This window comes from Anser anser (genome assembly GCF_964211835.1).
Source record: "Anser anser genome assembly, chromosome: 2".
Taxonomy (NCBI): domain Eukaryota; kingdom Metazoa; phylum Chordata; class Aves; order Anseriformes; family Anatidae; genus Anser; species Anser anser.
Genome location: NC_139721.1, coordinates 69,739,223 through 69,811,311, shown reverse-complemented (window position 1 = coordinate 69,811,311; position 72,089 = coordinate 69,739,223). Strand labels below are relative to the sequence as shown.

Here is a 72,089-nt window from a genome sequence, read left to right as displayed (position 1 = left end):
CTTGCTCAGATAATGCAGGGTGTGGAGCTGAATCTTTACAGTAAGTCTTGCAAACCACTGCTTCTTGCTAAAGATCAAGTGGACAAAGACAGAGGCGGGAAATGTATTGAACAAGACTGCAATGTAAAAATAACACAAATAGCACATGACATCTGGAAGAGACGTGATCCATGGGCATTTCAGAAATGAAATATGACAAAACATAGGAAGCGAGGTCTTAAAAATATTAAATACAACACAGGTGCACCAGAAGGGAGAAAGGAAGGAGAAAGGATTACAAGCAAGGGGCTGCTTTTGCTTACTAAAACACCAGATAGTGGTGCTGGGTAAGAGGAAACAAAAATAAATAAATACAGAAAAGATGTGGGAAAATGATGAAGGACATTTTGCAAAAGGACACTGCCTTGGCAGGGGATGCGGACAGGACAGTGTGCGTGCGTGGAAAACAATAGTTAAGTGCCATAAAACGCCCACCGCTCGTAGCCAAGAGCAGCGAGCTGTGGTGGCTGGGCGAGCGCACGAGGGAGCGTTGTGGGTCACAGCAGGAAACGCCACGCTCTGTTTTGTTAGGCTGCTGCTCTGTTTTGCAAACATGGGGGGGCTCTGGAGATATGAGAAGGCAAGGCAGGTTCTTTCATTTGTTTATATTCCAAATAAATAAATAGCTTTTTTTTTTTTTTTCTTTTAACAAGACTGAGTCAGATGGTACGAAACACAGTCCTCAATTCGTTACGAGTTAGCAAGAAGCGAGGAGAGGGAAAATCCAATGTAAGAAATGTACACAAAAACTACCAAAATCTCACCCAGTCCACAGAAAGTGCTTTCAAGAGACCATGCTGGCATTGCTCTTGGTTTAAGAGCATAATTCTCACGTTATTTCTGCCGGTATCATCAGAGCTTTTCCTAATCTCAAGGAGTTATTCTGTCTGACCTCCGAGTGGCAGGGCCACGGCAGGGCCGTGGTAATCTCAGGATATAAGCAAGGCAAAGCTCGTAAGGAAAGATAACATCTTTTATTAGTCTAACCAGCAGAGCTGAAGAAACCTGCCAAGCGTGGACAGAGCCTACATTCATTAGAAGCAGATACACCGATTTTAAGCTTTGTGTGCTGCAGGGATGCTGAGACTGCAGTTTATATGGGTCACAGGCAAGCAAGCCAGCTCAGGCATCACACCCGACCTAGCCAATTCCTCACGGAGCCTTTGCAGCCAAGGTTTGAATCGCTAGATTGCTGCATAATACTAAGCTGGGTAGGTTAAGGCTAACACATCCCTACCTGTGTGCTGGGCTTCCTGTGAATGGAGACTGGAGAGCTTTTGGCACAGACCAGCAGCAACAGCCTCGGGCAGAGATGTGTCCTGTCCCACATCCTTTGGGATCTGCAGTCTGGTGATGCTCGGGGTGCAGGGGCACTGCCTAGCCCCCGTGCTCCTGCAGGACTGAATCAAGAGCGGGGTACGGGTTTGCCCGAGGAGAGCCGTCTCTCTGAATGCACACAGCTACTTCACTCCTATTTGCGTCACCTTCAAAAGCTCTGTAAACGCACTCAGCTCGTTTCAAAATGCCTGGTGTTTGGGAATGATACGAGGCTGGGAGTTCGCGTTGCAGTGATATCTTCTCCCAGAGGATGAGGGCGGTGGAGGGCCTCTAGCATTTACCTCTTGAGATAAAACTATTATGAAATGAAAACTTGCTAGAAGAAGCAAAAGTTACATAAACTTTTTTATTAATAGAAGCCTTTGAAAAACTCCAGAGCTAGTTTTTGAGCCAAGACTAAGAGAAATCTGCAGCATTGTTGGTTTGTTTTCTTTTATGGATTTTTGACTTTGAGGCAGCGATCCTGTGAATTCTAGGTGTTATGGTCTTTTTATAGTTTCATTATCTGAAGTCCACAGACCTTAATCCTTTTAGCATCCTTTTCTGCAAATACATATGTACAAACTTATATATATTTATACATATAAAGTAAAACATATTTCAAGAATAAACACATGGTATTATACAAGGGGATGAGTCCCGAGAGACTTAGGACACTAAAGGTTTCTCTCTGTCCTTTGAAGTATTTGCTTTAAGGCACAAATTGCCAGCAACTGACTTTATCTTTAAATTAGAAAGCATAGGCCTTAAAGCTACAACTGCCTCTAACACCCCTGGGAAAATGACTTCTTGCAGCACTCAAATTATGTAGATGAAATCACATCTCCCATATAATAACTTGATGGTGGACTCAGGCTTAGTGTTCTTAGTAGGATCACATGAAAAGGGAGGAAGAATTTCCCACAAAGTGTTTTTAAGCAGCGACTTTATGTTTGGAAGGAGGAAACCAAAGTCCTCAGTGCTAGCAAGCTTTAACTTTAGCAGACTGAATCCTGCGTTCAAGCTCCATTACGATAGTAAATGGCTAAGCTGTCCCCAGCTGATGGTGAGCAACCTGCAACTTCCAGCAGCAAAGTCTCACCAACAACTGCAGTGGATTAGAAGCAAAGTGGGCACATCACATTCAGAACAGCATGTTCACCTTAATTTCCATTTTTTAAATCTTTGCTTTACAGAGGTCAGCCTAGGGTGCAGACGTGTTGGTTATGATTCTGACGCTCTGCATACGAAACCGCAAGTGCCCTCCAGAGTATGAACTCATGAAAGAGTGGTTTTGATCCAATAAAGCCTTCTCCCAGCTCATGGAGCTCTGGAGGTGTTTGGCTACTGATTACTTTTTCCCTTAACAGAGACAGGGTCAGCTGCAGTCGCTCAGAGAGATTTGTAGTTCTCACTTTGTGGAAATCCTGGCCTTTGCGATATGTCTGGATGAGCAAATTGTTCAATCTGTAAAAGCTCAGAAATAGAATTTAAGCCATACATCTATATAAGGATATGAATATATACGGATACATTTAATATGTATTTTGGACTCTCCCACTTTCTCAGACCTTCAGAAGCTGCCTGGACGTGGTCCTGGGCACCCTGCTCTGGGTGTCCCTGCTGGAGCAGGAGGCTGGACCAGCTGGCCTCCAGAGGGCCCTGCCAACCCTCAACCACTCTGCGGCTCTGTGATACCTCCAGGGTGGAAAATGCTGGCATGGTTTATTTATTTCTAATTGCTTAACTCTTTTCTTGTTGTTGGAACTGTAGCACTGTGATACTTTAATGAAACCTAGCACTGCAACAAGAACTTGGAGCCTCCCTCCTCCCTTTTAATGTTCTTGTTAATATCTGTGTTTTAGGGTTAAATTATGCAAGCTGTTTACTGGAAGATAGCTGTAACTTATAAAATTGAAGGCCATGCTTAGTTTTCATTCCAAAGAACTCTGGAAAGTAAAAATGTATGATTTTAGCACCACGTAAGACTGAGTTCCTGCTTGAAACATGAGAACATGACCTCAACTCCCTCACCTTTCCCCCACCTGGTTGTGCAGATAGGTGCTTGTATCAACACCTCATCCCCCAGGGAGTGACACGTTACCATTTGTGTTGTTTTGCACACACAAACCCAAGTCTTTTCTCCTGGGCTCTTACAACAACAAGCCTTTCCGACCTCCTAAGCAGATTGACGGAGCAGAGCTCTGTGATTATCACTGAGGGTCACAGAGGCCACAAATGAGGTCAGTTCCTCCCTGGTAAGCTTTTTCAGAGTAACACACTAAAGAGTTTGCATCCCAAGGGCTAAGCAAAGCTACCATCTTTCTTGTCTTGTCATCCTCCTTTTTCTTTCTTGACTTTTTATCGAACAGCCATATTTCCTGACTCAGTCTGTAGTCTTAGCAGCAATGTTCAGAAGCAACTTGTGCACAGTTTTAAAAGCCAACACTGCTTTACTCATTTATACAAGATTCATTAGGTCATTTGAATGAATTCCAGTGTCCTCACAACAGAGGTTTGGTACCATTCCTATCATCATTTGAGGCTTGCCTATATATATAATTTCCAGTTTGTTTGTTTATAGAGATATGTGTGTTCAAAATCTATAAGCCATGCCAGCACTGTCCTCCCTAAACTCACACAAGATTTTAATGTGCAGTGTGACTTAATATTGATGAACACACACAGATCGGAAGGTGGTCACCAGTCAGGAGGAAGTTGTTAATGATATGGTCCTACCTTGTTACTGGGTTTGGTTATTAACTAGATCCAGATGAGAAATAGCTTATCTAGTTTGCAGCTACAAGCACATATGCATGCTTCGTCCATCCACCATGTTTCTCAACCTAAATTGTTAGAAAGTCAATTCCATTACATTCTCCTCTTCGGTTACATAGGACAAACTTGTAGAAATAAAGGAAAAACCCTTAGAACAAGTCGCATAAAATGGCTGTTAACTGTTAATGCCTGTTTTAGAGTAACTAAAAAAATAACAAAATTAAATGTCTGCTACTAGCATACCATGCTTACAAAGAAGCTGCATTGTCTGTGGTCAACCTATCAGAGCAGACAGAGGCTTCTTGATTAGACACATCTGCTTTCACTCACCATGGTGGCATCACAGCTGTCACTCTAAGCTGTCATTTTACAGAATCTTTTGCAAAACATTCACTGCAAAATTGATATCATTGCAAACAGATCTGAGATTGCCAGGAGATGGTTAAAAAAACAAGACTTCCCTCCCTTGTTTCCCCTCACCTGTTACCATATCTTTGCAATGGGATTCTGCAGCTGACAGAAAATTAAAGGCAGGGTTAATCTTCCCAGCCTCCCCACTCTTCAAAATGAGTTTGTCCTAGAAGAACCTGTCACAAACACCTGGGCTTTCAACTTGTCAAGATGTTGTCTGCCTGGCATTTGCTCTAACAAAAACAGAATTTTTACCTTCCAGAAGCGTGGCTAGAAACAATGGTCACACTAATCTGTTAGGAATATAAAACTGAAAGAAAAAAAAAAAAAAAAAGTTTAACAAGGTGCCAAAACTGGGAAGGCTGCAGAGCAGGTTTATTTATAAAGCCCAGGCCAAAGCAGTACAAACAGTGCCGAGGTGCAGGAAGACCCTGAAGCAGGATTTGTGAGGCCCAGGCAGTCTGCGATCTGCTGAGCTGTGTTTGAGTGCTGTGCTGTAAGATGTGGGCAAACATTGCTTTATTCCTTCTGTACGATTTAACCATTTATGCTGCTTACAGCTCGAGCTGTGCACAGACCCAGCGCTGTGCCCTTCATCTAGCCATGGCAAAGGACAGGAGCTAACACCCGGCTTCTGCACTTCTATCTGATGAAGATGCTTTCCCTGTGCAGAAGGCATCAGCACAGACTATCTGAAGCAACGTGACTTTTGAGAGACCAACACCCACTTTTCTTCAGTTTTATAACGAAGTCAACACCACAATGCATTACAGAAAAGCATTTACTTGGTGCACTGAAAAGGGCTGAGCCTTCCTCAGGTAAGGATGATGGGATAAGCAGGCCAGCACACCGACTGCAAGTCCTCAGGGAGTGCCGGTGGGTCAGTCTGCTCGGGAAGCCTGTGTATCTCTGTGAGGTAACCTGTGGTGCTCCAACTGGGAAGCTTTGAAATTTTCAGGAGAAATCCCACCAGGAAGACTCAGCTCTGACAGCGCTAGAAGATGGACAATAACTCCAGTTAAGGCGTGTTTTCTCAAGCGTGCAATCCTGCCTCCCATGCCTTTCCCTTGCTTACCCCCAGCTCCCACCTCCCACTCCTGTTTACAGTCTCTCAGGTAAGAGGAGGAGTGGAGTCATGGAAGTGAACTGGCCTTCCAAAAACTGAGACGCTTTGGCACCTATAAGCATTACTTCCCTCTCCTCTCTCAAAACAAGCCAAAGGAAGCCAGGGTGATTAGGAATAAATTAGAAAATAAGCAGGAATTCTTACTCGGACAGCCACTGGATTCCGTCCAGCAGTAACAGCAATAGGGTTTCACAGGGTAAAAGAGCGAATGAGAATTGTTTCTGAAAATCCTAACTTGCTGAAGTTTAGTTTAGGTAAGGTTATAAACTTATGTGATACATGAAACAAGAAGCTGGCTCCAAAGGCGCCCATTTGCAGCTATTGGTGGAGCTGATAGGTGCTAGCTGCTCCACTGAGCCAGGGTCATGCAAAGTATCAATCTCTGGTCTTGAGTTTCACTCCTTTCCTCCTCCAAGGCCGTTTGCTAGCTCAGTATAATACCCTTCTGGGACTCAAACAACTGCAAGAACTCAGCACAGCTTTGTTGGCTGACAGGGCTGAAAATGAAACGCTTTCTTTTCAGATACAGCATGTTGCACACCTGACTCCAAAGCGGTCTGAAAAGCATTTATATTCTTTTTGTTGGCAAAAGAAATGTCCTAATAGTGGCTTTGAAGGCTGTTAAATGTACAACTGGCATCACCATGTTTTAAATGCTGTGGGATTAGCTGTTACTGTGATCACTGACAGCAAAATATACAGACAAAAGTATCCCGTTTCACCTCTCAAGAGCACATTTTGGAGAACAGATGGAAGCAGGGAGGTCAGAAACAGCGGAGAAAAGCCAGGAGTAGACATAACGGCCTGAGAGGTCTGCCTGTTAAGTATTTTCCCTTTAAAACAGAAAGATAATTAGTGGAGAGCCTCTCAATACCTGTGAAGCCTGCCCTATTAGTGAACACGCATATGCTCTGTGAGACAAGAGAAGGTCTGAAACTGGTAAGTCAGTTTTCCAGTGCATGTAGTGCCAAAGAGGTCAATTAGTTTGAACAGTCACCTCAAAAAAGGCAGGAAAATATCAAAGGAAAAAAATGGCATGAACTCCTACTGCCTCCAACTGCAAAGCAAGCTGTTTCCCCCCACACACCTCTTTTTGGGGATACAATTGACTCCTCAGTCTCCCTGTTAAGGAAGGTGTTTTCTCACACACTCTCCTCTCTCCTGACTCCCTCCACCACACAATGAGAAGTTGAACAACAGGTTAGGCGGACATCTCTTTCCAAAAGGCTTAAATAGTGTACAGGAAGAAGCACTTAACTGTCAGGTTGAAAACACGTCTTGTTGGTGAGCTGGCCCCTGTGGTATACGGGGGGTGGCCATTTTCCTCAGTAATGCATTTCTGTTTGCCATTCCTTTAAAAGTAACGAACTACAGTTTTAACTGAAGTAGGGTCAAATAATATTGCTTCATGTCAGAAGGATTTTGGTGTTGTAAAGGTAGAACAAGCCTATGTTGTTTTTATGTCATATAAGCTAACTAGATGCAATTGTTTCTTTCCAGTAAGCTTTGTATATACATCCACATCTCATCAATCATACCAGCTCACTTGTTAAGATGTAAGCCAAAATCAGACCCCACAGAATCAAGCAGAAACACTAAGGCCCTCTTGGTATTTTCTCATTTCTGCCTTTAACAGATTTATTTTCTAAATGAGTCATTATTGGTCCAAAACACCTTAAAAACACAGCTTGCTCAGTGCTGTGAATTCATACCAGCAAAAGCATGCCACTGTCCATATTTAAGTCCAAACTTAAAAGTTAAATACTTAAGACCCTAAAAGAACAGCACAGCAGTGTAATTGATTCCAGCCACGTTAATGTTGCAAAAATCTTTGGGAATTTACTAGGAAGGAATGGGTTGTGAATAATTTATTTTTTATTCCCTGTTCACAGGTGATGGGGATTAACCTAGCTATTTCAAACAGATTTTAGATTATATTAGAGTGCTGAATAATATCCTGTTTGAAGGCAGCTATTATACGTCAACAAGTCAATGTTTGCTCAGTAGGTCATACAAAAGTGAGAGGAAATTCTGACCACATACTCAGGGTTCAAGCACTGGATATTTTACAAATGTTGTCTGTAATACAGGGAATAAATTCAAAGTGCTTTCCTTCCTCCCAGTTCTCTCCTCCCTTAATTCCTCTTTCTTTTACACTTTTAACAATCTGGTGTCACGGTAGGTGCTCCTCTATGGAAACACAAGAATACTTGCCAGTGGTGCTGAACTTCCTACACAACATTAAACATTGCTATCACTAAGTAAACCTCAACACCTTTCGGCTACAGCTACACTAATGACGAGGTGTGGCTGACAGCAGAAGCAGCTGTCCTTGCTCTCAGAAGAGCACGACTTCCAGGTCACAGCTGGGCCCATGCTGTGGAGCTGAGATGAATCTAGTTGTGCTTCCAATACAGTTTCTAGCAAAGTAAATGTGTGGAACGCAGCGTTGTCTATAAGGGCCCTTCTTAAAGGTCTAAATATTCATGAAGACATTTTTCCTGATGATTTTCACGTATCTGGTAGTGCTGCTTGTCATCTCAAATTACAAATCAACATTTCGAAGCTTACTTCCTTTTAAAGAGATGCTGAATGTCAAATTAGTTAATGTCAATTAACTCGAGCAGCAATGATTAGGACAACATTTTCTGCACTGCAATCTGACCAGCAGAATTTTGGTGGCACTAGTACCATTGGTAATCTATGCCCTCTCTCCATGTCCACACGTCTATTAAATACCTCCAGGCATGGAGACTCCACCACTTCCCTGGGCAGACCGTTCCAATGCTTGACCACCCTCTCTGTGAGGAAATTCTTCCTAAAGTCCAATCTAAACCTCCCCTGGTGCAACTGGTGCCATTTCCTTGCATCGTATCACTTTTCACCTGAGAAAAGAGGCCAACACCCTCCTTGCTGCAAGCTCCTTTCAGGTAGTTGTGGAGAGCAGTGAGGTGTCCCCTCAGCCTCTTGTTCTCCAGACTGCACAGCCCCAGGTCCCTCAGCTGCTCCTCAAGTCTTATTTTCTTGTCTCTTCACCAGCTGTGTTGTTCTTCTCTGAGCACATTCTAGCAACTCAGTACCTGTATTTTAGTGAGGGGGCCCAAAACTGAACACAGTGCCCTCTGGTTGGGCGCAGCCCTTTTCCTTCACAAGCGCTCAGCACGTAAACAACACTGGCAAGTGGAGGCGGAAGGTGAGTCCTTGCCACACGGGGTTGTGGAGCAACGGGAAGCGAAGAACAGGGCCAGACCCAACACACACCATGACATGCACATCCCTGTGACGTGTGGGGCAGCCTGAGGAAGCTGCTCCCTGCCAGGAGCTGCCCCTGGAGCCCAGCCACCGCACCACTGCCTGCCCAGGCCTGTCCTCACAGGGTGTAGGTGATGGCGGCCTAGAGCAATGTGAGCTGGAGGGAAGGTGTGGCACCGCGTGTCTGCCCTCGCCTTGCACAGACAGCAGTGCGAGTCGTGACGTTGTCAGCAACATAAGGCAAGCCGCTATGAGGTAAAGCTGTCCCTTCTCTGAGGTGCGACACACGAGCACTCACTGAAACAGGGGAACAAGACACCCTGGCCTGTATCCCACTGACTGTGCGACACTGTTCCCAAACCGTGACAGGACTTAAAGGCCACTGGGGAGCTGCGAAAAGATCACTTCAACAATATCAGCTTGTGTGAAGAAGGCTTTATGCATCCAAAAGCCTGTGGTTTTTTGTTTGTTTGTTTGTTTTTCCCATCTGTATTCACTGCTTTAAAACTGATACAGAAACATATGTATTTGTATCTAGCTATTATATATGTGTATACACATATTTAACCTGTCCTTATAAATCTTTTCTGCATGCACAACAGCAGTAAATCAGTTCAAAATGAACCAGTTACTTTTCATAACTTTATAAATGTACCAGAATCATTTTGTTTTAAATAGTTACTAGACATGTTTGGGATTATTTGTATGATGACACAACACCTTCAAAGGGTTTTTAGTTCTTAAGTGCAGACCAGACCCTGCTAAAGGCTACTAAAAAGAGGAAAATTAAATGCACTCCCTAGCCATATACAAATGAGAATCAGGAGGGGCCAATTGAAGACATTGCCACTACAAAAACAAAAGCCATATTTAGAACATTTCTTCATAGGCACTGAAAGGCAAAAAATTAACAAAAACAAAAGGCAAAACGAAAATAAGTGTTTTACAGCAGCCCATCCCTGCAAACTCGTGATTCAGACAAGCTCATTCCATGGGGCAGATGGTAACTTTGCAAACAGACATGGCCACAAGCAGTGGAAATGGCAGAGGAAAGAAGACATTATTTCATATTGAGGAGGGAAAGACAAACACACACACACCCTCATCTGCCTGCTCCTTTCCTGGCAAAAACCCAGGTGAGTTGTGTAAATGAACAGCAAAAGCATTCCTGGTCTTCAGAGATCCGGAAGTAATCCGGAGCTACACTGTTCTGTCTTGGCTCTCTCCCTTTTCTTGGTGTAAACCTGGTTATGTATTAACTACCTGACTGGCTTCTTGGATTTCTGCACGTCCTTTCTCATTTTTTGCTTCTTCTGTCCACCCTGACTGATCGAGACCCAGAAGGAAATAGAACAATAACGTCACCCTGACTCCCAGATGACAGTCAAAGCCTTAGAGAAGATGAGGGGGGGAAAAAAAAAAGAAAAAAAAAAGTACTTGTCACATTCTCATTAATGGCAGATGAGTTCATCTTGACTATGGCTGTGCATCATTCAAAAGCACCTTCGGCAGCAATAAGCTCATCAAAAACAATTCACCAGCTCATCGATACTCAGCACTCTGAAAAAGCTTTCCCAAAGACTTTTGCAGGCGTCCTTCCCAAGCCCTGGAGAACCACACCCAGAAAATAAGCTAGTTTGTCAGCTATGCTGAGTGCTTTGGAGCAAATTTCAAAACAAAGCACAGATCTCAGACCAACTGCTCCACGCAGATTGCTCTTCACAGTCTGAACACCAGCCATGCAGAGTCACAGCTGCATCAAGGCTTGCATTTCTACTGGTCACATCAGGTCCTGCAGCTGCTGATGCTTGCAGTGATTACACGGAGTGAAGAGGAGTAATCCATTACCTTTATCACAACACTTTTGATCATGACAGACAGAAGCACTCTAAACATAGTACATGATTTATTTGCAGCGCTTTCTAATTTAGCCAGAGACAAGTTAGTTACTGAGACTGAATATCAAGGGTATCTCACAGTGATTAGGTCAGCCTAGAGAAAGCAATTTTAATTTCAAGATTGTAAAGCTTTTAGAGGAAAAAAAAAATCAGTGACAATTAAGTCTCTGCTCACTATTTTGCTATTCTTCCTGGATGTCAGGAGAGCACTGCCAATATATGATCACATCAGGGACTCTCATTGCCTAGTACCGCTGTGTTCCTACCTACCCAGACAGAACAATTAAAGAGTCATTCGTGTATAATCACCTAATTCATAACTAATGACTTGCAGGTTTGCTGGGAACGCTTTTTTTCCCGCAGTTCTCATGGGGAAATGGCAATTTCTGAGAGAGAGAGGCGACTGCATGTATGGGTTCAGAATATACATGTCACTGATGCATGAAGTATTTTCCTTGAATTCTTCCTTCAAAATGTGACTCCTTCAGTCCTAAAATCCCCAAAGATCCCTTGCTAGTCCCTTCTTTAAAACTTGCATGGTGGTATTTACAATGTATATTTGCCACATACAGATATATATATATATATATATATATGTGCAAATGTTAGTGCATCTGAAAATTTTAGCCCAAGTCTGAGCTCTTAAAGGTAACTTCAAGCTGAGGCTAAATGCCAAGCAGTGTTTGAAGCATGACACATTACATGTTTATAAACCCCTTAGGTTCTCTCAGAAATTTCATCTGCTGTCTAAAGATTTGGCTTTGGTAGGGCTTTATCAGATTTCAGCAGTTATAACTCAATACCATAAAAATGCCAATAATTGCTGCATGTCTATGAACCTGTGTTAAGTAATCACTACATGTGCTATTACATCAGTCTATTCTACTGTGAAATGTCTTCTAATTCTCCCTCAAGGAATAAAAGAAAAAAAAAAAAGAGAGAAAAGACAAGAGCCCTTTCTTCAAATATAGTGGGAATATACTGAGTAAATAGGCAGTCAATAATACCACATGGCAGTTATATCAGTGACTTCTTTTGTGGTAGTAAGATTTTTTTTCAGTTTTGTTTTTAAGACAATTTCTATACTTTTACATTTTTATTACTTATTATTCAATGTATTGCAAAATTTTGTGACTATGACACTGAGGCTGACCTTCAGACCATTCCTTAAATAACTGCACATGATTTTTGGGACCTCAGTGTAAATACTTAGTGGAGTGGACTACGTTTACTTTGGATATCATTACAATAAAGCATGAAATAGGATTTATTTATTATTATTATTATAGGAGGCCAACATTTTAAATTGCCAACAATTTCATTCGACTTTATTTGAATGTCCATTCTCCATAAAATACTAATATCTAATGCTGAAACACACACGTAGTCCATACAAGCACACGGGCATACATTCTCCTTCTCTAAAATACTAAAGCCCGAGGCGGGTTATCTGAATGCAACAGCAAAGTTGCATATTAGCTCATTAGTTCAGATCATTCTTCCATATAAGAGGAAGGTAACCTCAATCCAACTAAAATTATGCCTCTCCTGTTGTATAATGCCATGGAAGATATTTTTCTTTATTCTGCTTCTCAGAAGTGAAGTTTATGACCCAGAATTTGATGTTTGATATTGCCCATATAATTTGTCTGCTGTAAAGCCGTTAATGGTAGCAGAATGATCTAATCCTTTAGATCTTGCAAACCATAAGTTTTATGACATGCTGTAGTGCTGAATTTTGCAGAGTTGTTTCCTTTCATTTGTTTTAAGGATATTTGAATTTCCACTGCATCTGACCGTAGCTCTTATTTTCTGGGAACCTAAAGCAAGACTTTATCATCCCTCTGTTTACCCTGGTGCAGCAAGCTGAGAGCTGTCAATAACCATTCCAGACCTTTGCTTCTGAAGAACAACTTCCTGGTTTAGATTCATCAACATCTGTGAACAGCCTAGAGTTTTCATTGCAACTCAAGTCTGTACGAACACAAGTTAAACTGTACCTACAACTTTGTTCACTGAACTAAGTCTTTCTAGATTTTGTGTGCTCCCCTAATTTTTCCTGAAGTGGATAGTGATATGTAATGACCACATCTTCAACTCAGTCTTAAAATCACCAACAAAGATTACACAAGAGCAATCCCAGCATGGATCTCTGCATGTCACTGTTAGGTCATCTACATTTTGAAAAACAGCCAATACTTAAAACATTTGATACTGAGCCAGTATTTAATTAGGGACAAAACTTTACCTGTCTAGCATAACATAAAGTCCCTTTTTCTTACAAATGTCATCGAAAGCTCTTAAAAATGTGGATGATACATGCCAGATCTTTTCTTTCGAATATTTTAAATGAAGTCTTCAAACAACTTCAAAGACCAGCTGAGGACTTTAAGCAGAAGTGTGTTGTTGGTCAGATGATGTAATTTTGTTTTTCTAAGTTTATGTTTCCATTCTGATTACTCTGAAATGCTTGCCCTCTATGTAGTATATTGTGCATTCACCTGTAATTCTCAAGGTTACTCTTGGTTCCATTTTGAAGGTGAGGATTGGCGGCGACAGTTTTACGGCAACCAGGAAGAACTATTTTAAGGGATATATTGCACATGTTTGTCAGGAGCTTTCCAGTTTTGGAGCTCAGATCCCTCATGGCTTGTGATGAACACTATTTGGTCCTGGCAGTTCACTAGAATTAAGCTTTGCATGTTGTTCCGTGATTTCCTCCCTTGAGATTTCTCCCCTTCTTAACAGCATACTAAGAACTGGGGTTTCCCTTGGGTGAAATCTCCTTGGGATGAGAATTTCAACAATGGACATCATTAGCCTAGTTTAAATGCTTCAGGCAATTAGCTTTTCTGCAGTCATATCATTTGTCTATAAACTTCCTTTTCTAATTGATCTCTGTACCTAGGAGTCCGCAGAAACAAGTGCAATCCCTCTGCCTCAGACATGTTAATAATTCTTGTGTGCTAACAGTTTCTGTCTCTGCCTTAATTAAGAAAACCTCCTTATGTATAAGCTTATAAGTTTGTGTGGAATTTTACATTGGACTTGGAGACAGGAGATGCTTTGCAACTGGATAAACACACTGATACAGCTCGTACAGATACGTGAAATCTAAAAGAACCAAAAGAAGGCCACTACAATAAAGCTGATCTAACTCTCTTGCAGCACAGAGGGTCTCTCTGTTCCCTGAGTTCCCTTCTGAATCCATGTTTGGGCTTGTCCAGAAGTCAGCCCCCCAGGATGCTCACTTCTAGCTCACAGACTTTCCCCCTTGAGTAAAGGGGTGGCTTACGGCAGTGTGGGTATTAAAGAGTATAAACATCCCTTATGTATTTCCAGCAGCACAGGAAAAGGAAAAAAGGAAAAAAGGAGAAAAGGAAAAGGAAAAGGAAAAGGAAAAGGAAAAGGAAAAGGAAAAGGAAAAGGAAAAGGAAAAGGAAAAGGAAAAGGAAAAGGAAAAGGAAAAGGAAAAGGAAAAGGAAAAGGAAAAAGGAAAGAAGGATGCAGAATCTGAAGGTCAGTGTTGCAAAGAGAGGAACATGGCTGACCAGTGGCTGCATATAGAAGGATCCTTTTGTTCAAAGAAGAAAAATGTTGATGGCAAGGCTGGAAAGAAGGAAATTGGAGGAGGTTAAGAACAAGGACATTTGCAGTGTGTTAGAAAGACAGAGGCACACTTTGGCCAGACAGGTCAGCAGGCAAGATAGCCAGCAAAGTGCAGTGGCTAATCAGCTTCACACAAAATATGCTGCATCTTCTTCAAAGATGAGGAAAATTTGACTACAGACATTAAAGGAGGCTTTGCCCTAGGTGAAAGAAATTTGTAGCACTGTTTTATCTTCTCCTAGTAATATGAGCATGAGCACTCATGAGCGCCAGTTGGCCCTGCTGGGCTCCTGAGTTTCTGAACACTGCTGCTGTGGAAGCCTGTGAGCAAGACTTGCTGGCTATCAGGAAAGCCATCTTCTTCCTCTTCTCGAAAGTCAAGTCAGGGATCAGACCAACTTTCTTCAATGACAAGAAGCTTGCTGCCAAGTCCAGATGCTCCCCCGAGTGACCTCGTTGAACTCAAGATATGACAAAGGGAACGCTAACTGTCTTTCCAGACCCCTGAGCACTGGTCTCCTATCCCAGGAGGAGCGCCTGGGTCACTGCACATAGACAGGTATGTCTGTGTCCCCTTTCACATTTTACAATCCAATCCACACTCGCTCCTTTTCATCCTTTTCCCTTTGGTACAGTGATTCATGCAAGATTCAAAACGATTTCCAAAGCTGCTGAGTTAAATGAATAGTCCACAGTTTACCAAACCCTGACAGGGAAATCAGAGGCAAGCTGATAAAATCAAAGACACATACCAAAGGTGTAAAGGAAACACAGAACCCTCTGTGAGAAAGCACTGTTGAATAAAGAAGGCATTCTAGGAGAAAGATGAATGGCTCTCCTAATAGCTAATGGTCTTTTCTACTCTTCATTTTTTTCTTCAATACACCTGAATTAAATCCACTTAGAGCACACATAAAGCTTTCCTCTCCTTCGAACACCAACGGGACAAAAGTGCAAGTGGTTCTGAACTGCAGTTCACACGTGGCACTGACATAGGCATGCGCTTCCCAGAAAGCCCTGTTAATACACAGCACACACCACTAAGCATATTAAGGGGCTCCAACTAGCAGCATTTCATTCAGCCTCATAATACCCTTTAAGCCCAAGATTAGGTGTCTCCAATAAGATCCACATCGCTGTTTTACTCCAGACCCCCTGAATACAGTTTTCAGAGATGTCAAGCACTTGCAGAGTTGGGACAAGTCATTTTAAAACTGGTGCTCTGAGAGCTAAATGACCCAGAAAATCAGGTCTGATGTTTCTGGAGCACTGTTGTCAGCAGCTGTTTTTTCCCTTTCCTTTCCTTTCTTTTTTCTTTTTTTTTTTTTTTTTTAACCCAGAGTGCAAAGCAAAATCAAAGGCAGGTTCACGGAGTCCCCAGCTGTGAAACATAAGCTTGAGCCCTTCCCCGTGTGCTATGCTTCTAACCACATGCTGTGCCTCTTACCTACACTCACAGCCTGGGGCCCTAGACAATTGGTTTGGTTACGTGCCACTAAAATCAGATTGTTCCAGAATGACCACACAAAGGGCAAAATGACAGTCTGTAGAAGCCAAGGGCAAGGATCCTCATTTCAGATTAAGCTGCAAGACCATTTTTCTTTTCTACGTGAAAGTGTATCTGATACGAAGGATGTCTCCCTTCTCTCAGAGACACTGAACTCACTCGAGGCAGGAGAGTCACGGCTGAGCCATTCCTGAATGCTCCTTAAGCAATAGGGTTTCAATTAAAGCAGCGACAGAGCTTTTGGCTCTTGCAGCAGCACCACGTCAGTAGGTCCAAGAACTCCAGATGTTTGTCCAAAGAAATGTCATGGCAACAACCTCTCTGACACAGCTCCTCTGTGCTGCAGCACGCTTCAGGGGTTGTTGCCACGACCTCCTCACTGCTGCCACTCCTCTCCCTCCAGTCCCGAGAGGGTTGCTGCTTTGGCTGACTTCGTCTCTTCTCAGTACTTCTGGGACTTCTTCACGGCTCCTTCAGCGTTGCTGCTGTCCTGTTCCAGGTCTCTGCATTGCTGCAGACCACATTTCAGGTAACAGGCTCCTTACCTGATGATCTCAATACCTCACTGTAAGCTTCCTGGGGACCAAGTGTTTTCATCTGGAAACTTGGGCTGCCAAAGATTTTCCTCACCTCAGCAGACCCTTTGCTCACAGAGCAGATGGTACTGCTCAGCATACAAGGATGCTCCTTTGCTCTCATTTATGTAGCTTCTCACATATCTCACTAATCTTGAATTTAGAGTAGGTCAAAGTCTATATCGGGCCTACACCAACGCTTACATCAGAGTCCTCAAAGCCAAGGGGCTTGGTCCCAACTAATATGTGTAGATGAGAGGGTGGCATAAGCAGGGAATTGTTTGCCACGTCTCTTTTGAATAATCTAGCAACACAACGATACTCAAACCAAAAAATCTGGCTTGTGTCAATTTCCACATCAAATTGTGTTAGTGATAACTGGCAAAGGAGTATAAGAATCGTATTAGGGGCAAGCTGACAAGAACAGGTAATGGAGCCACTCGCTACAGATGTCTGAGTAATTAGTTTGAAGCGTACTATTAATTCTGGTAGTTTAGCCTCGCTTTTGTTTTCAGGGTAGCCTATTTTACCCATAAGCAGCTCATTTGCTCTAAACGGGCCGGAGTTCTGCAGTCCCATGACTTCCTACTGTTCCTCGTGCATCAGAGGCTTTGCCACCTGATTGCCCAGCAAGACCTCAGAGAGGCAAATATCTGATTCAGACCAGAAACTGGAACTTCCAGTAAGAGTAACTGATTCACCCTTTGAGCAAACACTTCAGAGAGACTTGGGAATCAAACACTTGGGAATCAAACTTGCAACAGCTACCGTAATGGAAATAGTGTCCTTAGGCATCATTGACGAGGTACTGTGTTCCTTTTACAATCTCACAAGATAGTCATCTTTCCAAGTAAAACATTTTAGGGCAGCTTTTTACACTCATTTTCACAGAAAACTCCTCTGGGTCAAACTGGTATCTCACAGGGTTGGGGGGCAGGAAATCAACCCACTGATTGTATCTCTCATGTCTTTCTGGTCTCAGAACAGACGTCGCTCTCTTCCATCTTTCAGATGCTACTTTTCAGAGCTTTTCTAGTGTCATGTAGCTGAGCAGACCCAGAGCCTTTACATGTGGGCAGCACAGAGGAAAGCAAAACACTGACACCGAGGCCTCTTCAACAGCAATAATCATGGAGCAAATGAGCACAGTCATTTGGGTGGGTAAGTTTTTGAATAGCTACTGCAAGGAGGGTTTTTCAGGTAGCAAGGAAATGCTTCTGAGCCACAAAGTGCCTCTTCTCAGCATCTCTGCTCCTTTCTGTTGGATTTCCATGTAGCCCCAAGGTGGTGCTGGGTACATCCGCTGATATTAATGGGGTGACACAATGTAAGAGATTGTTAATGGACAAGGTACACGTGAGGTGCACGAATTGCATATTCTAGGCAATAAAAAAGCCACAACTTGGCACATAATTTGGATGAGCTTGCAGAAGAATCTGCTGATATATGAGTATATGCAACTAGCAGAAAAGTCTTTTACTCCACAGACTCGGTTTCATGTACATATATATAAATATATAAACAAATAAACATTTTAAACTTTATAATGACTTGAGTAACAATCATTAGCTATGCCTATGCTTAAAGCCAGGACTACACTTAAGTGATTAAGTAAACATGGACCCCTATATGTGAAAATCTTAAAATGCCCCATAACCATCGTGCAGCTTATGCACAATGTACATAATTTTATGCACAATTGTTTATCTTATTTCACAAAGAGGAGAAGCGAGGCAGACAAAGGTTTAGAGATGCATCAAGACCAGAACAACCACAGGGCAATAGCTAAAATGTGCAAACCTCAGCTAAAACCAACACAAATCCACTGAAGGAAGCAGGCTACCTATTTGTCTGCTTAAAATAACCTCTACAAAGAACACATTACAAAATCAAAAATGAAACCATCATCCAGCGGAACAAAAATCTGGAATACAAATGGCTAAAACTGACAGCTGAGGCTTGATTCTTTAGCAATGTCAAATGTCTTGAGATCCTACCTGATTTCTGGTGGATGGTGGCGTTGCAGCACAGAAATGAGGGGATCAGGAAGATCAGAATAGGCCAAATGCAGTGCTGAACTCCTAAAGGAGCTGGTGGGATATCTCTGATGGGAGGGAGACAGGCTGTCAGCCTTCTGCACGAGCTGAAGAAAAGGAGTGCAAGTGTCAGAAAAAGCTGTTTCTTCTCATACCTGCTTTAATACACAGTCTTCAAATCCAGGGCATCTTCTTAGGGAATAGATAGAGAGGTAGAGTTAGAGGCTCCAAGGACACTTCAGGATGTTATTTCTTTTTATAGTTAGCTGCTATCCATAAAACTGAACTAGTTAAAATAGAGAGTTGTATAAAAAATTTTGGATAATAACAAAAGTATGGGATTTTAAAAAATGCTTGTATGGAAAAGAGGTTAAATTATCTCATTCATTTCCCAATTCCCCTGCAAACTCTATCCTCTTCTCCTTTTAACTCACTTACCCCACTTACCTATCCAAACACAGGGCAGACATATCAGTTCTCATCATTCTTGGTAAAAAGACAACATTTTCATGTTTGCTGTCAAATAATATCTCTTTCCAGCATGATTTCCTGCAAGCTGTGCTAATTCCTCCAGGCTTTTTAATATATGCTAGAAACTTCACTGTTTTATCTTAATTACTATCTCGGTTGGAGTCACCAAGCTGCTATCTTTGATTTTGTTGTCTCCACAAATACAAATAAAACAGTACTTCAGCGATGCTCTATGACAAACTAGGCAATATGTGCATCTAGCTCTCACATTAAGAAGGAAAGAATTAGTAGACAATATCCAGGAAGTATTACTTTGTTAGAAATCAGAGTGGTGGGGCAGAATGACAATGCTACATAAGACTGTACCTACACTCCTGGGATTATATACAGTTTGCTGGAACATAAAAAATAAAAATAAAATAAAAAAATAAGGTCACTGTGGAACAAGTTTACTCACTCTATATTATTGTGAACGACAAGACTATTTTAGTAACTGTTCTTTTAAACCCATATACATTTTCAGATTTATCTCAATTTGGCTTCATGAGAACTGAAACTTGCAGTGCAAAGATCATTTATAAAAGCTTTAGGAGATGAGCTTTTTAGGTAGGGGTTTTGTCACCTTTTTGGTTAATATTCGTTCCCCCCCCCCCCCCCCCCCAACAAGAAAAAAAGCTTAAAGCCCACAGACTAGGACTTCTTGGAGGTGTGACTCCATTTTTCACCTTACCTAATACATACCTTTTCTTCGCTACGCTGAACTTTCACCATGACTGCATAATAGAGTCTTACTAATATTGTTCCTGTCTGTGAGTTTGATATGACTTCCCCAAATTGGATGAAACAAGCATTTTCCATTGTGATAGACATCAAATTCAATGATCAGCACAATGAGCTGATCTCTATGATCATCTCATCATCTGTGGAGTCCTGCTGGCAGTGTCATCAGCTCTCACACAATCCCATCTTAGCTTTTGGGGTCCACCCCATCTGTCCCTGGTGGTGGGAAGTTCTTCCAGAAGCAAGCAGACTGTTATTCGTTCCTCAGTGTAGCTGAGGCTTTGTAAGGCTTTGGTTTTTTCTTCCCCTTTATTTCCAAGCTTAAATTTAAAATATAAGCTCGTGGGGCTGGGGGAATCCCCAAATGAAGTCCCAGCTCCAACATCCTTCAGTCCCCTACTCTCAGGCCCATCAATCTACAAATGCACACGGTGCTACAGACTGTGGTGGGCAGGTCCTTCAGGGCAGGGATGTTGTCATCTTTTCAGGTGATATTCAGCTCCCTGAAAGGGCTGAAATACCACATCCATACTCACTTCCCCTACTTGAATTGCACGTGTAGTTAGGGGAGCAGGGCCATGCCAGCAATCCCTGCTCACAAAACTGACAACCTACCTCTAGGTTTGCATCATTTCCCTGGATTACTGCTGCTTCTGACACATTCCTGTTGTAACAGCATAGCTCAGTGGCATTAAACAAGTAAATCTGTGGATTGTGCTCTCTGTAGTATTTTATCCCACACACTCCTGCCCCAGGTCAATTATTTAGTCAGCTGGTGAGCCCGTGCCTCGAGCAAGCATCTTGTTGGGTAAGCATCTCCTAGTCTTGGAGGAACATGTGAGAACTTCCAACTTTGTTTCCTGGTAAGGTTTAAAGTAAAAGCAGTAGGGAAAATCCCTGGAAGAACAGTCTTCCTTAAGCTGAAGACCTTCAATATTGCAAATCTGGTATGAAACATTACAAAGGCAGAATGGTGAGTCAGCTCACTTTGACCAAATGTCAGTGACTCCAAAAGGTCTTTCTGTTTTCAGGAGCCTGTTTTTGAGATACTTTTGTGTGGCTACTCTAGTACACACTGTGCGTTTTTCAGGCCACCTAAATTCTAGAAATGCAACAGCTCTGTTTTCCCACCTACTAACAGTAATATTCTTTCATGACAGTCAAAAGAAGTAATTTATGTTTTTATTTGGTAGAGAGTGAAATCACTTTCACTATTACGCTGTCACTGAAGTCAGTTGGGATTATGACAGAATGATAAATTGGAGATTATTTTTTTTTGTTGGATAGTATTTACTTCAAGTACTCCTGCCAGGAGTAAGGGCCAGTTTAAGGAATCCACAAATTCCAAGGGAGACTTGGCAAAATAGATTTTGTCTTTCTGATAATTTGCTCAATGGAGCATTTCTCCCTTTAGTATTACTGGGATAATGACAACGAGCTGGATTTCAGAGAAGCAAGGTTTGCAAGGGTAGGTAATATTTTAATAGACACTGATGCAGTTGAAGATAGGGGATGAGATTTCAGGGGTACAATCTTGATACTTACCAAAACCTAAATTCCACAATGCTGCTTCTGCAATCTGAGGGATAAACTCTTCTGCCACAGACAGGCAGGGATATCAGATCGGTGCAAGGGATCACTTCAGGAGTCAGCAGAAGTTGTAATGAGAGAGTTGCATCCTTTTGTGATGGATACCAGTGCCTGAACAAGCTTTCTTTCTGTTCACAGAGGAAAAGAGCTGGCAACCTAGAAAAAGTCTTGGGTCTACCACTTCGGAGTGTTCTCAGTCAGCTTGTTTGTACTTCAACTTCCCTTTGAAGAAGCTGCAGAAGTACATAAAAACCTCCTTCTGGTAGCCTGGCACTGACCTACAAGCCAGCACCTGTAGGGCTCTGTCACACTTCAGCCTGGAGAAGAGGAGGCTCTGGGGAGACCTTACTACTACCTTTAAATATGTATAGTGGACTTACAAAAGAGACAGGGAAGGACTTTTTACCAGGGCCTGTAGACAGGACAAGGCAACAGTTTTCAAATGAAAGAGGATAGATTTAGATTGAACATAAGGAAGACATTTTTCATAATGAGGGTGGTAAGACACTGGAACAGGCTGCCCAGAGAAGCTGTGGATGCCCCATTACTGGAGGTGCTCACAGCTGAGCTGTATGGGGCTTTGATCAACCTGACCTAGAGAAAGGTGTCGCTGATCATGGTAAGGGCATTGGACTAGATGATCTTTAAGTGTCCCTTCCAAACCAAACCACTCTATGATTCTATGATACTCAAATTTTTGTATCCTGCCTACACACTTGGTACAGAAATGCAAGAAAAAAGCTTTTCATGAGCCAGCCGTGTCTGTTGATCTGCATGGTGACCTGCTTCTCTAGCCCAATGTACTGTACACTTACTACTTTTATATTCTGGGCCCTGTTGTTGTCAACTCTACTGTAACACTGCTGGTTCTCCCAGTCATTGGTGTAAGTTTCTTTAATGAGCAAGTAAACAATTTTGTCACATTAACAACATTTTTATAGCATACACAGCTTGTAAAAGCTCATGTTGGAGGAAACAGCCTTCTATCAACCCAATGCTTTCAACAAAAAAAAAAAAACAAAACAGGCAAAAAAAACAGGCTCTGTGGGTTTACTAGAAGGATTTGCAGTACATTATCTAAGAATTGCTAGTTGCAAACTGAGCTCAAGACATGAATCAAAACTTCAAGCTATAATTTTCAATAATGGTATTAAATGCATTAGACTTTTCAAAAAAGCTTAGTCACTACAGCAAGGTAGCAGGTGAGTCTCCCTAACAAATATAACTGGATATTTAATTATGGTGAGCATTAACAACTGAGTTTCTGACTTTTGCTATAAGTGTACACATCTGTAGCTTTGATTATTGTCTGAATTGTCTGAATTGTCTGAATTCCAAAGTGAGGGTCCACTCAGATTCCCATTTCAATCAACAAGAGAAAATGCAGGCTTGCATCACCGTGTTAAGTTTAAACTTTGAATTTTGAGGAAAGAAAGAGAAAGAAATGTAATTTCAATGCGTGAAGGGTTTTTTTCATGCATCTGTAAAACCTGAACAATGCTCTTTTTCATAGCATGTGGAAAAAAGAACATCTTTGGAATAATCTGATTTGGTCCACTGCAAAAGCTATACTTTTTCCCCTACCAAGTAAACTCTAAGCTAGTCAAGCCCTTTCTCATCAGGCAGCTGCACACTTTCTTGCTCTGACTGACAGCAAACCTCACAAATTCTTGGTTTTGTCCTCAGCTCTGTCATGGTAGATGCATCCACAATAATGACTGAGTACTATCCTTGCGTCTTCCTAATTCTGAGACCTTGAAAAGATGTAGGAAAAAAAGAACTCATAGCTTAAAGTTCCATAATTAAAAATACCTAAATAATCATCATTTCAATGCTTGTTGTAGATAAGGAAATGGAAACTCCAAAATCCAGCCTACATGCTTTCCTACACAGATCTTTCAAAAAATGTTTTAGTTTTCGATCAGAAGGATTGAGGCATATCACTCAACATTTCTGCTGCTCATGGCAGAAATCTTATTTACTGAACTTGATTTGCTACAGATGATTATCAAGAGCCAATTAAAATGCTAAAGGAATACTTCCATTACATTTTGGATTTTGAGTAAATTTCCCTTTTCTGGTTTCCACAGGGTCAGATGAATGATTTCAGGAAACAAATGTTCTAGTGACATTAAAGTTCATATTTGGACTCAGCTAAGTCTCTTTCAAACCACAGGATTTCTTCTTCTTCCTTTTCTAAGCTATTCCTTCCCTCTAGCTACACCAGCTATTTATTTGTGAGTTACTTTAAATCCCTTCCATTTTATAAGGCACTTCACTTTTGACAGCACTGGAAAAAATGCAGCTTTGCCTTCTAAATTTAGTAGAAGGGGAAGAAATAAACAGATTGTTTGCTGGTCTCTCTGCTTCTATTCTTCTGTTCCAAACTATTCTCCATAAGTTCCTGTCTATCGCCTTTTGTAAATAACATCTGCTTTTCAAACTCCCTGTCTCCTAATTAGTCTGAATCTTTTGTAAGAGTATAGTATGTATTCAGAAATGTACAAATCAAGTGCTAATGGGTAGTAAAATACATTTCCCACTCACTCAGCATTTACATCAATTTCTACATTACATGAAAAAAAAAAAAAGAATTTGCTGGGGAAAAAAAAAAGCGGTTTCAAAATTATGCATTTTTGTTGATAGTGCCAAATATTTTCAACCTTGAGAAAGTTTTTTTTTTTTTCCCCAGGTGATATTAATTTATTGTCTTTCTTATCTCTTTTCTAACATATCAACTGGTTTGGGAAAAATCTCCTCTCTGTTATAGAGAGCTTCACCCCACATCCTTTCTTTCTTAAGGGAATGTGTCAACTCCAGGCTACAGAGTAGTTCCCACTCAGTTGCTTTCTGTTTGCCATAACTATCTAGATTTTTCATAGAAAACAAAATAGGTCAGACCAGCTCCATCAATAGATATCAAAGGAAGGAAGTATTGAAGTATTTACTTCCTAATTATTAAGGACTTGCTATTATAAGATGGGAGACAAATCTAAACTTATTTTGCCTGTGGCAAAATGTGTCTTTGAACCAAAAAAATCCCCCTGTGCAAGGTAAACTTCCCAAACTCCAGGATTTCAGTGATAAACCTTGAGATCTGAAAAATCCAAACCTAATGGTCTTACTATCAGCTAGATAATTAGCTGAATTAAGCATACTGAATGAGGAAAAAGAAAAATTAATGCACTACTTTGATTAAAGCCTAGCTAAGTAAAGTTTTCAGGAGCCAACTGGAAACAGAACCATGAGCCAGAGCCATGTCAAAGGGAATTCTACACAGATTCATTTTTGGACATACATTTTTAAAATGTGTTTTATGAATGATCTGGAGAAATACTTGAGTGCTATCTGTGGGGAAAAGAAAGAAAATGGCTATACTCTACTCATTAACAGCCACAAAATCACTGCCAGAACACCCAGCCACTGGATCCCCATGCCTCTAAAGTCTGTAGTGAGATATTCTGTATTTTAGGCAAAATTTTGAAAGTTTGAACCAACATAAACACCTGTCCCAGTTCTGGTCCCTCAGGTGCATTGGTGTGTCTTCTGACTCTCATGGGAAAAACAAAACAAAACAAAACAAAAACACTCATTCTGAATCTCACCCTTTGTGCTCACTGTTAAACTCCCTGAGAGGAACATAAGCAATGGTGCCAGACATGTACAGAAGCATGTAAAAGGGAAAGGCAGTACAAATCATGTGGAAACAACACCTGTAATGCCAGGTTTCTGACTGTGACTATTCTTTTCTCTGGGAAAGGAAGAGTCTTTAGTACTTAGAAAAAAAAAGACAAAAAGGTTGCCAATTTTGGGGAGACAGGGTATTCTCATTCTTCGGCTCTGATAATTGAAAATGACTAGAAAGCCCCCAAAAGCTTAGTTCCTGCCTTATTATGAGCAGCCAGGCCCTCTGACAGGTAATTTCACTAGTAGGGTGATCTCTTGACAACAAAGCAAAAAAATGGCCAACACCTTTGTCAACCTTTAGCTCTTATTAGTTCAGAGTATTCCCTGAACCAAATGTAGTTTGTTTACTTTTTAAACCTAAAAAAGGTTCAAAGTGGAATACTCTTCCAAGTATTCTCCAAGTTCACTTTAAACCCATGGAAACCCATGTGTTTACAGCAACTTTCATCAGGTTCACCTGGTTTCATGTACAATTAGATCATATGACATGAAGGTCACATCTTGCAATAAAGAATGTTGGATGTACTTAAAAGACAGGAAAATGAGAATCTGAAAAGGACCTAATATTATGGAAGATAATAGACTCAGTATGGGCTGTTAGGGTGCTGCTGGGCTTGAAAGCTGAAGGCATCCTTGAGCAATACAAGCAGAACTCCAGAAAAGGAGTAGAAAAATCACATTGCTGGGTGCTTATTTAACAGCTTCTGGAATACCACACCTGGTTCTGGCCACTGCAGTTCAAAATGGTAATTGAGAAACTGGAGAGTATACTGAGACAGACAGGCCAACACATGGTAAAAGCAGTGGAAAACACAGGTGAAAGCAAGACTGCCCAGAGGTGTGAGTTACTCCAAAAGAAGGCTAAATGGAAAACTAATCACGGCTTAGACTATGTGTAGGGGAAGAACAAAATTTGGGGACAGCATTTTAAATCTATTAGAAGTTTCTAATAGACATGCTTTTCACATGCTTTTAAGAAAGTATTTGTGTGTGGGGAAAAGACTAATGAACCACTAGAAAAGCTTCCTAAAAGTTGGGACGATTTTCTACCACTAGCAATTCTAGGAACAAAATCAGGTGTTCTAAGAGAACACAACTTAAGTTAGAACAGAACAAAACAAAAATCACCAATTCAGAGAAATGCTATTGCCTGTGTAATATAAATCATGCTGCATAGTCCCAGTGGTCCCTTTCGGCTTTGTTTTATAGGATTCTGGAAGTGCAATGAAAACAATTGGAAGATGCCAAGAAATCTTGTTAGATTTTTTAAATTCTCATCCTCACCAGTCTGATAGCAAAGTTTGACACTGGAATAGAAACCATTCACCTGCAGTGTTGCAGTTTGATATTTCTTATGCCTCCCATTTTGCATCTTTCCCAGTCACTACTGCTTGAGTTCAGATCATCTCCCCGCTCACGAAAGTTTCTAGCCGAGTCAGTTACCAATTTCACCCAAACTGTGCTATTTCCATCTCCATTTGTCATGTTTATGGTAACATGTTTACTACTTAATGTTCATACAAAGCTTGGAAGATGGAAAGAGCTCTCTAACTGATAAATGTTGTCATTTATGCAGTTCCTAGAACCTGCGAGGCAGGAAATACAGGCTAAATCTACAGGCTGAACTCATAGCTGGCGTGGAGGTAGGGGAGACAGCTTAAAATGTCTGCCTTCTAGTGAGGGGCAGCTCAACTGGTGCTTTCTCTGTGGCTAGCTAACATAGCCAAGGGCAGGGTTTCATCCCGTATCTACCACTTTAGGGCAAAAAGCTGCTATGTAGGCAGTACTTTAATGCAAGCGGTGCTGCCAAAAGGTCTGCCCAGAGCCCCAGTGCCATGTGGCCTACACCTGCGACTGGGCCCCTGCAGGCTCCAGGCCCACCTGAGGCACACCTCAGGCACCTGGGCCGGCACTGTCGGCCACGTGTATGGTGCCATATACGTGAAACGCATTCCTTTTTAGATGAAGATAGAATGAAGGATTTCTGTGCCTGTGGTGCATTAAGTAATAGTAATGGATCTCGATTACTTGAAGGACCTCTAATGAATTTCTGTATTGGCAATGCTTGAGTTAATTGCTTGGTCAAGAGATTAACTGCTGCTCCCTTGTTGTTGCTCAGCATTTCTGTTCTAATTTCCATGAGACAGGCAATGTTCCAGGAATCAAAAACTTAAAGAGAAAAAAAATCAAAAATAGCTATTTTCATTACCATGTCTTCCTTCCCTCACTAGTTGACAAGAGCTACTGAAACGCAGAAGATTAATCGAGAGGAAAAAAAGTTTTGCTGTCTAAAAGATACCTACCTTGCTCTGATATAATCCTCCTGATCTATTTAAATTGCTTCTCTCCTTAGCCTCCCTCTCCATTTTGTCTGCTCGTTCATTTTGAACTTCCTTCTGAACCATTTTCCTCTTCTGCTGCTGACTGAAGACTTCTAACTCTTACTCACGGGTTTGATATTTTCTGATATTTCCTGTGCCTAAAACCAACTTTTCCTCTAGTTTTCTGAAGAAAAAAAAAAAAACTAATCTTTTGTCAGCTGCCAAGCTTGGACTAAAAGACAAGCTGTATGCTGAACCTTTTTGTATGCACTTTTCATTACAGAAGCATACATCAACCCAGGGATGACAAGTGAAGCGGTTTCAACTGGCACATTTTCATTCTACATTACTGAAGTACTTACATCCTGCTTCTAAGTATATATTACTCTATACAGGCTATGTCTATAATATACACTTGCAGTGTAAGCACCCAGACTATAATTTTTAAACAGTGAAATCCTCCGTCACTGATACGGTTTTGGCAACACACTGCCTTTCATTTTTCATATCACTAACTCTGTTTGACTTAAATGTTTTCAATTTTAAAAACCGTTTTCTCATGAGTTCAATAGCTACATTTCAGGCATCTCCTGCACCACCAAAATTGAAGTGTGAAATCTCATCAAGATCCAGAAAATCTGTCTAGATGCACAATGTAATGATGAGTACTTAAAAACTGTTCAGCTAATAGAAATAGACAGGTGAAGAGTTAGATGAGGTTCAGACTCCACCATTCCTAATCGAACCTCTGACTGCAGGGACGGTCTGATACCTGCTGTCATAACATGTTCCTTAAAGGACAACTCAGGATTGTGGCAACAATGAACAGCTAAACTTTCTAAACTAAGGTTACCACTTCTTGGTTTCTAAGTCTGCACTGACCTCATAAGACACAGGCTATCAACCCTGTAGTTTCCAACATACCTGTTAGCTGTAATGGTCTGCGATTTTGCAAGGAGCTCTTAAGGTGAGCTCAGCCTGGGCCAAAGACTCCCCAGGTTGTAGGCAGTCTCAAAGGACACAGCCTTTCTGGGCACAAAGCACAGGTGCATTCTGGTCAGCAGTTCAGGAGACGTAACCACCTTCCTTTTCCATATCCTTCTGCATATCCCAGTTGCAGTGTCAATATCTCCATCTTCTTTCAGTCAGCTTAGCCTTACTTCCCACATCTTTGCTTCAAAAAGGAAATGCACCAAAACCAAATGACCCAATAAATCAAGCCACTTAGAATCATAGAATCATTAAGGTTGGAAAAGACCTCCAAGATTGTCTGGTCCAACCATCACCCTACTACCAATGTCACCCACTAAACCACATGGTGTCCCTAAACACCACGTCCAACCTTCCCTTGAACACCCCCAGGGATGGTGATGCCACCACCTCCCTGGGCAACCTGTTCCAATGCCTGACTGCTCTTTCTGAGAAGAAATGTCTCCTAAACTTAATAAGTCCTTGACTTGTGCATGTGGACATCTCCATTAGGATTCTGCACCAGACCCCATGCAGCCATTGCAGTAGAATGAAGCTGGATGCTGGAGAGAATCACTGCCTTGCCCAGCAATCCCCACACCATGACAAAAGCACTGAGACTAGCAGCATGGGGGCAACAGTGTACAGAACAGTTTAGCAAATTCTGATATATGTAGTGGTGGAGTGATTTGTTTTTATTTTGGTTATTTTTTAAACTTTTTTGGTTTTTTTTGTTTGTTTGTTGGTATGAGCAGCTTTATTACAAGGCTAGTTTACAAGTGGTGGCTTAAACGTTTGGTTCATTCTATTCCAAAGCTTTATCTTTTAAAAATTAAAAAAGAATAACTATATCTCTTCTGACCATGTTTGAAGGTTTTTTTTTAAGTCCGTATAATATAGAACTTGACTGTGAAAAGAGAATTTAGGGAAAACAACCTCTGAAAAGGTTTTCTTTGGCAGAATTACGAACAAGCAAAATCTACTTCTACTCAGTTGTTCTTAATGGGGCGCCTGGTGAGTCAGTGTATTTGGAAGTCCTTCTAGGTTACAGCGTCTTGTCTACTTTCATGTTTTGATCCTACTTTGATTCAGCTTTCTTTAGATATAAACACTGTAAACTTGAAAGTCAACCTGAGATCAAGATCTGATGACAGCAGTATATACATTATGAAAGAATAATGAAGCCATGTGTTACTACACTGTCAGATGTAAGCTGAGGGTTTAGATGGTCATGCTCCTGCTCCTTGTGCCTCCTTGAAGGCTAAAAAAAGGGCAAGACCTTGCAGAACACAAGTCACAGCTCAGAACTGAGATCTGATAAAAGTACAATGTTGAACGCAGAATAAAAATCTGTTACCACTACTAAAAGGTTCAGTAAGAGTTGTGACTCAAGGAACTAGAAACACTATTTTTGGAATGACAAAATCAAAAAACTCCAATGGGGGGAAGGTTCTTAAAATGAACTAAACATTTACTTCTTGTCCCACAAGCATTAGAAGGAAATCAGATCCATTCATTTGGAAGCAGCTACTACTGTAAAGGAGCATTTTTTTTTTTTTTGAAAACCCAAGTCACACTAATCAATCCCAGATATGATACAGAAAAAAATAAATATGTGAAACTCTTTCCATATGGTCCTCTCTGTAAACAGCAATATTTTTGAAACAACTTTTGTATAAAGAATTCCAGAGAATGAGCAGAGTAGTCTGAAATTAGTTTCTATAATGCACTTTTCAGAATTATTTAAAACATGTGGAAGAGCTGGTCTTTTGGTTAAACAAGATTCTTGAAACTGATATTGAGTTTTATACCTGAAATGGTTCTTGGTGATTTTCAAACAATTTTACTTTAGCTTGCTTCACCATTTCTGACTCTGAGTTACAGACCCTTGGAGCACATTTTTTCTTCAAGACTTACCACAGCTGGAGCAGACAGTGTAAAATTCCCAATTCAGAAATGTCTCAGGAAGTGGAAATTTAACTTCAAAACAAAGTTTTAATGGCCTACAGGGTGCATTTATACACCCTGTTACATAAAGTACTACAAGAATCTGAACATCATTCATACTTGTTCAGACAAAATTTGTAGCTGGCATTAAACTACAATTGGTCTAAATAAGCTCACCTGATGCGAGCGCTATTTTTAAGAATGCTTAATAGCCACTGTCACACATCCCATAAAGCCTAAAGTCCTCCCTGATTAGACTTGCAGAAATTTGCATGTATGTTCTGCAGTAAAAGGAAAATATCTGTAGGGCAGTTATTCAATGACCTTAAGTCACAGGGCTCAGCTGCAAAATGCTTTGAGGTTTGAGTCCTTCCCGCTTCAGGAATTAAATTCTTTTGTGAATTCATAAATAACTAAGGTACCCAGGAGGTTTATGCAATATTTACCTTACTTAAATTGACCAGAAGGTACAATTTGTTTCAAGTCTGCCTATTTGCCTGTGCTCAAAGTCCAACAGCAAACAAGTCTACCTCCCTCACCCTTGTGTGCACTGTTCAGAAGAGCACTGTCCCAAACAACCTCCCAAAGCAGGCGCTCTGGACCAGGTAGACCAGCTAGCTGGGTCTGCTCTTCGGGTCTGGATGCTCTCTGTGAATTGAAAGATCAGAGACTCTTTCATACTGCTATTTCAGGTAGGCCATTGCTGTAATTGCCATCAGGGAAATGTCGTAATCTCAAGTGGGAGAGGATATAAATAATATTGAATGGGTTGTGAAGTATCCAGGAGTCGATTTGTCTATTAAGGCATGAGCTGTGCTGTGAGCCACACGTAAGCAAAACTTGTTCAGTTGCTCATGAATTGCTAAGGATTTTTCTCACTCTTAAAGGTGATACCATCACTAAGAATAGGCCATATTATCACTTTTTAAATCAGGCTGTAAAATAACTAATCTACTTATATCAAAGGGCAGACACTTTGCCGTGCTGTGCAGCCTGCCTCAATTCAGATGCAAAAGCTCAAGATCTAAGTACAGTCTGAGGCCTGTAAGTGACAGCATTTAAGGTTTGCCACATTTCAAAAAAAAACTTTTTACCATCTTCCGTTTGTCTTCTTTTACAGAGACATTTCTGAAATAAGTGTTCAGACAGCATGTATCGGATGTAAGGGTTACTGGTTTTCCTGTGCCATCACTGGGATCAGACAAGACAATCCAGGCACTACTCTGCCTTCTGAGAGACTGTGAGGTAAACTTCTAGACATGCAGGAAATTATTATGTTTTGGCATCAGGGAAGACCAGAGATGCCTTCAGCCTGCACAAACAGCCTCTCAAGTGCAGTTGAGTGTTTGAGGGACTCATACGCAACCTGTCAGGGCTGCATTCAGGTACAGAGACTACAGGCAGTAGGAAAGTCTTGGGAAGATCCCAGGAAGATCTGGGAGAAGTGCAGCAGCCTCACAAAGCACAGCCAAGGAAGCACAGAAATAACCAGCAGCAAATTGCCACAGACTGCACTAACTTAGGACCACAGGAAAGGAACAAGCAGGAGATGAAGATACAAGAAAGTTCTTACACAATCTCTGCTCTGAAAGAAAATTCAAAGTCACAATGAATACAAAAAGGCTCAAGTTCAAAGTCACAATGAATACAAAAAGGCTCAAGTTCAAAACCACAGTGAATACGAAAAAAAAATTCAAAACCAGACTGAATCTCAATGGGCATGTTCTGCAGGTCACAAGCCTGTTCCTTGCACCTCTACCAGACATTGGGCCAACACGCGCAGCTCTTCTTGCCCCTTTCCAGTCAAGCGACCAAAACTGAGTACTGTTTTCTGCTATTGCTGTGCTAAGAAGCACAGCAGACAGAAAGGAAAAACATTCTCAGTTGCAAAATTCCCTCCTTAGTCATAGGTATGAGAAAATGCTTCACTGCAGACAGGAAAAGTGAACACCCATTCTCCTCCCTTTCACCCCCTCCTGGGATACTGGGTTCAGTAAATGGAAATACCAGGGGAGTGTCTTCTTGGAATTTAAATGGCATGCTGTTACAGGGAATTGAAAAAAAGAAAAAAGATTTCACATATTTTCTCACTGTCTGCATTGTTTTCACTTTTGGTTGCAACATGTATGCTTTTCATAGCTCTAAGGAGATATGCAGTATATCTAGTACCTCGAAGCCCTAATTATCGATACGCTGTGCTCCCAGTACCTCCGTATTGGTACATAAAACCCAAGTAGCAGGCCAAATTCTTCCCTTGCTCACACTGGTACAACTGTTCCTGTCTTAAAAGTCAGTGGGAGCCATGTTCAATTTGCTCTGCCTTCATGTAAAGTTTTATGTCTTTTTTAAGCACACATTTTATTACTAGGTCTCTTATTTCCATCTGCTCACACCGACTCACACAAAAAGTCTCTCTTTAGGGCATTCTATAAACAAACTAACGAGATGAATGCAAATTACAGCAGCCGCTCCTTCTGCCCCAGCCTTCTTGGTGCAAAGGCCCGTATGCACAGAAGCGATAGGCAAAGCTGTGCTGCTTCCAAGATGGAGCTGCGGATTTTGTTGACTTAGAAAATATTCAGGTTTCTTCTGAGAGAAGCACAATGACAATGATGCTTGTTATTTCGACTATACTCACACATACATTTTTTTTTAATTAAAATCTTAGTGATGAGAGGTAGCCCTCTGATGGTACCATGCGTCTTTCTCCAGCAGCTCCTCAGGGCCAGCCCTACTTGTATTACTGAGCCAGGTTCTGGCAGTTTCTGATCCACACTACCCAGCTTTTCCAGCCACTTACAGAGCTGACCAGCGCCTGGTGCTCTCTGCATCTCTCTCGCAAGGCCTGCGACTGCCCTCGTTTCCACACCACGATGAATTCTGCTGAGGTCGCCTTTGCAAGGAGTGTAGAGAAATGAATGGACCACAGGTGGTCAGCAATGAAGTTCCAGAAATCGCCGGTCACCAAGCTCTCACCAGAGGTAAAAAGCTGCAAACAGGGAAGGTAATATTTACGAGGGTTCACTTGAGGTGCAGTATGCTCTCATTTGCTCTTCACTTGTGACATCCACATGTTGCCACTCGTTAAGAGAAGCAGACACCGGCACTAATAAGATGCCCTCAGTAATCCACGATTCCCTTTCTTCAGCACAACAATACCCTTTGACCTAAAGGTTCCTTGTTTGGCAGAATGTTTAAGGTATAAGCAAAAGGATCATTTTCATTTTTTTATATTGCTAATCTGAACAGCATAAAAAAGCAAGTAGTGAACAGGTAACTAATTAAATTCTTCCTTGGAAGAACAATGGCAACAGCACAACCTTTTTATGAGGCATGTGCTTTTAAACTGATAACTCCACTTTCTGGTTTTTTACTTGCCCTTCCTTCTTCTGCTTTTAAGACAGAATTCAAGAAATGCTGGAATTAATTATCTCCACAGCAATACTCATCAAAGCACTCCTGCTTCTACGGAAGCCAGGGATGAAAAGTTACTAGGCAAATCTACAGGAAAAGTGCACCCATTGGATTCTTACAAGCAGGCTAAATGTTCGTAGGATAAAATGAATAAAACTGGAACATTTCTTTCAAAAAGTATTTTCTCTCAGCTGATGTCTCTGAGTGGTGCTAGCATTACCTATCTTGATGATGAACATATTTTAAAGAGCATTTTTCCGCTAACAAATAGACATTCTGAGAGGTAACCATATGTTTAAGTGCTCCACAGAGTCATGGTCTGAAAGAGGAAAGGGTCTTATGGAAAGCATGCCAAGACAAAATCCTGGCCCACAGAAGTCAATAAGAATTTTGCTTTTGATTTTAATGAAGCCAGGATTTCACTCAAGAGAACTGCAGAAGGGTCAACCTATTCAGAGAAAAAAAAAAAGTATCCAGATGTCTCACAGTATTATGGGCTCTAAATCAGAAAGTGCTGTAGCATTGTGAAACATTTTTTTTTTCACTCTCTTTACTGCAAGAAATAGAATGCCTTATTTTTAACCAAAAATAATTTTTACCAATAAAACAAATATAAAAGAATGTATGGGAGAAACACAGGTCTATTGAATTGTGAGATGTACTAATGCCTTTTTTTGTCTTACAGCTTAATCCTTCTGCAGAGAGTTAGATTTCTCATTTTTTATGTTGACAGTCACATTTATTTCTACTGTATGGATTTATACCAGAGTAAAAAGAGAACAATGAACCTCTGGACTGATAAAGCAGATGTTTTTTGTTGTTGTTTTTTGTTGATTTTCGTTTTTAAATCGGAAGGTAATAGAAGATTAATTGGCTCTCATAGGTATGCATGTCTGCAAGGCTAGTCAGAGATATGAAGGGCCATTTTCACTCAGCTGTCTTAAGAAACTAATGTACACACTCCTTCAGTTAGGACAACATTATTTACCTGTTTCAGAAGCCAGGGGAATTTTAATCGCCATGTTACTATAATTTAATTGCATTTGGTCTCTTTTTCTCCTCCCACACCCATCTAGACACTGCTTTTCTGTTCTATTCAAACTGCATCCTGTTGGGATGCTGACATTCTGCCATACCTTTGCTCAGAAGCATTCACAAGGAGAACATACTTCCTGCCAAAGCTCTCACCAGTTGTAAAGCAAACAAAAAGTGTCCTCAAAATGTTCCATCATATGCAAAACAAGACAAATTTACAGTCGAGGAAACTTCACGTGTTTAATGTGGCTTGTATTTCAGTTAGCGTCTCCTGACATCTCGTGCCTGATAGGAATATGTATGGAAAGAGCAAGCAGTGACCTCTCCACTACCACGAAGCCTTGCACTTGAGCAATCCAGCACTGCAAGCCCCGGCTCTTTGACTCGCTCGGTCTTGAGCTTCTGTCTGACAGTGCAATCTGTCACTGTCAGCCTACAAGGGCAGGCTGACAACAAACCGTGTAGTAAGTAATAAAGCCCCAAATACTTCTACATCCTTCTCCCCTGTAATTGGAAACCTTTGAGCTTGAAACTCATCTCATTTACATCAGCATAAATTCTGATTAACACCACCAAACACAATGTAATTCCCAGTAATTATTTTAAGGAAAATGAAATCAAATTCCATCACAATGAATCCTAAAAGCCAGAGGATACTAAATATAGTCATAATCACTTCATTTAGTGAGCCAAAGAGCAAGTGAGCAGCAGCACTAACTGACCCTAAGCGTACATTCTAATCACTACTAAATTACAGAATATTGTATTATTTTGTGAGTGTTGCAAGGAACTATTAACAATTACCAATTTGGAATCAATAGAGTGTAATTACTGTGTAATCACCAGAAATAAGTGGTCTTTGCTAGGTGTTGGTTATGTAATTACAGATTAATAACAGGAGCGCCTATGCCGTGACACAAAGCAATGTGCCAGAGATCTATTCTTGAATCCAGAATGCTAAGGGGCTGAGAAGCTACCTACTGACACACCAAAGGTTATGGCTATATAATTCAGTCACTACAGCGTCACGGAATCACAGAATCACTGAATAGTTTGGGTTGGAAGGGACCTTAGATCATCTCGTTCCAACCCCCCTGCCATGGGCAGGGACACCTCCCACCAGACCAGGCTGCCCAAAGCCCCATCCAGCCTGGCCTTGAACACCTCCAGGGATGGGGCATGCACAGCCTCTCTGGGCAGCCTGCTCCAGTGCTTCACCACCCTCTGAGTGAAGAATTTCTTCCTAATCTAAATATTACATTTTTTAGTTTAAAACCATTACCATAACCTTGTCCTATCACTACACTCCCTAACAGAGTTCCTCCACAGCTTTTCCGTAGGCCTCTTTAGGTACTGGAAGGCCGCTACAAAGTCTCTCTGGAGCCTTCTCCAGGGTGAACAACCCCAATTACCTCAGCCTGTAGGAGAGGTCTCTTCACAGGAGAGGTGCTCCAGCCCTCTGATCATCCTCATGGCCCTCCTCTGGACTTGCTTTAACAGGTCCTTCTTGTGCTGGGGACCCCAGAGCTGGATGCAGCACTCCAGTATCCATGAAAAACACTTCAAAGGAAAATAAGGGACATTTTATTAATTTATTTATTTTTAACTGGGGAAGTAATTCAGTTCCTCAGTACCAAAGCAACTCTGAAAAGAAAAAAAAATAAATAAAAAAAAAAATTTTGAAACAGGCTTCCCTTTTTAATTGGCCGGTCCCAGTTGTAATACCAACCTCCACCTTCCAGGGGGCAAACATGAAAAGATGTCAGGTGCATTCCAGCACTGAGCTGTAGCAAGCACAACGCGGAGCTGCTTGAGTTGGGCTGGTCCCAGCTCTGAGGGGGGCAAAGGAATTCTGAAAGGAAAAGCCACTATGCAGCAGCATCACCCTCTGTCCTGGGAAAAACCAGTACCTCAGAGGGGTTTTTTGGCTTCTTCCCTCCCTCCCTCTCTCCTTCCCAGAAAAACAACTAGCTTGCCCACTGGGCCTTAGCATGTCATCTATCCAGAAAAAAAAGGAAACACGGAGAAAAGCTACAAGTTCTTATCCACATATAATGTACAGATCTTCCTCTCAGCAAAACAAGTCCCTAGAGTGTTTAAACACGAGACTCACTGAGCCACATGCAGTAGCAGGGGCACTTGCTGTGTTCCTCAAGGCATCTTTGCATCAAGCAACCTGTCATGGGAGAAAGGAAGCCAAAACCTTGTCCCCATTTCTGGTTTGGTTTGAATGCACAGACCCAGTGGTTTCAGGCCCTGACTCTTCTCTTCTCTTCTCTGAGGTGGAATTTCAGTTCCAGGGCAGGAGCCATAAAAACTGACCACACACAACTGACATGGTTTACCTACCTCTGCTTCCTTCATTCTTAATTCCAAGAGGAAAGCCATGCGGGGATCCCCAACCATCCTGTTGAAGACTTAGTTGATTTAGGGGAAAAAAAATATAAAAAAAAAATTCAAACCAAGCTTCTGTGGATTCCTGCTCCTTTTATCTATGGCTCTGGCAAGATCCTTTCACACTAAACGGCAGCGTGTCTGTAGTTTTAAGGACAAATTACTCTGTCCAAGACTCTGCTTCCCCCTCAATCTTCTGTCCTTCTCATGGCAATCCCTCTCAAACTGGGCACACAAAGGTAGAGGCATCCAAAATAAAACAAAGCCCTAATTATTCCCCTAATTTTTAAACGAGGTTAGTAATTAGTTTACAGTCTGTTGCAATGAGCTCCTGTGTGGCTTGTGTAACAAATGAGGTCCCTTCAATTAGATGGCCATTGCCAGCAGTGGCTCAAATGCCAGTTTTAAATGATTTTTGTTCCAAACACATCCCTAGCATTACTTTATCCACAGAGCTTGTCTTGTTCTTTCAGGATTCAGGGAAAATAAGTGTTTGCTCTATGTGGTTGGCACACCGAGAAGCAAGGACTGGATTTTTTTTCTTCTGTGTCCTCAGGTGCCTGACTCCCATTTCAATCAATGGAAACCTTTAGAAACCTGCCCCCAAATGACCTGGGGCTTGTGTGCTCCATGTCTGCTCTATTGCTTCAGGCACGTGCCTAGCCAGTTGGTATACCAACTGCTACAAGGAGCCACAAAAACAGCGCAGTACTGAGTCACCATTAAAGCAAGAACAGTCTGTCAAATCCTATCAGAGGTCTGAAGAAGAATAAATGTCACAGTCATTAATATCATCTCTGAAAGCACCTTCCTCTTCTGGATTTCCCATCCATACAGATTAGTGCTGTTGGAAGTGCACTGCGCAGTAATAAATGTTGAGTATTTATGCTTAGTATTAAACATAATCCAAAGCATAAAAGTTGACATGAGATCTACAGAGAACATGCAGCTGTAAACATGGTGATTTGTGTACCAGTACTAGTGAACAAGGTCTGCCTGGGAAGAGTGGACGAGCACTGCTCCAGATCTCACAACAGTGCCACCATGATGTGTATTCTAGCACCCATATCCTCAGCTCAGTATCTAGAGAGCTCTGCATGGAAGTCTTTCATAAATCTGAACAGGCAATAGATTGGGAATGCAGCAAAAAGATTTAGAAATATGATACTTAAAAAAATATATATCTTGTGGAAAAACCTTAAATATGAAGTAAAAAGAAAACACTAGGCTTCAGCCCAATTTGAATTATTCGACAAGGACTTTAATGTCAGTATTTTAGTCACACTGGCCTGTTTTCTGCTTAACATTTTCATATCTGCAACTTACCATATTCCACATGGGAAAATTAATGCTGTGCTCTGTACAGGTCTTACAACAAAATTACTTTCTCTGACTCGACTTTACTAATTTAAATCAATGGCAAAATTTCTTATCACCTTGATGTGAGCAGAACCCAAACTAAAGCTACATTGCCTACCTCTGAAAAACAATTAGATATCATTTAATAAAGATATCATTGACTGTTTGTCTACTGCACCTCATAAGTATCTGCTTTCTGGAAATGATAAATAAAACTATTTAATTAACTAGAGCTACAGTAAGGAATTTATATATATAACAGGTTCAGACTACATTTTGGACCCAAAACTCAGTTAAGGTTAAAGCTCTCAAATACGACCTGGAATATAAACAGCACAACTGAGCCCTGATCTAGCAGTCCTACTCTGCTACTGTCAACCATCTAAAATATTCAAGTAAAGTCAGTAGAAAAAGGGTGGAAACAGTAAAATCAGAACTATTCCGCTAGTCTGTGATAATACCGCAATAACCCTTGATAGGACTGCTGAACAATGTGAATTTACTTTTTTTTCTTCCACTATTTGATAAAACAATCTAGATGAATAGAGACACTCATTAATTCCAGACACTAGTTTAACAATTACTGGGCAAGAAAATTTCTTGTTTCAGTTTACTCTCACAACAATCCAACATTTCCTTTACTACTGTGAAGTGGCAGAACAGCAGCTGAAGGTAAAAGTAACCTATAAAAGATTTTCTTTTCATTGTAATGACGATTGGTATGATTTTTTTATGACTTTACTATACCAGCCAGTGGGCAGGAAGCAATTAAGGTTTTCAAGCTCTGCTGTGTGGTCTTTCAAAAAAAGATCTCCAGGCAAAGATCTCTGCGTAGAGATTGCATATCCATTACACTTACTACTAAAGTTACTGTGGGGACAGGCAAGAGAAAGCAATTCCCTAGGCACTCAAACCAAGTGAAAACCTTGGAGAAGGAAGAAAAACTCCTCCTTAGTTACTGTTGTACTGTGGTTTTATTGTTAGGTTTTGATGAGGGAAATGACAAAGTGAAAAAACAAATAAACCAACCAAAAAAACCCACCCAAAATGACAAAAAAACTTTATTATTGGCTTTGAAAAAGGCTGAAATGTTGAATTTTAAAAGTGTTTTGTTTCCATTTCAAGCCAGGAGGGTCGTATTTGAACACTAAAGTGCAGCGTGCAGACTTTGAGAATCCCCAGGCAGGAAAAGTGTTTCCTTCCCAGCAGTCAGGGAAAGACTCAGGAACACACAGGTGAGCACTGGGGCCTGACAAGTGATGGGCCAGCCTTCTTTAAACAAAATTAAAAGGTTAATCCCTGTTTTCCTCAAAATAAAATGCTACTGGCCTTTGTCCTTACAAAAGATCCCAAAAAACCCACCAAAATCAGTCATCAAGGCTTTTAAGTTTTCCCAAAAGTTTGCTGACACTGCACCCTTAACCTCAACCTCTAATCTGTGGTTTTTACAGAAGCTCTGACCACAATACGTCATTTCCCATGTCACGACTTGCTGATTTCCTGGTTAATTATTTGAGCCAGTGGTAGGGGCCGAGAAGGGGAATCATGGAAGAAAAAGAGGAAAACAGCTATAAGTGCTTAGAAAAAAAATGAACAACTCTTTTGTCTTCTCTTGATCTGTCAACCTGTTGAAATAAAAACTTTCAACAAGATCATTCCCCTGCTGGCAAAGGCCTGACTGTATTCAGAGCTCTGCCTTTCTGTTCAATTCCCAGCAGTCGTATCCTATTTCTCCACAACCAGTGGAAGATCCCACCTTACTGACAGATCTCTGTCTGTACCTAGGAAGGTAATCATCTTTGTGAAACAAATCTTTATAAAAAGGCCAAAAAGTGAGGAGAGAGGATTGTTGATTCTTCCCTCACCAACTCCCCAGACTCAGCGTAAAGCCTGGGATGTTTCTACAAACCATTGTTCCATAGGTACATTTGATGTCCCCAAAAGTCATCTCCATTCAAAGGTGCTCACACATAAAGGGGAAAATCCTGAACAAAAGCAGGTCAGAGACACTGCTGAATGCATCTTCTCCCTCTAGAGGCTTGGTACATCCATTAGGCAACCTTTGAAGAGGCTGCTCCCAGTGCTGCCAAGGAACTGCCTGGCCAGAGCAGCAGGCACATCTGGAGAAACCACTCACTCCCATTCCTGCCTTGGAACAGGAGTTGGTATCGCCCTGCCAGATAACATCTGATATGCAGAAAAGCAGCCAGCATAGGTTAAAAGCTTCCGAGGATGCTGCCAGGAGAAATGTGCTATTCATTTGATACCCACAAACAGCTCTATGATGCATATATGTTTTCACCACTATATGAAATCTGTTTTCATCAACGAGAGCCTACAAAGGACATACATTAAAATAATAACGCTGGCTTAACATAAATTTTCACAGAACCTGATTAATCAAACGTGATGAAAGGCACTGAAGCGCGCTGCTGACAATGTTACAACAAAAAGAGACAGAGGTCACCCTCCACCTTGCTCTTTTCCCCTAATACTCTTTCTGTTATGCTTGTGCAGAGATGGTTACAGAACTGCAGGCTTTGCACTGTGGATGCATTTTGTATCCCACCTCCCAGCTGAGGACATGTCTGACCAGGTTACTTGGCTGGAAGCCCTCGTATAGAGAACTTTACTGCTAAGGGTGATGCATGAGGTAGAAACAACAGTTTTACTGTCCAACTCTAGCACTGAGTTCACCGCATGGGCAGGTAGAAAAAATACCATTAGAAGACCAAGCTGAGTAAGAGCTAGGATCATTGCCAAATAATAAACACCCATCCCTGTAATGCCATAATAAATAAACAGGCTTAAGTTCTTTCCGTGAGGACAAATACTAATTTCCTCCAACTGTTTATAGCTGGAGCTTGTTGACCTACAGGCTATCACAGCATATTTTGGAGATCTTCCATGAAAAATTTTTTCCACAATTCATCAGGTCAGCACCCTGTCTCATAAGTAAGAGACAGTTTAATTGTCAAGGCAAATTATTGTATGCTTGGCATTTCAGGTTTAGATTTGGCACTGGGCTCAGAACAAGATGCAAGGCCTCCACTTCCAAAACTTGAGTGTGGATTGAGTTATGCTTCATGTGTGGTTCCTTAGAAGCTTCTATCTAAACACATGCCTCAATTATCATCAGAAAAATCAAGATAGCTGTTAATGTGAAATGAAAGAATTTCTACTTCAGATCCAATCTGCAGTTCACTAACAGCACGAGTGCATCTCTGTAGCTCATTGGACTTGAGAACTCTTTGGAACTTAAATATTAACCCTTCTAGCCCCCCAGAGTAGTTAATGTCTAAGCTGTCCAGATACTTACAGGAAAGGCAGGAATGCTTCTTCCTTTAGCTCAAACACACGCACTGAAGTATGTCAGAGGACCATTCTTTCTCTCACCTCTACCCAGACCTGGATGACAGTGCAAAAACGTACCTGTTAGGCATGCTCTGTCAATCTCTATCATTCACTGCATCTTCCAGGGTCTCCCTTTGACCTTTCTCTTCTACTAGCCAACAACAGCATGTCAGGACACAGCCGATCCACACAACACAACTGACTGCTCCAGCGCCCTCTTCCAGTCCTCCTGCCTTGAGGAACCAAAGAGCCAGCTCACCCAGCCATGGCTCTAGGCTCAACGCTGGATGAGCCGTGCATGCCAGCCATCAAATCGCATGTAGCAGAGCCTAACAGCCCTGCAGCTAGCATTCAAATATTTCCATCTCTGACTGTCCCTTATAAATAATTAATCAGTTCCTTATATAGTGCATTGTGCAGCAATTATCCTCTACTATAAGCTTTCTAACGGAGAGATTACTTCACCTGGGTGCTGAGCACAGGTCCCAGGCATTAGGAATTCCACGAGGCTGATTCACAGTTTTTCCGTTTAACACGGTTCTTAGACTTTCCCAATCTACACAATTCTCCTGGTGCCTTGGACAGACCTTTAAAATGCCTTCACTAAAACAGAGACAACTGACTTGTTTGTGCAGCATCTAATTTCTCATGTCGTACTTCAAACATATTGAGTTGCACACCACCACAAATTAGTCTTCTCTTCTTTAAGGTCTTCATAGCATTGTTCTGCTTAAAAGCCTGTCACAGAAATACCAAAGGAAGTGTGTTTGAAAAGCTGCATTATGCTGCTCTCCTTCAGTACACCCTGGTGTTCAGGGTAGTGAAGAAATATCTAAATGCAGGTGAATAAATCCTCACAACTAAATCACAAAGCAAGTTAGAAAAGGAAACAGATGCACAGAAAAGCAAACAGGCATGCCCTGGGTTACGCAGGGAGGCTAAGCATTATTCTAACAGTAAGTCTGTCTTCTGCTTCTCCTGTACGTGGAAAAATGCCGAGAAAAAAGCTACTAAAAATGTCAGAAAATTCAAGTACTGTTAAAGAGAAAATAATCAGAAAAAAAAAAGTAGCAATCAAAACCAAACATTCCTCTGTACACTTATGAACTCAGATACTGTAAATCATAAAGAAATATCATTAAGGTCATTTCTGCATCTTTGACTCTCTTCCTGTCCTACTAATGCTCAGTTCTTTTGTTCGTCAGAGTTAAATATTTCAAATATTCTGTGTATAACCTGGAAACACTATCAGCAATACTTTTCCCAGGATGTTAAAAAGCTAGCCCACACTCTATAGCTGCCTTAAATGCACTAAAGCTATTTTGTCAGCATAAATTTCTCAATGATTTATACTCTAGAAAAATGCTTATGATTTTGGCTTTTGAGAATGTATGTCAATGGCAAGCAAGCATGAGACTTTATATCCCCTTTCTGTTTGCTCTAATGCTTAATTCCTCTTCTAGGACCATGTGGAATTCATCAGCATTGTGGAGCCCTTGAGGTATGCAGAAACCATGTTATTAATGCTATTAGTGCTAATTAATTCTGCCAACAAGGCCTCTGCAACTAGTCAAGACATCAGTCTTTGCCAAAACCAAAAGATTAAACACATTTCAAGTTCTAGGACAGCCATTCTGCAGTTATAATGAGCCAAAAAGAGGGCTAGGGAAACACTGAAAAAATGAGGTAATTTTTAAACCTTCATACAACATAAATGCTTTGTCTAATTTGCTTCAAATTTGCTATGAATTTGCAGATGGGTTCATTTCAGTTCATATGTGTCTGCAGAGGGTTAGCTAGCTAAATAATGACTAGTTGCTGTGAGCAAACAATGACAAAATTCATACCTTCATGATATAAATTATTCTTTAGTTTTGAATGTATTGTAACACATTATAGTAAAATAATATCAGTTTTCTAAAGATGCGGGTTTCTAAGAAATCATTATATACAAATTTGTATAGTGTTACATGTACAATGTACATACTGTGAACATATTAGATGAGAACATACGTAAAATAAAGCATTCAGTTACAAGTACAGTCATTGTTTTTTTGTACAGCACTCACGCTCCTCTGAGACAAGAAACAATAGAAATGATTTATGTTTGCATTTCCACACCTTTGCAGCAGATTATACTTGCAGTTTGAAGAGGTGACTTTTCACTGCACTTCGCCACTTTTCCAAGCTGTTCTCCCCATCCACCAGGCCCAAGGCTCTCTGTTATCAGGAATGGCTGACACAGTTCTCATCTTAAGTATCCTGACAAGCAGCTTTAAATATTCAGTTAAGCAATTCTTCAAATATTCAATTAATTCAATTCTTCTGCTAGAAGTAGGCAGCTGCACCAAAGGAGATGAGCACATTATCTCAGAACTTCTTATAGCACCTGCAAGCTCACCTCTGCATACAAAGAGAAACAAAGGAAAGCTGTGCTCCAGCTGGGTTCATATTTATGTTTAATATTGCAGTTCTTCATAAGTCTGAATGATAGTGAACCCAGTAAGTAAACAGAGAATGGATCATCCTTCTTTCCCAACAACTCCAAGTTAGGTTGGAAGAAGTGATGGAGACAAGACGGTGAGGTGGTGAAACCCAGAATTTCCATCCTACAGACAAACACCCTAAGATTTTCCTGTCCATTGCTGGTCACAACTAACCTAAGTTCAGTTTTCATTTATTTGGTGTGTTATTGCCAAACTAGCCTTTGGCATATGACTACTATGTTAAGGCACAACCTGGCCATGAAGACATGTAACTATATTAAGGTACAACCTGGCCACCCTTGTTCATGTGCACCCCAGGTCACACACACTTTCCAAACAGTTCATCTCCATTACTTTACCAGCTTCATGTTACTGCTTTGCTTAAATGAAGGAATGCCAGCATAAATGCATCTGAACTGAGCTGTGCTGGCCTGAACACTCTGTTACAAAAAATGTTCAGTTTTATCATCAGGCTGTTAATGTGTGGCTCTTCCTGGAGACTGCTTCAAGCTCCCCATAAATCTATGAGTTATACTTATAGCAATATACTAAGGGAACATTGGTCCCTCTCATTTCAAGGTCTCTTGCTGTAAAGAGTTGGCTAATCTAGGAAACACCTTGGAAAATTCAAACTCCTCATGATCCAGCCACTGCTTTTATTTCTATCCCAGTTTACTACCCCAAAAAGAGACCTCATAAGTCTTCCTTAAAAGTGCTATAAATGCAAGCTATGGACAACAATATTTTCAACACATCTGAAAATGCTACCTGGACTTAAATGCAGCTATTCTTACTTCTATTTATCCCAAAGTAGGCAGGGGTACAGAGATACCCTCCTGCTATGAACCAGTTTGGCTATGCAGTGAGTGCAATGTGGAGATACTGGTTTACCCGGGACGCTTTGTAAAGACAGTGTTGTACGCAAGGTAACAAGCTAGGCCTTTTAGCAAGACAAAGGCATGTGCTTTTATGCCACCATCTGATGCAGCCATTTTTCCTAGGCTCCCAAGCCTGGGCTAGCTCACGCAGGTCAGTTATCTCTTCCATATTTCACTGCCTATAACTGATGTGCCCTCGGAGATCACTAATGCTGCAGTGTGATTTGGAGGAAAAGCAAGAAAGTTCTTCCCTCTGTTTGAGCATCATGTACACTTACAAGCAGTAGACTGCCCTGAAAGGAAGATAAGATCACAGAATCACAGAATCATCTAGGTTGGAAGAGACCTCCAAGATCACAGAGTCCAACCTCTGACCTAACACTAACAAGTCCTCCACTAAACCATATCACTAAGGGCTACATCTAAACGTCTTTTAAAGACCTCCAGGGACGGTGACTCAACCACTTCCCTGGGCAGCCCATTCCAATGCCTAACAACCCTTTCAGTAAAGGAGTTCTTCCTAATATCCAACCTAAACCTCCCCTGGCACAACTTTAGCCCATTCCCCCTCGTCCTGTCACCAGGCACGTGGGAGAACAGACCAACCCCCACCTCTCTACAGCCTCCTTTAAGGTACCTATAGAGCGCAATAAGGTCGCCTCTGAGCCTCCTCTTCTCCAGGCTGAACAACCCCGGCTCCCTCAGCCGCTCCTCATAAGACTTGTTCTCCAGACCTCTCACCAGCTTTGTTGCCCTTCTCTGGACTCTCTCGAGCACCTCCATGTCCTTCTTGTAGCGAGGGGCCCAAAACTGAACACAATACTCGAGGTGCGGCCTCACCAGAGCCGAGTACAGGGGCACAATCACCTCCCTAGCCCTGCTGGCCACACTGCTTCTTATGCAAGCCAGGATGCTGTTGGCCTTCTTGGCCACCTGAGCACACTGCTGGCTCATATTCAGCCAACTATCAACCAGTACTGCCAGGTCCTTCTCTGCCAGGCAGCTTTCCAACCACTCATCTCCCAGCCTGTAGCTCTGCTTGGGGTTGGTGCGCCCCAGGTGCAGGACCCGGCACTTGGCCTTGTTGAACCTCATAGAGTTAGCCTCAACCCATCAGTCCAGCCTATCCAGATCCTCCTGCAGAGCCTTCCTACCCTCGAGCAGATCGACACACGCACCTAACTTGGTGTCGTCTGCAAACTTACTGAGGGTGCACTCGATCCCCTCATCCAGATCATCGATAAAGACATTGAAGAGGACTGGCCCCCGTACTGAGCCCTGGGGGGCTCCACTAGTGACCGGCCTCCAACTGGATTTAACCCCACTCACCACGACTCTTTGGGCCCGGCTACCCAGCCAGTTTCTAATCCAACGAAGCGTACTCCTTCCCTTGGGAGTAACTGAACATGCAAAGGGAAGAGAAGACTGCAGACTGTAGGGTGACTTGGGAAGACAGCAACACCAAAATTTGACCCTGCAGTTACACAGAAGACTGCTGGGAAGAGCAGGAAGCAGAAGAAAGGGAAAGACCTTTGTATGGATAAGAAGGGACTTGGCATAATTTGAAGCAACTCCAAAAAGTCACCAAATTGACTTAAATTAACTCTGGAAGCCAAGACCTGATTGCAAGACCACAGTGGGCAGGGGGAAAAGGTTATATAGAAATCTTCTTTCTAATTTCCATGTTGATTTAGTTAGTCTTAGTTATGTCCTAAAAAGTTTAAGTTCTTCCTAAAAAGCATTTTCTAATGAAACCTGGTTTCTCTTTTTTAAATTGTCTTTGGTGAGTTTACCTTAAACAGAAGGTACAGGCAGATCCACCTCAAAGCTCTAGCTGATGTTTACACACCCAGGCTGCCCTCACAAAGTGAAACTGTAAAGTCAAGGAAAAGGAGAATGAATTTACCACATCTAGAATCTGATCAGGACTTTGGAAGCTTATGCAATCTTGAAAGTGACATCAAAGCAGGTACCAGAGAGAATTTAGGTTCATATCATGCTCACAGCAGATCATCTTCACCCAGCTCACTTACTCAGTAACTGTTGCCTACCAGCTATTGAGATTGCCACCAACAATCAACAAAAAGCCATCCAGTAAATACTGCAATCAATTTAAAAACACGGAATGACATAAAATCTCTGAAATTCCGGGTGTTCCACCGTCAGACCCTACACTTTCAATCCATCCTGTAACGCACTGTCACAGAACCACTTGTAAGAGGAAAACAGGGAATGACATACTCAGGCAAGCAACTAACCCAACCAATTCACGGTCTGGCCTGTGACATCAATCTCTGCAGGTGTGTCGGAGGACTGGGTCTTTGGACTAGATCAAATTTCTGTGCCTCTGGCTAGCTATAATCTATGCTACACAATGAAGCAGAAAATCCTTTCTTCTCAGCTTATGCCCTGAAGAGAAAGACTTGCCACAACCCTTATAATTCTTTGGTCTAACTAATAAAGCTTCAAGTGCTACGACTGCTTATAAAAATGCCTAATCCTTTTTTATTTTTTTTTTTTTGAATCTTGCTAACTATTTGCCTTGGTAACATCCCATGACAGAAAATCCCATGAGTTGATTACATGCTACATCAAAGAGTATTTATTTTTAATGCATTTTGATTTTTTTTTTTTAAACAACATTTGCCAGCTTTCTAGTCTTGCTTAGCTCTTCATTCTGTACCTTCCCAGACATGTATTTTCCTCTTTCCTCTCCAAGTACATTATACAGAGACCAGGGGATGCTTATACTGATCACTTCTTGTTTTCCCACATCACATTATTTCCACTAGAGTAGGTTTAGTACAGGAAAACAACCAAGAGTTGCTCCCAGTCCAAATAGCAATGAGACGGGACTCTAAAAGAGTGAGTTATGTAAGTGCTAAGGTATACATCAAAACAATCTAAAACCAGACAAAGTGAAGTGGCAGAGTGCTTGTGTACTTAAGCATAGTGGAAGCTGAAAGTACTCAGGCTATTTATTAAGAAAGTATCTCACTTCAGAACTTACTTTAAATGAAGTGTTATAATGCTCAGTTCTGCTTCTCTGTTTCCCATCTGTATGTAGAAGCAGTATTTGTTGAAATGTATGAAATAAGATACTAGTGAAAAGCGCGATGTGAGTTCCAAATATTAATTCCTCGCATAGCATTCATGTACTTACTGCTGTCACACAGAATTTTTAACCAGCAGTCATTTCAATAAAGTAGGACCATTTCACACGTTGCCATTGTGCTTTATATTGAATTTATTTTTTAGCATATAAACTTATCATTTCCTATGCTTCTCCTTTTTATCTTCTTGATAAATGGCCAGACCAACGATTTTAATTGCATATCACGTGTCAGAATTTCCCATCTGTGTTTCTGTTATAACAGTGTGAAAAAATAGCCACTTTAATAAAACGTGACTGAGGAAAATGCTGAATTATCAAAATCAGAGATTTCCACCCCCAAGAGGAATTCCTCTAGAAACGTAAGTATTTCTAGAAGATCAGGTTAAAAAATACATGGGCTTTTATGTCCCCTTTGCATCAAGGGTTACTGCCAAGAGCCAGAAGAAATGGTCCTTACCATCTTCTCTTGTGAGTTGCCAGTCAGTATTTAGCAGTCATGGATCAGTGACGAAAACACAGGATGGCTATAGGGGCCACATGCTGTAGACTAGATCAGGCAGTGCTTTGGGATGTGAGAGAGCTACATAGAAGAGTGGCCTCAAAATCTATGGTTTCTTAATAGAATGAAATAAAAGCCTGGGAGATGCTGAAGTCTCACAACTTCATCCTAAAAGTTGGATTTTGCTGTCTGATAACTGGAGTCACGCTTGCAGTGATGCCAATTAATCCAGCTTCAAACAGGAGAAAGCAATTACAAATCCAAGGCTTATTTCTCAGACCCACAAAGTATGCACACACATATGGCTACTAAGTCAACACATACAGCAGGCACTGCGGCAGACAGACTGAGTAGAACAAACTTTGTAGCGGTTGTGACAGCATGCCCTGTATTGGCCTTTTCTCTCCTTATTTGACCTTAAGATGTTTATTTGGAGGACAACTTACTCCACTGCGCTACTGATTTGAAGTACACAAAGGTATGTTTTACTTTTTTTTTCTTTTTTTCCTCCAAAGAAAAACCAGTATATAATTTTTTGTTTGTTTTAAATCTGCTTTCAGATAGAAAAAACCCTTCAGAAGCGGATGGAGAGAGTCTATCTTTTGCAAGATTTGACTCCTGCAAAACCAGAAGATGTTTCTACATTGAAATATTGTTTCTGTTAAGAGAGGAGGTGATTAAATTCCTGTTCTTGCACAAAGAACAAGGACAAGGGTTAAAACACAGAGCCTCTGCAATGCGTTCACAGATGAAATATAGGCAAAAAGGTGAAAAGTTAGCTGAAGACTAAGAATGGAGGCAGGAAGTTATTAGAGCGAAAATGAACAGAGCCTTGCTCTCTGAAAGATGGATTCATGATTTAACTCATAATCCAAAAGGGCACTAGTCTTTGTCCACCATCTTAACCAATTTGCCAAAATCTTGTCAAGTGTTCTAAGAAACTGTATGCACACTACAGTGCAAACTTCTGTTCTCTGTCTGTAGTCTTTTTACGGACTGTAAATCTCAGGTTGCCCACATAACTTTTCCTCCACATGAATCCATGAATCTTATCTTTAATGATTGTGTTATTAACCTTCAGGCACTAACAGCTTCACAACTATGCTTACTACATACAGATTATTTTCGTACACCACACTAGTAACTAAGTTTTGAAACTCTAAGTGTTTAATTCCGTACTGCTTCAGGGCCAAAACGAGCAGTTGTACTCAGCCATGAACAGGAACTCAGTGGGATTTCAGCAGAATTGATGTGGCTGCTCGTGCATATCTAATGGCCCAGGATAAAGGGAAAAAAAAAAAAAGGATAAAAAAAAGAAGAAAAGAAAAAAGCATAGAGCATTTCTGGAGGAAGAAACACACTTTTTCTTAGGGAGAAAATGTTTTTGAAAACAGCAAGGAGGATTCAACTGACCTGGCATTTCTGATATAGCCTCAGTTGAGGTGAAGAAAGACCCTTTTCCTTCATACTTTATTGTCAGCAGAATCACATTTAAAAGTACCTTTAATACTTGTCTTGTCCTCTTTTCTGTGCTTTGGGATGGCCAAAGTTCTCAATTCTTTCTGCTGAGCAGTCATTAAGACAAGAGGCTAATGGCCAAACCGAGTTTGTTTCCATGACATCTGGCATTTGTTTAGGCATGATTCAAGTTTGAGATGACCAAAGTAATGGCAGGAGGGAAATTAGCATCTAAAGCAGAAAGGACATCAACTTTTGTTCTGTCAAGACTTCATGAGGAAAGGGAGGCTGGAAAAATCACAAGGAAGAGGGAATCACAACAGGAATAACAACTCTCACACATACTTTGCCAGAATCAGGCAGTCTAACGGTGCATTTGAGAATGATTTTCCAAATAACTTTTTTTTTTTTTTAATTATTCACCTTATTAATCACCTGAGCCTATGAATCATCTAAGCTTTCCTTCAGTTCTCTTGAATTTGATCTTGCAGGGGCTTGTCTGTACAATAACTGCAAGGTAGTAGATTCTTTTCAACATAGGACCATTAAATATCCACTGCATTTACAGTTCAAATGGAACAAATCCAAGTTCATCTGAAACATGTAATCCTCCTTTCCAATTATTTTGGAAAGCTCAAAAGCAATTCTCACAAAAGAATGGCTGCAGAACACAAGGCTTTTTCAGTGGTACGGTAGAGAGGCACCTTGCATTCGCTAGCAGACCACAGTGGTAATGGAGTGCTTGTATCCATCTGCAATATACATGCCCTTGCCAGATGCCAAGCACTGGAACGGCAGGCTCCTGCATCTGAGCTGTGAAAAGGCAAAGAGCAATCTCCAAAGCCCAGCCCAGATCTGCTCTGTCAGTACCTTTGTCAGTTTTTAGCTCAATACTATCCTGCTGTCTCCTTGAATGCTGAAATAAACACAGACAAAAAAGTCGTCTGAGTCATTTTCTGAACTGTTGCAACATTTCCATAGGATATTTTCTTCAACATATACAGGTTTTAAGGTCCTCTTGCCCTATTTAAGATCACAGTGAAATATCTATCCAGATATGCCAGCATACGCAGCCCAAAAGCAGTAGGCAGCAACAGCCAGTACATACATTTAGATCCTTAAAACTATTCCCCCACTTCCATCTTCCATTCTCCAAATGTGCAGATAACTCACACCTCTCTTCTCCTTTGTGGTACATCACAACACGATCAAGTGTATGACTATACATACTGCAAAAATGAGGGGAGGGCGACCTCCTCACCCGACACATGACAAAACACAAACAACAGATGTCTACTAGCCCTTTCCTGCCCTCTATTTCTAGCAAAAGGAGCTGCTGTGAACATAAAACTTAGAGGCCTTTGGAGGCCACGACAATGCCACGCGCTCCGTTAACCAGCTTATGTGTTGTGGACCCAGAGAAGAGGAAATGAGGCCAGCAGCTCCAACCCAGCCAGCCTGCTAGGGAAGATACTTGTTTTTATTAATATTTTGGGGCTACTTACTCTCCCTCTTTCTCTTTCCAGCAACTGTTGATAGTCATCTGCACAAATCTCTTTGTTGCTTGTTATGACAGATAGTAAAAACAAAGATACAGAATTGCACAGCATATCTTTATGTGTCACCAGCGATCCATATCCAAGGCTGGGTGCAGGAGAAGTGGCCACAGGGAGACACTTTGATTGTCCAAAATGTAACAAAAATGACAGCTAAAAGTTTTCTCCATCTGTCTGGATCTAAACAGAATTACGTGCGCATACAAATTTAGGACTAAAACAGCAACAGCCAGGAGATGAATGCATTTATTGTAGACACTGACTATTTCATTCTTCTCAGCGTAACCTTGCTAATCCAGTGCCTGTGAGAAAGTTACTCTGTGGTCACGTAGAGCTGCAGGCAATCCAATGCCTGTCATCCATTTGGGCCACCACATTGTCTCTTTTTCCCCACTAGAAGATAAGCCTTTTAACTGTAATTGCATACAGTAATCCCCTGCCATCAGACACAGGTCAGACATTAGACAGAATAATTATGGAGCAGCATCCATTTCCCATGTCCCACATCTCACAACATACCCAAGTCTCACTGCTGTTACCTTGGCCTAATGACTAGCATCTTCAAATTTATTTTCTGTTAAAAACAAAACAAATTTGAGAAGCTTAAAATCAGCTTGCTTAATAGCTTTCCCATAAAGGCTGTGCAGCTATGCTTAGAGTCTTTAGCAGAACTCAGATTTACAGGGAAGGATTTAAAAATGACTCTTCAAAAATCCTCTGAGCCTATCTTAAATAACTTCCTTCTAAAATACATGGCACATACAAAATGCAATAATGACAGCTGAGTGGTTTTTTTTTTTTGTTTGTTTTTTTTTTTACCTTATTTGAGATGTCCAGGATAATTCTTATATGGCTTTTTCACTTTTTGGTGAAATACCTTTTCCAAATGACTGTCAAGAGGGTTACCTGAAATCTTCCCATCTGAATGAATTCCTTATAAAAAAAAATGCTGCTCTGATAAATATGAGAACATTTAGCATAAAATAGTAATGACTTTTTTTTTTTTTTGGAATTATCAAAGTTTTAGGACACGTAAAAATGTATTGCATTATAAAATACAAGTTAGAATAGTAAGAATAAAAATTAAATGCAAAACAGTCGAAAATAACAGTGAAAATGAGTAAGAAAATTCTTTTTCAGAATATTTTAACTAATTTATTCTGAGAATTCCATTTTTTGTCCTCTGTGTCAACTCATTCTGTCCGTTCCAAATTTCTCTTTTGAACACACCACAAATCTTCTCATATTCTACATACAGTGTAGCAGTACATGCACGATCTCAGCACACAGGTGCACTGTTAATAGCTTCTGCATTCAGGCCTGTTGGGGGTCACCTTCTTTGCAGCTACAGAAGATGGATGTGGGACGCCCAGGAGAAAGAGCACTTGATGCTGCCCCACCATTTTGTAGGCCTTGGCAAACCCCCTTGGTAAGGGTCCTGTGGGCCCAGGCCCACAGGTCATGGCAGGGGAGGGCAACAGGTTCCTCAGTGGAGGCAACTTACTCTTTGCTTTTAAGGTGTTCAGCCATTAAGAGAAATGATGGCACACGGGTGCCAAGACCACCACGGGGCTTCCAAAGACGCGCAGCACCGCGCTCTACCAGGTGAGCCACTGCCAGAGGGCAAAGGCAGTGCTCCCCACGATTCCTCATGCTGGATTTCCACATAATTCCCCCTCCGGCACAGGCTCAGTGCCTTACAACCAGAACTTCACCTCCCACACTTACACACGTGGGCACATCCTCACAGAGCTGGAGAGAGCTGCCTGAGCCAAAGAGGCTTTCTGCAGGAGCACTTCTGAGCACGGTACCCCAGCAAAGTGGCATTACAAGACGTAAGCTACAGTTTAATCTACCCGGTGCAGGCAACTTGAAAAGGGACTTTTTGGGCACGGAAATGTATTCTTTAGACCTGGTTTGGAGCAGATTTCAACGGATGTCCCTTGCTACTAGGAGACAAGTACAGGGAATACGACTGCTAACAATGGTGTTGCGAATTATTAAAGACCGTTTTCTATTCCAGCTGAAGAAACAAATGATCCTCAGACTGAAGGGCACACAGTTCCTCTCCTAGCAGCAGTGGGCTTCTCTCACAGGAAGAAAATTTTTATTAGTTTTTCAAAGGGCCTGGTATAATACTGTTACGCTTACCTCTAATGTACTGTAAAGAGACCTGAACTGCTGCCAGCAGGAGGGCTGTGAAGGGAATTCAGAGGCACTGTGACAGGCCTTCAACTGACTTTACTAGCAGCTTTTACACATCTCTTTGGAGCTCCATTAAAACACTTTATTTAGTGCTATTCCAATTGCTTTCATTAAAGACTTGTTTTGTGCTGTTCCAGTTGGAGGGCTCTCTCATTCTGGTACTTCTCTGAGGTTCCTGACGGGGATGAAAAAGCTACTGCAGTTATCCTGCAGACTGTGGACTGTTTAGGTTTTACATAAGCCCCTTATCTTCATATACTTTGAAGTACTTGTTCTTTGCATGCAAATCATCCCTACCCAAAAATCAAATCTGAACTGCTGCAGCAGTGCTGGAAAAGCAGCTGTGAATAAAGGATGTATTTTATTAGGCTTCAGTATGGACGGGCTACGGATCTGCTTTATTCAGTCAAAGGGAAATACTCTTACCTTGAGCCAACTCTGGTATGCTCAAGCCAAAACTGTAGGACAATTAGGACAAAATGAAGTCTAACATGGGGCCTGCTGCTTTGAAATGAGGTCACTCAATGAAACAATGAAAGCAATGGGCTGCCCTGAGCCCTCCCTAATTTCATTCCCACCTGGCATGTCAGCCAGCAAGTGCCAGGGCTGAGACTCAACCTCTGTCTAGCAGGCAGCTGAGCTGCAGCTCCTGGAAGAGCCAGCTCTGAAATGATTCCCTATCTGCATTGCATCTGTGGATCCCTGGAATTTGCAAAGTTAACATTTGTTCTAGTCATTTCTCTCTGTCTTCCCCAGCCCTCCCTTTCTTCCTTTTTAAATGAAAATAAACATTTACTTGAAGAAAGAACAGGCCTTTAAACATCTGAAGTATCTCTATGCTAGATTTCCAGTAGAAAGCTACAGAACTTCTTTGCAAGTTTCCTACAGCACAGCTCCCATGTTCATAACTCATAAAAGTTTCACGTGTTTAGGCTTTCATGTTCTCTGAGCACAAGCTGGTTTTTTTTTCCCCTTCTTTTTAATTAAATTCACTCAAGGCCCATGAACCTCAAGAACTGGGACAACTTTTCTTTCTCCAAAGTTGTGTGTGTGTATCTTTATATAGAATAAGGAACTTCTTTGTCAGAAGTATTTTTTTTTCAACTAGCATTTTCTTTATAATATAAAAGCAGAAATAACATTAGTAAACATTGCTGAATTGGTGCCCTGGGCTTCATTCCCTTTTATAACTTTTCTGAAGACTCACTTTCCTTAAAAAAAAAAATCCTCACAGCAAATTCAGAACTTGTTTCCGATGACAGCTGGCACCTCCCTGCCAAAAGCACTAACACTCTACTTCGGGCTGTTCATGTTCTTTGCCATTTGCCCTCCCATGAGTACATTTGTTGGGGGGAGTACGGCAGCTTGACTGATTATGTTAGCAGCCAAAATATTTGAGAAGCTAAGCAATAACTTTGTTGTCATTTAAACAATTCCAAAATCTGGGTTTGGACTCCACAGTTCAAGTGAGAAACATGCAAGTGATGCAACTAAAAAGGAATATTAAACCTCTCTTCCTCCCTCTCAGCTCCCTTGTGAAACATTTAAGGCATATTCAGATGACTTTCCAGCTCAAGAGAAAATGAGGCATTACTTACATTACATGGGCCCAATCTATTACCCTCCGGACATGGGGATAACGCCCACTGACATCACTGGAGATTACTCATCTGCAGGGTGGGAGAACAGGAGACAAAGATATTCCATACAGACAGCACATCTAGATGCCAGATCTTCTCCTAATTTGTCATAAAATTTCCAGCCATCAAACTGCTTTGCCAAACCAGCCAGTTTCTTGGCCTCTCAGCTCACCTGCTCAGCTTTTTACCCTCGCAGTCTTGCTTTTTCACCATTTCATTAGGTCAAGTTTTTAATGTGGGTTTTACATACTTTTTAACAGCTCCAAGAATCAGCAAAGAGACAAACATCCAAATCATCATGGTCCACATTGTTCCAAAAATAATAACGACACAGACCTTCTTATAAAACAAATAAAAACTTTAAAAAAAATTGATGGTGAAACTTGGGCGGTTGCTTTTTAAGCAGTTAAACAGCCATCGCTGAAAACAGCTTGCTGTTTGGTATGAACAAGATGGTTTCTCTGCATATATAACAATAGAGATAACTTTAAAGAATGGGAGAACTGAACTGAAAAATGCCAGGGCTTAGAAACACAGGGAAGAAGGCTACTAAAGCAGGTAATGTTTGGCTGAAGGTTCACTTTCAAAGAAGTAGCATGAGGAGATAAAGGCATCTACAAATATGAATGAAGACTATGCTTCCTGCTGAGTATCTTCGTTTGTAAAGGTGGTTACAAATGCTGATGATTTTTTCTTTCCTTCTAAAAAGCATGACTTGTGAATCACATAACTTTACTTTTTTTTTTTTCTCCTGAAAAGTACTCCTGAAAGTTGAGCTTAACACTCAGAAATTATCAAGATAGGCAAACCAGAAACGCAGCATTTAAACAATATATTAATACTTGCATTTATTTAGGAGTATACCGTGTACACAATTGCTAAACGCAGTCAGTTCCCTACTTTTTTCCCTCCTTGTGTCTCTAGCTTTCTTTCTTATTCTTCTCTTATTTTTTGATTCTTTCAAAAGCATCTCTGCCACCTTTCCCTTCCCACAGATACTTCCACCACGTCCCCCCACCTCTGTCTGTTAATTTCCTTTTTATCTCTGCTGCTCCCCTTTTATGAGAAAGAGACAAAGCATTAGCACCTCAGGCTTCCATGTAATAAAAACTTACTTTCATTAGAAGCAGTTTTAATAGTAGCAAACCAAGGGAGAACGGGATCTGAATAGCACTGTTCTTAAGGAAAGCAGTGTTACAGGGCAAATGTCTGATAACTGGAGAGCAAATGTTTATCACTCCAGCCAGGTATAAATCCTGAGCACTCACTGCATATTACAAAAGCAGTACTTGATTCAGAACCTTTCCCAGTGAAAATCTTTCTAAAGAGTATCCTGCAAGCAGAGACTGGAAAAGAAAAAAATAATAATAATAAATGAACTCTGGTCAGAAACAGGCTTTTTTACATATGGAGCAAGCTTACTGAATCGGTGATGCTAGTGGCTTTACAATGCTTTCTAAAGTCAAACTATTGGGACATCATTGGTAGAGCCCCAGGAGCATGGAGTCAGGGAGCCTGAATGCCACCACCATCCCTCTGTCCTACTGGCTGGCTCTGGGACCAAGGTAGCATTTCATCCGAGTCTGGGCCAGAATTCATTACAGTGTTCCTCCCTGGCTGAGCTCAAGACCTATGATGATGTCTACTATTACAGAGAGACAAAATTAAGCCTTTTCCCCCAAACAGCACTCTTTGATTTCCCTATGACCAGCAGACATGGAGAACAAGTGACTGCTGACCTCTTTATAAGAGACCTTTCTACACTGAGTACCATTAGAGTGACTCCAATCGCTTGAAATTTTAGAGTGGGAGGAAAAAAAAATAGCATTACTTTATGTTTTCTTCCTAGGTCTCTTTCTCTAAAATCTTTTGTCACTCCTACTTTTGTACTCTGGGCCTACTCTTATGTATTTACATCTTTGTCACCATGCTGGGCAAAGCTGAGGGCAACACAGCAACTGGGATCTCAAAGGCAAAGGGCAAATAATCTCTTATCATAACACCCGTAGAGAAAGTTTGGTCTCCTCTGCTTTTTTGGTTTTGTTTTGTTTTTGCTAAAGCAAAAACCTGGAGGATCAGACCCAAGGCAGGCCAGTGAAAGATTTTACTTGAGATGTCGCTGATGGGACAGCAGGAGGAGGAGAATTTTTTGTTTAGACACTCAGCAAAAAGCCTATCTTCCATATGGCTGAGAAGAAAAGATTAGCAAACATGATGACATGATAACACAGAGCTTCTGGCAGAGGCTGAGGATGGCAGGGAGCCCATGGAACAGAGAAAGATGAGCAAGAAGCACATGGGGAGCTGAGAGGGGGAAACAGAACAAATGGAAGAAACTCCTGGTACTGACAGTGAGCATGGCCTAGAAAACGTGTGATACTCCTTCCACCTCACATTAAGTCATTAACATGTCCTCTCCTTATAAAGAGGTGATGTAAGTTAGAGTTTTTAGGGATCATTTCAACTATTTAGCTACTTACTGGCCATGACAGACTCCATTAGTCAAATGAAAATGGGGGGACAACTCCTTCCAATTTTAAATCTGTGGAGAATTAATAGATTAATTACCTGCACAAAACAACCAATACACACTGATTTACAACCACAAATGAACTGTCAGTTTGGAAAGCATGGGGACAAACTGCACCTGAAATTTAGAAGCTAAAAGAAAAGATGAAAATAAAACCCATACCAGCATTGTATTACTCACTGTAAACACATATTTGACTTTGAAGAACTTTCCAAAGGGCTTAGAGTCTGGCAAGCCTGCAATAAAGAAACACATCTAAAATTACTTCCCAAGAAAGAAGAACAGACAGAGAATGAAAATAAGTAATCAAATGAGACATAAAAGGTGTGGTGAGAAAAGAATTTAAAATACAAAAGAGAAACCGATTGTCCCAAAAAAGGAGTAGCATTTCACCTACCACAAACCAAAATCAATCTAGCATTCTGCAGATAAACAGATCCACCATGTTTCTACTATTTTACTGAAAGCCTCTTTTCCTTTTTTCTTTTCTCTCTTGATTTTTTCCCCTTGCTCTGAGTATACCTTTCCAACTTGTTCTATCCCCAATGTAAAGTGTTCAGAGTGACTTAAGAAATCAAATAGCTTGGAAATAAAATTGCAATAAGAGATCTGCTTAGTGATACCTCAAGACATGGATTTTGGCAGTGAGGAAAATGAATTCTGATATTACTCAGCAAGTCTTAGACTCAAATAAACATGTTTACAGAAATAACTGTTTTTACAGAAAGTGTCTGTCATCTTCAAAATTTCTTGAACTATTGTCAAAAGCTAAATCCAAACATCTCTAGCTACAAATAAGGATGAAAGAGAAAGTGTTAATAGTTGACTTTCTGGGGAAGTTGGGTGAGAGGCAGCGTGTTAAATGAAAATCTGAGGTTTTCCAATGAGGAAAAAAAAATATACAGCTTGCAGAAAAAAGAAATGTATGCACAAAAGGTAAACAGTATTGGCAAAAGCCTTCCAAAGTTTCATTTGTTTCAAAATACAGCTAGCTACAGACTTCTCATCAGCTTTTTCCCTCAGGCCATTCCCAATTCCTCCTCCTAAATTCTAAAACTACAAGACATATTTTTAAACAGTGATGATATGTAACGATTTGAATAGTTTATCACAAGGTGTCAGATTTTCCAGCTCTAAATATGTTCAGGATCACAACCAGATTGTTTAAGTAGAAATATTGCTACCCCTTTTTGACCCCAAAAAAGTTAGCAAAAACTCAGGGTCAAAGTGTTATTTTGTTCAGAAAAAGAAGTTGATACAGAGGATGCACATCTCTTCCACGGTATTGCTATTTACAATGAGCGTACACAAAAACCTATTCCCTTGAACACAGTAGGAGATAGTTTATTCGCTCACAGGGCTCAACTTCCATCTCGATAACAATGAACTCAAAAACCTCTCTTTGTATGCTCCCATCCATCCCTCTGGGTTTTCACTTAATGCTTGCTTTGCTTGACTTCTTGCTTCTTTTCTGTCCGGTGGTCAGGAGTTATAATTGCTTCTTTTTCATGGGGAGACACACAAATATAAGCACATATGCATTTGCGCAAGCAATGACATATGCTTGTTTTGTTTGGAAGCTGTTATAGTTTCAACAGTTTTGTTCAATAAAGAAGATTCATTGTTCGTTATAACCACGAGTAACAAAAAAAAGGACAGTAGTTCACCTACTGCTTTCAGAAAAGATTTAAGCTGGCCCACAATAATATATCTGCATCCCACCACAAGTTATTGAGATTGATAGAGCAATTATTAAGTCAAATTCCAGAGCTGTAATGGTCCCCCTGCCTTAATAGCTATGAATGTCTATCAGCAGTAGATGAAAGACACCCTCAGGACAGATATTAACTGTCTTTTAAAATCCCATTTATATTTTTGATTTTCAGGAAAGAAGACTTGTTAGGGTGAATTCACTGGCAGACAAGTAAAAAATAAAAGAGAAAAAAGTAACATTTCTCAGGACCTGTATTTCTGAAGGCTGACATAAATGCCAGTTGGAGTTAGCTGCTGTATTGTGCAGAGATGAAGCAGGCCTCTCTTAGACTTTGAGAAATTATAAAGTACCACAAAATAGTTGAACTCAAATGAACTAAGAGAAATAGAGTGATTCAAAGTCTCAACAGAGCTGAAATGCTGTAAAAGCGGGGAAGGTGGGGATTTAAAAACAGGCTCTTTGGATTTGTAAGGGCTGATACAAACACACACAACGAACTGTTTGAAGATGAACTAAGTTTTGACAACAGCACCAGTAGGAGGACTTTTAAAACTGTTTTCAGCTTCCTCAGAAACTGACTATGAAGCAAGCACAGGAGCCTTGCACTTCGTATTAAAAGGAAATCTAAGAGTGTGTGTGGGAGATCTTTCTAGAAGGAAAACAGAGAAGGAAATGGTAAAAAAAAAAAAAAAAAAAAAGAAGAAGAGAAGAGAAAAAAAAAGTAGGGCTACACTTTTGACCAAAATCGGGCCAAAGAACCACCTTGCAAAGGAGGGCTTCCAGAAAGGGAGGGAAAGGCACGTAGTCCCCAGAAGAGAAATGATTCTGCCACTTCCATAAGATATCGTCTCCCCTGCAACTCTCTCTCCTAGAGATGGCTTCTTCAGAAAGATATACAAAAGCATGAAGAGAATGGGGCAGGGGGTCAGGAAAAAGACAAACACAGGCAATAAAGGGTGGAGAAATAAAACGGAGATCCTCAAATAATGAGGTTTCCCCCTCATTAAAGAATTCTGTATCCAAGCCACCAGATACATAAATGGGGAAAGATATGTACTGTGGCAGAACAAGAGGAGAAAAGCTCTTGAGAGCATGAAAAATGTGTCTAGCCTTTCAGCGAGGTTATTTAGCAACACCAAGTGGGCATCTGAATGTTGTTAGGAGGTTCAGGCCTGTCTTCCCTTCATGCTTCTTAAGATGCAAGGACCCTTGGCAAATGGACAACAGGCAACTAGTTCAGCCAAAAGCATTTCTGTATGCAGTGAGGAAAAAGCAGATTATAATATCTTATTTTTGATGTTACAATACTGTGATCTTCTGTGACTCCCATACCAAACAAGCAGTTGATGCTGGAGGTCACGGGGCTCTCACTCTCCAGGAACAGCAAACCATGGTGGGAAAGAGAAGGTGCTAAAAAGACGCATTTGGTCTCAGTTCAGCAAAGAAGACTACATTTCCCTCATCTGAGGGACCTTCAATTCATGTGGGTAAGAAGGGCGTCCTCACTCATGCTGTCAGGAAGTCAACAGGACTGACAAAAATTCTCAGCTTCCACGTCTCTTTGCTTGAAGTATTTCACAGGTTAAAAACCCTACACATTGTTTTCTTAAGATATTTTCCTCGCATTAGAAAAGAATTCTACTGATCTCAAATCCTGGAAAATAACTTGAGGAAACAGACCTAAAAAATCCTGTCCTGAACCACGAAACCGTACACAGAATAGATACGCTGAAGTTCCCACAGCAATGCAGTTATTCTTTGCTATTTCTGTTTCTGTTAGGTAGCATTTTCATAGCAAAACCACACCAGTGCATTATTTAGTGACTTCAGATATATTCTTCAGAGCACTTAACTAAAAAACATGGTAAAGGCCACAGTGTTATGTGCATATCAACCTGATTGAAATGAAACCCAAGAAATCCATCCAGCCACAAAATAAAACATCAGAGTTAATCCTGAGAGGAAGGTCCATATAATATAATTAGCACCTGAGATAGCAGGAAAACGGCACACACATCTCCAGAGAGAATTTTGTTCAAAGGCACCAAAATGTCCCACAAATAGTGGCTAAGGGGACATGTGAGGATCACTTATGGATTGAAAAAACTAAGTACAGACCCAGATATACTTCACGCTGGTCTCAATGGGGCACTGACACACCTGTAGGAAAATCTTTAGGTTTTATCATGTATATCCAAGACGTAATCCGACTCTCACCAAAGAATTCACATTTGTGATACAGGGGAAAAAATATGTCTCCAAAGCAAAGATGGGGCAGGCTTCTCTAACAGATCTGAGAGAATGCACCTAACCCCTGGTGCTAGCCCTCCTGGAGGTACAGCATCTAGCCTCGTATTCCATGCATCTGAAAAGCATTTTCACCAGACATTATAGTTTCTTTCATATATACTACTTCTTTCGCTATAGCAGTTATCACTGAAGCACAGGTTCAGCAATACCGTAACTACTCTCCATTATCTTTAAATTTAGGAATATTTTTGAAATGAGAGAGGCTACTGCACAAAGCTATGCATGCTGAGACTGCGATGTGTACTGACTTTTGTTAAATTGCAGACTGGCAAAAACTGAGTGATAAGTGTTACATGCTACATCTTGTTATATCTTCATCTTTTGTCCAAACTACTGCTAGAAACCTTCACAAGAGATGGAGGAGATTTGCTCCAGACTATGTCTTCTGGGGTTTCCATTTTTCCTGCAGAAATCTGCATCACAGCAATAACTGAGGGCCCATATAAGAAGAGGGAGAAAAAATGGACAGTGGTCGTGGTTGGTCATCACTTGGATGGTCACACACTCTTAAAGAGGGGGGGACATCTTTTGCAGGTCACTCGGGGAGGCCAGATGGAGGCTCGGTTGGTTTGCCTGAGCCGGCATCGTGCTGGCGGGCACCTCATGGCGCTGGGCCTTCAAGCACAGGCGCAGCCACAGCTGGGATCACAGGGCCCTGGCAGCGGCCATGTTCCCTTCCCAGCCAAGCCCCCCGGGAGGGTGTAGTACGGCTGGGCAGCTCAGGGCCCGAAGGGGTGGCAGATGAGCTCTGGCGAATGTTGGCAGGGTGGGGAAGCTGCTGGAAGTCCTCCGTCCCACAGCAGCCACCCTCAGCTGCTCAGGTTCACAGTTCAGCATCGTGGGTCACATCCTCCGTCGCAGGACACAGGGCTTTGCACAACGGTAGGCTTTCTGTCAAAGCCTTCACTGTCACTGTCACTTGACAAGGCTGTTTATGTCTAGCTGAAATCCTGTACTGTGCTAATGGTGATCATTAATGGGACTGAGGATAGCCTTTGCTTGTCCTGACCCCTGGCAGTACTGCCAGACTTTCCTTCTCACTACTTTATTGCTGTTCTGCTGAACACACATGGCTGCTGTTAAAAATCCCAGCCAGCTGCTAACAACTGCTGTTTTTTTCTCAGTTCATTAGGAGGCCACAAATAGTTTTAAATCATGAAGCTAATTAAGCAGAAAGAAGGCTGCCAAGTGGTCTAGGCCTCAAACAAAATACACATCTAGAAACTGCTGACCTGGTAAAAGCCTGCAGGGAAGAGTTGAGCACCTTTTGCGAGCTCTGCCTCAGTTCAGCAGCTTCCCCTGTGCAAATGCCAGGGCTCCGCAGCTGTGAGCCTTGGTGCTAGAAAGTGCTGGCCAGGAACAGTAGTTTCTGGCATCACAGCTGGCTGTTGGAGTGGGCTGGCCACAAGGAGTGCTCCTGGTTTGCCTGCCGGACTCACGGTCTGCTGCGAACAGCTTTTCTGTGCTCGCATCAAGTCTCTCCCCGGCCCTGGTAGAAGGCAGCTCCTTAGACCACCGTGATAAGAGCAAGGTGCAGATCCACCTGCACCTGTATCCATGGGTACACATCTCTTCTAGGCATCTAATAAGATTTTGTTGGTGTTGCCATTGGTTTGGTTTTGTTTTCTTAAGTTCTGTGTCCTATTACATGCATGTTAGGTCCAAGTTTGTGAGCACGACTTCCCATAGGAAAAAAGTCTGAGCGCTTGTTTCCCCCTCCCACATAAATCTCAGGGAAGCCAACACAACTCACTCTTCACAGGTGACAAAACACAGCTGACGTGATTCATACCTGCTAAAAACACTCCCCAAACTATTTGCTATTAATAGTAACATATAACATCTAGTGTATGCTAAACATATATTAAACATCACTTTAGGGAAAAAAAAAAAACATTACTGTCCCATTAATTTTAGACTTCAACGCACTTAACACCATGCAGGAAAACCAAAGATCAGATTTTTAAAGAAAAAACAGCTTTTAAGAATTCAAACAGATATAAGAGTTCTCAAATAGAGAAAGGACATTTCTTATCTTTTGTTCTGGTCCTTGCAGCTGGTATTTAAAAAAATCATTATAAGAAAAACATGGAATGTGAAACACTTGAGGATTTCAGAGTCTCAACTGGACTCGATTAAAAGCAGCAAAAAATCTTTTTTTTTTTTTTTTTAAATAATGTATTTAAAATCCTATGAGAAATACTATACCACCAATATTTCTAAGACAGGCAACTGTAGAATATTACTGTAGACTGTAAAATATAACAAGCAGAATCTCACTAAAGTCAATGAGAGTCAAACAATGAAATATCAATAGGAAACCCATGTTGGGATTCTCGTGCTCCATGGGAGACCCAAATGCTTTTATAATATAGCTCTTCCTTTAACCATTGCTTTGCACACATACAAAGGTTGTTTCTGGTCATTTGTGGAGCTGCATGCAAGATTAGATCCCAGAGCAATTCACAGGCAGGATTTTTTGTTAGAGACTAGTAAATAAAGACCCTTCAATATTTGCTTACAGAAGGAATGATAAAGACTAAGTGCCATGCACCTTTCAGCAACCTGAACCTGAGACAAAGAAAGCCAGAGCAGAAAATCTCGGTACCTTAGGAGACTGAATGCAACTTGCACTCCTACAGAAACACAGTAGAAGTTCCATTTATCAAAAACTTGTTACTAAATCCAAATCTTCCCTGAAAATTTGCTCCCAATTTGAATAAACAAGCAAACAAACCACTCTGGTAGCCAGAAGCCAAGACCAGGAAACACCTTTTCCTGGACTTGGAACAACTCATACTCCTGAATTTCAAACGCATTCAAGGCTGGAAATGGAAGCATAGAGTAATGGGAAAAAGAAACTTCCACCTTTCTCCTGGGGAAAACAAAATGTGGTTTTGGTTAAGGAGAATCCTGAGATTTTCTAATTCAAAGTTGTGTCATTTTTGTGGAAGAGAAGGCATTTGAAATTTACACACCTGATTGCTTATCAGCCAGATGCAACCCAAAGTGCCAATGTTCACGTGGAGGGCAGGAAAGCCTGAGAGGTTTCTCTTTCTCTGCTGGAGTCGTGTCCTTGTGGGAGCACAGCCTTTCTGCCCAGCCCTTGGCTGCTGCTCAGGTGCAGAGGAGCCCCAGTGCCCTGTGACAGAGCCATGGAGCCATGGAGCGCAAAGCTCCGTGCGGTTATCTCACCTACTGATGGATTTGTTCTTGAGACTGTACTTCAGATAGTGTTGCTTTACCAGAGGATTCACATTCAGAGCCATTCATATCCTTACCCAGCACTGCCGCAGGCCCACTTCAATTCAATTATTTCAGTTAAATGCTAAGTAAATAAAATAAATAAATACAGACTCCTGAAGGTCTGATTAGAACCACTTCCTCCTCCTTGCCTCTGCTTCCCATACCAGGACCAAGAACTGCCTTGTAGGACAGAGATATGGAGCCAGGTGACTTCAGCTGTCTTGGTATGGGTGAGGTGACAAGGGCCGAGCCTAGCTTCTATTTTTTTTCTCTCACTGTGATGCTTGCAATGGGAGACATGCTGCTCCACATTCTGGCTTTGCCTGCTGAAGGTTTTGAAAACAAAATACAGACACCTTTCACAGATGAACATTTTTCATATGTGGCATAGACAATGGAGACATAGGGTGGATGGATATGGCATAAAGATCTTCACAACATTCGTTTGGAAGGATGCAATTAATTCCTGCTGGCTTCACTCACTCGCAAGCACTCTGACTGTCACAGCAACACAGGCTGATAAAATCTTTATTCTGTCAAGCCTTATTTCCCTGCGGGTGTATTGTGTACAGATCTAGAGTAGGGTTACAGTGCTGGTGTATTGCTTGAACCAACTTAATTCTCTCCCGTGGATTTCCATCTTCCTCCTTTTTCACTAAGGCAAAACTAATGATTCTTCAGCTTGCCAATCCACATTCATTTGGAATAAGGTTTATTTATTCTGGCTTCAGTTGTATGGTCTTCTTTTCATAGCTTCATAGTACTCCCAAAGAGAGGAGGTTTACAGTGCATTTTAATGGAGATTTCAGAGGTTTTGCAGACTCAGAAAGAAGAATCATATTCACATACAAAAGGCAAGCTGAGCTGCTGGGTGCTAGAGGGGACATTTCTTTTGTGTGTTTGCCAGAGAACACAACTGAGACAAGAAATACCCCAATTCCCAAAGTTTTCTCAAAGTAATCTGTCATATCTAGCTGAAGTCTAATGGTCACTTTTCAGGAAAATAAAATTTGAAAAAAAAAAAAAAGTCTTGTTGCATCTATTGGCTGATTTTACATTAATATGTATACATCTTTCCCTGGCAAGTTCCCCTCTATCTGAAGACATTTATGCCAGAAATATATTTATATAACTCTCACCCCATTCCTTTCCCAGTAAAATGTTAACCCTTACAGGAACTCTCTTTTTGATTAGCTGCATTAATTTCCTCTGTGGTTAGCAAAAGAATTAATTTGAATATCTGTTGGAAGCCAGGAACAAAAACTTACAGAGTTAAAAGGATAAATACTTTTAATCTTGATAAAACACTGAAATCAGTGGAAAAAAAGAGAGGAAAGATAAATTACAACAAGGGGGAGGAAATATGCAGGAGAATAACTAGATAGTTTGATGAAAGCCTTTAAAGAATGCACCAAGTACCAGAAACATGTGAACAACCTAGGAAAACTTAACAATTCTGTACACAATCAAAGGTGTGACTGTGGGGCTTCACGGGATAAGCGACTGGATTCAAATCAAAAAGACAAAGGTGGTATATTGTATCTAAAAAAGAAAGAAAAGGAAAAGAGGCAAAATGGCAGAAAGAAACTTGCTCAAAAGGTTGAAAAGAGGTGAAAAGATGATTTTCTGAATGAACTTAAATCGGTTGACGTTATGAGGTGGACCTCCTCCTCAGAAGAATAAGGCAGGAGGGTGAAGCAGCTGACAGCAGCATCCCAAAATCAAGATCTGAGGGTAATGGTGGCCCTTGCCCGAGATACATTCCACATGACCAGTATCCTAGGGCTTATAATGCCAATGAAGAGTTGGGGAAATGTTAGGTGACTTCATACATATTTCAGCAAGCAGAAGCAGCAACTGTGGAACAGGTATTCCAGATCTGTTTCCAACTCACAGGAAAGTCTGCAAATCTAAAACTTTGAAATAATTGGTGAAAGTATCTAAAAACAGTACAGCTCTCTTTTTTTAAGAAAAGAAGAGGAAAAAAGAGTGGCAGAACAAGATAATGGATTTAAATGCTTGTTTGCTTCAGATTCCTATGCAGAAGTTGTTGCTTAAGTGAATGTTGATAAATATATTTGAAATTTTAATCCATTGGACATTTCTCCCTTTCCTATACAGCTGTTTTTTGAAACTGGAAGGGGAATCAGGTTTCCAGACACACACTTCCTCCCACTGTAGCTGTACTACAGAGTCAGAAAAGGGAAATTCTCACCTATTTAAACTCTACCAGCACTTCAACATTCACTCTAAGAGTGCGTGCTAACTGTTGTACGGTGGCCTTTATGCCGGGTCACCACTCATGTACACTGTTAGCAGACCCCAGTGCTAGTTTTTAAGTTGCCAATGCCCTTTCCCCTAAGCCCATCTCTGCTGCACTCTATCCAGGCTCACTGCTCACCCTGACCTGGAGCTGACTTCTCCAACAACTCCCCTGCTGCCATTCATTTTCTGTCTCTTCTCCCTTTGGCAAGTTCAAGTGCTTTTTCTATTCTTTCAAGCCCTTTTAGCTGCCTATCCTCAGAGGTGTGGTGGGATTCATTGCAAGTCTCTGTGTCGACAGCTTCACATGGCCTCAGAAGTTTAAGCTGCTATGAGAATCTGCTGACTAGTTCCCGTCCCAGTGTTCTCCTCCCTGATAAAAACTGGTAAGAAAAGGGCGTAAGTCTCCCACCCCAAAATTGGATCAGCAGCAAACACGTGGGATTTAGGTGTGCCAGCACAGTCTCCATCCATTTCTGCAGGAGAAAGAACCAGAGTTCAAAGCATTGAGCCAAATCGTGACTTCCATAAAGCATTGGGTACCGTGGGGAAATATAGTGTAACAGTTCCTAAAACCATACAATTGCTGTAAAGAACAGAGCCCAGGGGACGTACTGTAGAGAGCAATATAAAGAGAATGGACTAAAGAGGAAAAACAAACAGTAAAATCAAGCAAGCAAAACACAGTCTCAGTCCACTAGCTTGTCCAGCTTTTGTTTGCTGTTCATGGAAACTTCCTCTAGAAGAGAAAGTTACCAAAAAAAAACAACTTCCCTCTCCACAACCTTTAAATTCCAGCCCCAAAATGGGTGTCCAAAGAAGTACATATATCCCTATCAAAAGTTGTGGGGGGAGAGAATAGCTCACTTTTGACTTTATATATATATATATATATATATATATATTTAAAGCTTGCATTTTTGTTTTGCCTGCATAATAGAGACGTGCTTCTCCAGAGCATTCTGGTGTCATTCTGTCAAGTGCAGTTCACTTCTCACTCTGGAGGCCCTTTTACAGACCAAAATGAATCTCATCTGGAATAGCATAAAAAACATAAGAAGGGAAAATCTGAAAACCCTTGTTTTCTGCAGGACTTAGATACAGTGTGCTATGCCCAGGTCTTTAAGACCCCGCAGCACACACCATTATTTCCAGGAACTTCACACAGGTCAGAAATTGCCCAGATGAATACTCCCCAAGCAGTTACTCTAGTGGCAGCAATTTACAACCACTTGCATTACACATAACTGACAAAATGAAAAGGGAGGTAATGAAGGATTGAGTTGACAATCTCAAGTTTAATCTTCAAGCTATTTGGCATTCACATGGAAAGTATTGTGAACTTGTAATCAATCTTATTGGTACTTCATGTCTTTGTTTCTTTCTTTGAAATGCTTAATGTTAAAATCTATTATAATTTTTGAGCAAGAAGAACCCATCACACCTAATTTGAGGCCCATAGGTTCCCACAGATAGGAGGTATTACAACTAGGCAAATACGGATTAATCCTATGGCGCATTTAAAAAGTGAGAAATAGCTGATATATGTTTTTTCTCCCTATGCTTTGCATTTTCTCCCCATACTAAGAGAGTAGTTCACCCAGAAGCAGATGCATCGGCTAAAAAAAAGGCAGCTATATTAGAAATAACTTTTCTGTGAACAAAGCAACATAATCTCAAAAAACATTCCCCAAATCTTTTCTGGCTACACCTCAGTTGGCTTTAATTCATCATTTATGTATTCAAATAGATAATTAAATAAATAAACAAACAATAGGTCAAACTAAGAGGGAGACTGAGGAAGAGGAACGTGACAGCTGAGAGGGAGATTGAAGAAGAGGAACGTGACAGCCGATAAATAGGCTTATGGACTCTAAAAATCTCCCATCAATAACTGTCAGGGAGTATTGAGCTAAAAATTATCACTTTAGAAAGCATAAAGAATGCTATAGGAATGCAGCTAATAAACTGACGAGGCCAAGATTGAAAACAGTTGCAGAGGATGCACGTTAAGCCTGGCTTAAGACAGCAAGGATCCCCATGCTGGTGCCAAAAACACATGAATCTAATGACGTGCTCAGTTGACGTGAAGAGATACGACCCAAGAATGCCTCTAAGCAAGGAATTCTGCCAAGTTCTTCTTCTGTTCACAACGGTGACAGAAATTGTCATTAGTATCAAAATTTTGCACTTGCCAAACTGAGATTTATTTAAACAGTTCTCACAAGGCTTCCTGTAGGTGAACATAAGAGCTATTTGCTTACAATGCTGGAGAATTTATACATTACCCATAGACATGTATAAGCACATAAAGCACTCTCAAAAGCTCTGTATTCCAGAAAACTTTGGATTCTTTATGGGCCCATAGTGATGAATGACACTGACAAAAGTTGTATAGGGAATTTTGCAAAGCTTAAAATTGTGTGACAAATTGTCCACCATCAAACATCTACTTTAGCCAGTGAAAATGGAGTGATGGACTGCAGAGGGTGAATTGCTGAGATAACCAACGTTTTTCCCTCAATGTGTCTCCACTAAAGTATGTTATTTCTTTGTGTAATGGGACAAATTTCATATTGTAATGACAATTTAATAATGGTAATAAGAACTTATAATATTAGTCCCAATAAAATCATCTCCCAGTGAAAAGCAGAGATAAATGCTCTTAGCTTAAGCCCATTTCCAACTCATCACCATGAACTTAGTCAGGATGAATCAATCAGAGCTGGCACTGACTTTTATTTACTTGTGGCAAGGCAGCAGCTCCCTTGCCTGCAGGAAATCTGCTAGAAACGAAGACCTCCTCTGGCAGAAGGGCAAGACAGATCTCGGAAATCAGTGCCCACAGCTTCCACTGAGATCTGCCAGCACAGTGGAGCAAGCTTCCAGCAACTGAGCACTGCTGTCAAGGAATCTCAGGGGATGGAGCAACTCACAGTTGTAATTCACATCTGCGACGTGTCTCACCGCCTAAAAACATGTCAGGATGGTACATCACCGCATATCCCCTTCCTCCTTAGGGAGGGCTGGGTGCCACAGATTCCAGGGAAGGCAATTTAGATACACACTACTGCAATGGAGCTAAAAATCAGAATCACCTCCCGGGCTGTAAGGTAGCTGCAGTGGATCCTGTCCTCTTCCTTTCTCACCTCATTCTCAGTCTTCCGTTTCCCAGTAAGGAACACCTCAAGCTGCTTGTGTTGTCACTGAGCTGCAAGTCACAGCTGGGCATATTTAGATAACCTCACCTGGGCTTCAGTTCACTTCTATGGAGCCCCGAACTGCAGAGGCTCACAGCTGTGCACAACTAGATGAGCCATCCCATTGCAAGCGGGAACTTCTCAAGAGCAGCAAAGACAGCTGAAAGCGAGAACCACTACGGTTATCGCAGGGGATGCCATTCAAAACTCTGACTCCTGGCCCTCAGATAAATGCTTGTTGTAAAGTAACTTTAAAGCTGCTTTTATCTCTGAGACCAATGTAAGTCTACAATGCACCAAGCTGAATCCAACCTAGCAGTCAGCACTAGGACAACGTGCTTGTTCAGAATACGTAATTCTTCAGCAGTGAACCAGCTGTGTAGCTAGTTTGGCCTAGGCAGGATTTCCCCTCCTAAAAATGTTATGATTAAAGCCCTCTAAAGTCTCCTCTTTTGGCTTCTTTCTAGCCATTGATCTTACCTTTGTGTCTGTTGCCACTCAAGCAGCCACTACTTACGTAAGGCAACAGTCTTAGAGCAGAAATCTCCAGGTTTCAGGCTTCATTACAGGATAAAACTCTCCCCAGGTCAGTTCAGAGCCATGCAGGGATAAAACAGATCATGGCAGAGAGCATGCCGATATCTACGCAGGAGATGGAAGAACAGACTCTAGCATTATATTTTATTCTTACAAAGTGGAGCAGATACCACTGTTCTAGACAGGTAACATCTTTGCTTTGCTATGTTTTGACTAATTACTGAAAAGATCCTGCTAATAAAAATCAACATTCCTGACATACAGCTTTTATTGTCTCTTGCTCTTTTTCCCCTGAATATATTTTCTTTCAGGATCACTGACCATTATCTGAAATGCAGCAGAAAAGCACAGCTTTCACAGGTGTGTTTCTAAAACGGGAAAGACATTGAAAAGATATAATTAACAAACTGAATGAAGAGCTAAAAGAACAGTTAAAAGAGCATTCAGCAATGGCTTTGTGCCCTCTTGCATAGCCCTCAAAGCAGAGACTCATTATTTCTAGGGAAGTCAAAGAAGCTTTTCTCCCATACTGAGGGTGGGTGAATCTTAGATCAGCAACACCTTAAAATGCAGCGGTGAGCTAA

At 41.2% G+C, this 72,089-nt stretch overlaps 1 long non-coding RNA gene across 1 annotated transcript; it reads right to left on the bottom strand.

Moving 5' to 3' along the window:
• Positions 1-18,515: 18,515 nt before the first annotated feature.
• Positions 18,516-37,462, bottom strand: LOC310893413. Its single transcript, XR_014578966.1, has 3 exons — positions 37,112-37,462; positions 36,175-36,322; positions 18,516-18,655 (listed from the first exon to the last, which is right to left on the bottom strand). It is a non-coding gene; the product is annotated as an uncharacterized lncRNA (long non-coding RNA).
• Positions 37,463-72,089: the final 34,627 nt, after the last annotated feature.